The sequence below is a fragment of the Orcinus orca genome, chromosome 17 (assembly GCF_937001465.1).
Source record: "Orcinus orca chromosome 17, mOrcOrc1.1, whole genome shotgun sequence".
Taxonomy (NCBI): domain Eukaryota; kingdom Metazoa; phylum Chordata; class Mammalia; order Artiodactyla; family Delphinidae; genus Orcinus; species Orcinus orca.
In genome coordinates this window covers 82,288,678-82,360,766 of record NC_064575.1, presented here as the reverse complement: position 1 = coordinate 82,360,766, position 72,089 = coordinate 82,288,678, and the positions used below count along the sequence as shown (strand labels likewise).

At 41.4% G+C, this 72,089-nt stretch overlaps 1 long non-coding RNA gene across 1 annotated transcript; it reads right to left on the bottom strand.

Annotated features, from left to right (window-relative positions):
- Positions 1–37,971: 37,971 nt before the first annotated feature.
- On the bottom strand, positions 37,972–50,630 carry LOC117199614 (uncharacterized). The gene is made up of 3 exons (XR_004480878.2): positions 50,448–50,630; positions 48,761–48,810; positions 37,972–38,037 (listed from the first exon to the last, which is right to left on the bottom strand). It is a non-coding gene; the product is annotated as an uncharacterized LOC117199614 (long non-coding RNA).
- Between the last annotated feature and the right edge of the window lie 21,459 nt (positions 50,631–72,089).

Genomic DNA, 72,089 nt, shown 5'->3' with positions numbered 1-72,089 from the left:
TTGTAAATAAGACGAGTTATCTGGATTGTAGAAAATGCAGGGTATGAGTTGGAAGAGGGTGAAATTAGAGGCAGAGAATCAATTTAGGGAATCCTGGCAAAAAAACGATATGGGACGAACCAAGGAAGTAGCTTTAGGAAGTGAGAGGCAATGATGAGAAATGCTTAGGAACTTACAAGAAATGATGATTTGTTGGGTATGGGTGATAAGGATTATGGTAAAGGAAGAGTTTTTTCAAAGTCTTGGCAGATTGAAATAATGCAATGTCCTTTCTGACTCTTCCCAAAATTGGGAAGCCCCAAATCTGAAATGCTTGACATTTCAGTAAATGTTGAAGTCATAGAATTTTAGTTTTAGAAGAAATAATGCCAATCCCATTACCCTATATCCTTATTTAAAGATGAAGAGATAGAGACCCAGATAGGCAGAGTTATTGACCTGAAGTCACTTACCCTATGGGGAGAGATTGAATGCTGGGACCCGGGTCTCCTTTAGTGGTCCCTACATTATGAGGAAATCTAAGTAGTCATGCATTTCAGACTTTTATCTGACATCTGACACCAGATTTTTTCTGACATCTTTTCCTTCTTTGGTGCCCTGAAGTTCATTTGAATGTCCTGATAAAATAATGCTGAAAAAAATTCATTCAACAATTCTACAATTGTTGATGGTTATCAACAATATGGCAGGCGCTGTGCTAGGTCCTTAGGTCACCCTCTATGGCCCTGATACTATTTTTTAAATTGAAGTATAGTTGATTTACAATGTTGTGTTAGTTTCCGCTGTACAGCAAAGTGAGTCAGTTATACATATACATATATCCACTCTTTTTTAGATTCTTTTCCCATAGAGGTCATTACAGAGTATCGAGTAGAGTTCCCTGTGCTGTACAGTAGGCCCTTATTAGTTATTGGTGTAAGTTTTAATACCTGAATTCAGATTGGAGTCAGTTTTATGCCAAAGTCCGTGTTCTTTCCACCAGGCAGAGATATTAGGCTGGAAACTGTCTTCGGTTTCTTTTTTTCAGTAATGACTTGCTCCCGCGTTTCTTCTGCCGCTTCCATATCTTATGAATCATAGCTGGCATTAGGTTATTCTCTACCACGCTTCCTTATCTTTTCCTTCCAGAAAAGAGGATTTTTTTTTTTTTTTAATCCATATACCAGCACAGATAATGAGTTCTTGGAAGCACAGTTCCTGGTAGCCACTCGAGGAGTGACTAGCATCCTGCAATAAAGGATACCTTGTCTGTGAGCATCACAGAGGGAGTGACATGGATGGCGCCTTGTCATTCAAGGAGAGCTGGCCACCTGGCCCTCCACAGAACAGAGGGCCTTCTCAGCAGCCAAAGCTGATGTTTACGGAAATTTCCAATCTTGTTGGAATTGAGGCATGCCTTCACCAAGCAATCTCCCAAACTCTCATTCATCATCACGTTTTGACGAGGTCATCTTCTTACCACCAACATAAGCTAACCCTAAGTAGGTTTTCCTGGGAAGGAGACGGCGCGGGGAGGGTGGGAGATGAAATGCGCACATTTTCAGTAATGTCTGTGCAAAAACCTTTAACTACCTCCATCAATGGGGTCCACAATTATTTTGAAATGGGCCTGTAATGAGTTTGCTAATGTCTATTTTTATAAGATCCTGTATCACCCTAACTACACTCATAGTAAACTTGTCAGATGTCAACAATACGGGTCCTGGAATCTAGTTCCCGGGTTTATTAACTGCTGTACCCTGTGGCATTTTCTCAGAATGACTGTATAACACTGAGCCAGAGGCCGCTTTTACTCCTAACCTAAATACAAGAAAAACCTTAATAAAGCAGATGAATGACACTGCAGTGTAAATTAGACTGTTCTAACGGACTCCGGCGGCGAATATAGTGAAACAGTAACCAGCGTGATTAGGTTTACTAGGCCGAAGACAGTGACTGTAAATCCTGAAAGCCTGCCAATTTTTATTTTATTTTATTTTACTTTCTTTTATCGGTTTTCTCATTCACATGTCTCACCTCTTGAGGGAGCAGTTGATTTGCCCACGGACCACAGCTTAGTCTTCTGCAGCTTTTTCAGAATCACAATACAAGCGCAGAGAAAGTCCATAAGACCTGACGAGCGTGTGCGTTCTGCAAAAAAATCTAAGCCCATGCCTGGTGGGCCTGAACCTCATCTCTTCTGAGGCATCAGAAATCGGGTTTGAATTATTTGTGTGTAGGTGATATGTTTCCTAGATTTTAGGAGTTATCATGTAAACGTATGTTCTGAGATCCCTTTACAGCAGTTTTTTGTTTGTTTTGTCTAGAAGAAACAGGCCAAGCAAAGGGAATTAGAGTGAACCCTGTAATAAAAGGGGTCAGAGGTGTGTTTTCAAGGATGGCTTGGGGACCAAAGCACCCCCTTGCACAAGTGGTATGTGAAGGTGAGGAGTTTAGAGGGAACACGAAGGAAAGTCGTTCTAGAAATGTTATTTTGTGGAGAAAATCATTGTTAAGAAGCAGGTAGTGTGACCAAAGCATTCAAACTAGGGGACAAAAGGGACAATCCCAGTGTAAAGTGGAAGGACGTAGTGAGGGCAAGGATAAACTTTAGAAGGAAAGGTGAGTGTTTGTAAACATTCCTCAGTGGAACGTGGACAAGAAAAGGAAGTCAGTGATTTTTCTAAGAAAGCTGTGGGTCCACCAGGGAGATAACTCATCCCATGAGAAAGAATCAGAGGCCACTGGACTCTTGACTCAATGCACAGCCTCGGGCACCAGAGGAAAGACTTTTGAGAAAAACATATTGTCCGGCCTAGGTATGGACCCAGCCTCAAGGGCATTCATGTGGAAACAGAGAGCAGTAAGAGAATAGAAGTAAGTTGTTTTATTAAAAAGTACTGGGGTAATGGGTACATGGCCTTGGTGATATTTCTTTCCAGACAAAACACAAAACAGAAGAGGACCTTGGCTTTCCACTTCAAGCTGCTATCAGACAGATGCCTGGAGAAATGGCTTGTTTGTATGGGCAACATTCATGGAAATAGCAATCACCTGTTTGTGTGGGAATCATCTGTGTTTATACATCTTCCTCATCAGACAAGAAACGTTGGAGTAGGAGCTGTGCCCGGTTCATCTCTGTATCGTACAGAGCACACGTTCGGGAAATAGGCACTGAATCATTTGCTGAAGGAAAGAACCAGGGAGCGGAGGTGGACTTGTAAAGCAGCTCAGGGACTGGTTTCCTGGGAAATGTTAATTCCACCTGCTGGATATATTCAGAGCAGGACAGAAGGACAGAGGATTGATCTTGCTGGTTGTCCTCTACAAAAAGGAGGATGGTTGGCTGTTTTGACAGACACGGCATAGCTGTTGGGGGTGCCTCAGTGGGCCTCTGCAGTAGACAGTTTGACAAGGGAAGGAGATGAGCTTGGAAGGCCACGTGCTGTGGGCAATTGGCAGTGGGCTGCAAGGACGAGAGCCTGTGGCCACTGACGCTGGGGGCTCTGTCGCACATCACACAGCTGCGGTTGCAAACCATGTTTCCTGATTTTTTTTTTTTTTTACATATACATGTATCCATTCTTTTTCAAATTCTTTTCCCATTTAGGTTATTACAGAATATTGAGCAGAGTTCCCCGTGCTATGGAGTAGGTCCTTGTTCACTATCTATTTTAAATATAGCAGTGTGCACATGTCAATCCCAAACTCCCAATCTGTCCCTCCCCCCTACCTTTCCCCTCTGGTAACCATAAATTTGTTCTGTGTGTCTGTGAGTCTGTTTCTGTTTTGTAAATAAATTCGTTTGCATCATCTCTTTTTTAGATTCCTCATACAAGCGGTATCACATGATATTCGTCTTTCTCTGTCTGACTTACTTGCAGCAACGTGGATGGACCTGGAGATCATCATCCTGGTTATTCCTTAATCCATTCAATTCGTTTTTATTCGTATATGAAACTTGAGTGCTACCAAGTGAACTAAGGATGAAAGTTACAGGCTCCCCTTTCAGTCTCATGTTCTGCCAAATGTTTTTTAAAGAGGTAAATAAATTCCAATCAAAGTGTGATTCACTCATTTCTTTGATACATATTGATTGAGCTGCAACTTGGATTCAAGCTCTGGGCTTCATGCCGGGATTACTACTGAGGCCAGCCCTCCCCTCGCCCAATCTATCATTAAGCATACTCGCTCATGGATTTCGTAAAAGATGTGATGATGTTTCGATACAAACACGGGGACAATGCAATTCAAGTGCAATGCTAATGTCTAGATCACCCAAGCGGAATATGTACCAATGGAGTGAAAACTCAAAGGAAGGGCAAAAGGGCTCTGTTTTATTGCTCTTGATGAGACCTTAACCCATCTGCAGTTTCTTCATGCTAAGCAGCCTGGTGGAAGGATTTCACCTTCAAGATCAAAAGACAATTGGAGAGTTAGGAGCGGGGATTGCGGGTACGAAGAACGAGTTGCTGACAAAGAGCAAAGTTTAAATAAAACATGTTCGGTGGAGATGAATCAATACTTTATTTGTTAAGGAGAAGTAAAAGTACAAAAAGGCTTGTACAGCAGAGCATAAAAAAAGTGAGAAATCAATTCTACTTAATTCAGAGCGCTTGAAGAGTCACCTATGCCATTATGTATGAATAATGCAGAAACAGAAATTTATTGCAGACACATATTGTTTGGTTTGGATTTACTACGGGCCCTCATTTGACCTAAATCCTGTAAAAAAATGATATCCAACTAATTGAAATAACATTTTTCAAGTAAGACAATGCCTCTGGGGTATTCTTGATGTGAACCTGACATAGAATTTAGCGGATGAAGTCTCAGATACAATTCATTTAAATAGTGTGATGTTATAGCACGTTAACTAGGATGAGTGAGGGTCCTCTTAGCTGTTCTTTGTCACAGGTTAGGGGGGAACCAGAGCAAGGGAGCCCTGAAGATGTAGATGACTGCCTTTCTTCCTGTTGGTGTGAATCATACGTAAGCCAAGTCCGTTATTATTTTCTGCAGCTTACAGGCCAGCCCAGTGGACACTGTCAAAAGCAGTAAACCTAGGAAGGATACAGTAAGTCCGTGACGAAGGGAGTACCACTGCTCCATAAATAGAGTATGAGGGAAACACACAAGTACTTAGTTCACTGGCACAAACTTGGAAACAAGGAACATGAGGATTAAGAGCTAAAATGATTGGGCTTCCCTGGTGGCACAGTGGTTGAGAGTCCGCCTGCCGATGCACGGGACGCGGGTTCGTGCCCCGGTCCAGGAAAATCCCACGTGCCGCGGAGCGTCTGGGCCTGTGAGCCATGGCTGCTGGGCCTGCGCGTCCGGAGCCTGTGCTCCGCAACGGGAGAGGCCACGGCAGTGAGAGGCCCGCGTACCGCAAAAAAAAAAGAGCTAAAGTGATTAACTTAAAGTCGTTCAGCCAGCTAGCATAGAGTTTGAACCCAGATGTATGACCCTTCCTTAACTCAATGAAAATTCTCTCCCGTATACTGTTATTCTCATGTTTTGTTGTGGTTGTTACTTCTAATACTATTAACGCTGTGCCTTCTATTACTAGCAGCTATATCACAATGCTTTTCTATACTACGTTAAAACCTGTCCCGAGACCTTGATTGATCAAACACTCATATATGAAGAAAGTGAAGTGCAGATGGCTAAACTGACATATGTCACAGAGTATATAACTGGGCTAAGGTTCAAGTGCCCTCCAAGAGTGCCTTCTGAGATGAGAATGTACACACAAATCACCCGCACATTGTGCTACAATGCAGGTTCTGATGCAATAGGCCTAGGAAAGGACCTTAGAATCTGCATTTAAAATAAGCTCCTAGGTAATGGCTACTACTGCACACACTGCTGTTTAAGTGACAGCGACCAAAACCATGCTGTTGAATGGGACTAAATAGTCCTTTGGAAAGAATACAGTAAATTCTTGAAATCATACTATTAGGAAAACACAAAACACACACACACACAAAATAATACAGAGTAGCTGTATTAGTCAGGGTTCTACAGAGAACTAGAACCAATGTGATGTATCTGTGTGCATGTGCCCGTGTGTGTGTATACGTATCGAGAGAGAGAGAGAGAGAGAGAGATTTATTATAGGCAATTGGCTCACACAGCTATGGAGACTGACAAGCCCCAGGATCTGCATAGTGCTGGCAAGCTGGAGACCCACGAAAGCCAATGGTTTTGTGCCCATCTGAAGACTAATAGGTTCCAGAAAAACCAATGTTTCAGTTTGAGTCTTAAGGCAGGAAGAAACCTACATCCCAGTTCAAAGGCGGTCACGCAGGAGGAATCCCATTTTTCTTGGGCAAAGGGTTGGGCAAGGGTCAGTCTTTTTGTCTTATTTAGGCCTTCAACTGATTGTACGAGGCCCACTCACATTAGAGTGGGCAATCTGCTTTACTCGATCCACTGAGTTAAATGCTAATCTAATCCCCAAACATCCTCACTGGAACACCTAGAATAATCTGGATGTCTAATGGCCCCGTCAAGTTGACACATAAAATTAACTAGCGTGATTTTGATGTTAATAATTAGATGGGTGAGATTCCGTGCAGTTGTCTAGAATAGAGTTCTGAAGGTTTGCTTCTCAATTAAAATCCTCCTGGTGTTGAATACATTGACTTAATATGGATGGGAACATAAATAGAGCTGGGTTTTCTAAGAGAGCAGCAGAAATTCCAAAATTCTCTTGGTATGTCTGTGTCCCTCTCTTTGACCTTATTTTGGAAGAATGAGTCAGAAAAGTATCCTGGCTGACTTGACAAAACTCCCTCCACCATCCCAGCTCCCTCGCCTTACATGCCCATCTTTCAACATCATTTCACCCTGCCCTTCATAACCAGACACATGGGATTGACCGGAACTAACTTTCAAGAGTTTTACTGCACTTTGTTCTTTCAGCCTTCCAGAGTACTAAAAACTGATTCTTGATTCATTGACTGAAGAGTTTTAACCCTCTGAAGGCAGTTAAAGTGCAGGTATCAGTTTCCTTCATAAGAGCTGGATTTCTAGGTGGCTTTTCATAAACGACAGCATGCTGAGGATAGCACACAAAACAGGTAAGAGATGGCGCTATTCTCATAGAATGACTGCATCCTCAGGTGACAGGGTTTGGTACTGAAGTGCAAAGTGGCAAGACTTGGCTACAAACACACCTTAGTCCTAATCCTGGGTCTGCCGTGTTCTAGGTGTGTCACCTTGACTTCATAAACCTCATCGATAACATGGGAGTAATAAAACCAACACAAGAGTTATTTTAAGTCTAGAAGATTAAAATACAACCCCAATGTTTGCACATAACAGGTGTTCAATAAGTCGTAGCTACCATTTTGTTTACTGTCAGGTGCCCACCACTGCCAGGTGTCAGGTGCCCACCCCTGTCAAGTGTCAGGTGCCCACCCCTGCCAGGTGTCACGTGCCCACCCCTGCCAGGTGTTAGGTGCCCACCCCTGCCAGGTGTCAGGTGCTATGCTAAGAAATGTGAGTAAGAAGGTGGACATGAAGCTTAATATCCAGATTATTGGCAGGCTTGGAAAATTCCCATTACATCAGATAGAATTTAAGGTGGTGTTCTAGATCTAGGTGTAGAAGACTTCAGAAGCTTCTTTGGGACTGGATGTTGCCTGGTTCCCATCACAAAAATGTGCCCCCGATTCTCAAAGATGGATTACATCAGACTTTGTCTGCCTAGGATCATGTTTTTAACATTTTCACATTGCATGTTTGGGTCTTGGCAAATCATTTCTTTAACAACAGTTGTATTCCTTTTGGCGAACGCAGGGGATGGGAAAAGGGGGGTGATCAGAGGATCTAATTCAGTGTATATATAAAACTTTTTTCATTATCACTTCTCCTAAGGAGGCTTTTAAGACATTGTTTTCCTTACTCGCCCTCCCCCGTGAAATTTTAATACCACAAATATGCTATATCTCAAGCTATGCCGTATGTGTATATCTGTTCTTTATACATTAAAAGGGAGAGATTTTTTGGTCCCCAACCCAGGACCAGTATTTGCCCTCTTGGGGGTGACATTGCTCCTGTTTAGAAGGTGCGATCACAGCATGTACTCACTGGGTCTGGAGGGAGAGAAGAGGCCACTCATTGGATCCAGTACCACTGGGGTTCCCCATCAATGGGGGCCATTGATGGGGAATTCACTACAGAGGAAGGCAGCCCTTCCGTTTTGGAAGGCTCTGAATTCTATAAAGTCATTTCATTCAGGAAGAGGGAATAGATAGGATGCCATCTCCTCAGGCAACGTAGGGGAGGAAGAGCTGTCCATCCTACACTGGTAAATAGGAACAGAGCCTGTTCTCCATGAGAATTTTATATCACTGAAATCTGCACACTGTGAATAGTGCAATGTCGTTTAGGATTAGCTGCCTCTAAGTTTCCCTCATCTACAGTCTGAGTTGTGAAGAGGAGATACACGTCACTTGCTATTATCATGTAATAGTGAGATCTGCTCAGTGGTGAAGTTCATGAAAACCACCTGGATTTAACAAAGGTCTTTCAGGTAAAAGCAGAGTGAGCAGGCAAGGTGGAGCTGGAGGCGGGTGGGAAAGATAGATTCTAAGGCGAAGGATACATCGTATGGTTTACAAGCTCTGCAGCAGAAGGGATCCTGGGCAAGAGTTCAAAATGGCTGTGATAGACCCAGTCGTGGGGAAGCTGGTGTGAGCATCTTTACCCCAGGGCATTGTGAAACCATTGCAGTGGCTTAAGCCAGTGTGTGGGTTTGTGACATGATTAAATTCTCTTGGCTGGATCATGTAGAACAGATGGAAATGAGGCAAGGGCGAGGGGGAGGGAGGGCTAGCAAATAGAGAACAAAGTGCAGCTAGTCCAATCAGGAGAAAATTGCAGGCAACCAGATGAGAGAAGATGATTACATAGACCAGGGTGCTTTCGTGATGGAAAAAAAATCATGGGAAATATTGAGAAGGTAAACTTAATAAAACTGCTTGAGCGATTGGGCGAGAGGTGAGAAGAGGCGATGCCATTGTACCTGTTTGCTTAACTGGATGGATGGAGGCGGCGTCATTCCTTAGACATGGAGAGGGCCAAGTTTAGTGTGAAGGATGTTGAGTTCGTTCAACATTTTCAATTCTGGATGACGGTGACACAATCCACCAGGACATCATGAGGAAGTTAGCACTGCGTGCCGGCAGTGCAGAATGGGGTCTTGGCTCTACTTAAAAATGTGGCTTTGGCCTTCCCTGGTGGCGCAGTGGTTGAGGGTCCGCCTGCCGATGCAGGGGACACGGGTTCGTGCCCCGGTCCGGGAGGATCCCACATGCCACGGAGCGGCTGGGTCCGTGAGCCATGGCCGCTGAGCCTGCGCGTCCAGAGCCCGTGCTCCGCAACGGGAGAGGCCACAACAGTGAGAGGCCCGCGTACCGCAAAAAAAAAAAAAAGAAAAAAAAGAAAAAAAAAAAATGTGGCTTTTCCCTGTGGCACAGAGGCTAACTGCTGTCACCCTCAAAAGGAGAGAACCTAGGATAGAGTCCCCGAGGCCCCAGTAAATAATCAGCAGTGGGGGATGGATAAGACTGAGGCAAACATAGAAGCAGCTTAAGAACTAGGAGAAAAATCTGAACACTGGGGTGTGATAACAGCAGAGGGAATCGATATTTCCAGTGGAGGAAGTGATCAATTGGGGCAAGTTCTGCTTAGGTCCCAGGAAGCATGAGGACTGAACAGTTTGGGCTGAATGTAATGACACACCAGCCATTGGTAACTTTGAGTGCAAACACACTGAGCAGCGGAGCCATGTTTACGAGTGATGCGAAGAAACGCCCATTGGAATCAGAGTGGGAGGGAAGCAGTCGGGTACCCGAGTGTAGGCAACTCTTTAAAATAGCCTTGGGCTGGGAGGCAGAGGAGAGAGGTTCTCACTGGAGGTTTATGTGGCATCAAAAAAAAAGGCTTTATGAGGCTTTGAACCTCTCTTTCCAAGGGAAAAAAAAGAAAAAGAAAAATAGATTCCAACTATATGGCATTCTGGAAAAGGCAAAACTATGGAGACAATCAAAAGATCAATGGTTACTTGGAGTGCGGCGGGGAGAGGGGAGATGAATACACAGAGAACAGAAGTTTTTATGAGCAGTGAAAATATTTTGAATGACATTATAATGATGGATATATGTCATCATACTTTTGTCCAAACCCACAGAATGTACAACACTATTCATTTCATTAAAGTGAACCCTAAGGTGAACTGTGGACTTTGGTGATTATGATGTGTCAGTGCAGTTCACCCTTGGTTTTCTTAAAAAAATAAAAATAAAAAGGTACCATTCTGTTGATAATGGCTATGCATGTGAGGGGACGGGGTACATGGGACATGTCTGTACCTTCCTGTCTATTTTGTTGTAAACCGAAAACTGATTTTTTAAAAAAGTTTCCCAAAAGAATTAACACTCAGGGTAGACATTTTTGGCAAAACTTTTGTTTCACTCATATATATGTAGACATATTATATACGTGTGTGTTTGTTGGATTGTGATGTAAAATGCATTTTTTAGATCAAAAAGGTTTGCAGGCCACTGTAGTTAAGTTATACTGGCAAATAAAAGCACAAATTAACCTCCCCCCTAAGAAAAAAGCATTTATGGATGTTTGTTTTTAAAGTGGGGAGATTTCAGCACATTAAAGCTGGGAGGGAGAGGCGGAGGTTAGAGGGAAGGGCTGAATATAATCGAGAGAATACCGGCAGTGTTTCTGTGAAGGCTGACAGAGGAGAAACTCCAGAGCATAGGTAGAAGTTTGCCCCCTGTAATGGAAGAGCCAGACTCTCTGCTGTCATGGGCTATGTAGGGGGTAGCTAAGAGGGATTGCAAATATTTCCTAGAAATAGAAAAGATGGTCTGCTCTCTCTGAAATGAAACCTCAGTCCCAATCTGAAATCTTGGCCCAGTTCAGCCCCAGCCTGAAGGAGACAACCCCATCTACACCGCTCTCTGTCACACCTCTGTGCCAGAAACTCTGTGGGGTACCAGGGTTGCCATCACCCCAGCTTCCCCAGGAAACTCTTCAGCCCTCGTGGCCGCTAAAACCTTCCAAATGAGTATTGTGAAAACACAGAGTGGCAATTAGCGAAGGAAAAGATGCTCCAGTGAACATGAGCTAAGTGGCCTGTTAATGAAAGTATAAGTATACCAAACTTTTTTTTAATGGAGGCATACATCATTATCCTCTAGCTAAACTGTTCAGTGATCCATCCGCCAGAGCAGGATGTTGAATTTATTACCTACGCAACCATTTTATAAAGCATTGTCCCTTTCATGGGGCACAGAAAGTCTTCTTCTCATTAACTTCCCGGGCCTGTAGCATGTGGTAGGGAATTGGTTTGGCTCCAGACAGATCCGGGTTCAAATTTGATGTTATCGCTTACTGTTGATATAATCATGGGCAAATATTCAAACTTTAAAAGAATTTAGATTTCTTTTTAGTACTGAAGGTATATCATATAGCTGGTGTGGCAGCTAAGGCTTTCCACTTAGGTCATGGCACACAGTAGGTGCCTGTTAGAGATAAAACCATTCCAGAAGGTATTTGTTCCAGAGACTGGTAATTGCCTAAAGAGCTTCTATTCTAACTTCTTTCTTACTGACAGATTCATAGTTTTATCCAGGGCTGTAATAATCCCAGTTAAAAACCACATATTTCTGCCTTGTAGTTGGGTGTATCCACTGAGATATACAGGTAAAACATGATGTGGAGAACAACCTGGAAGCTCCTTAAAAGCCACTGACCTAAGAGAGGATCAGCTCACACACTTCTGCTCTCTTTTCTCCTTTCTGAAACATGTAGGTGATGATTGGATTTCTAACAGTCATTTAGAAACACAAAGGAAAAATGACCTCCTTCCTTGAAGACTGCAAAGCTATCGTATCATCCCTAGGCTTCCTAGATCCTAACTAAGGTTTATATGGGACTTAAGTCCCATAATGTTAGGTTTCCGATGCAGAACTGAGAGTGTTACTCCATTTCCATCACTACAGCAAACCAAATATGCCCAATTTCACTAAATTTCTCAGTGTAAACTGAAAAAATAAAATCTTATTGTTTCCTGTCTCTGTGCCTTTAAATAGGCTACTCTTTTTTTTTTTTTTTTTTTTTTTTGCGGTACGCAGGCCTCTCACTGCTGCGGCCTCTCCCGTTGCGGAGCACAGGCTCCGGACGCGCAGGTTCAGCGGCCATGGCTCACGGGCCCAGCCGCTCCGCGGCATGTGGGATCTTCCCGGACCGGGGCACGAACCCGTGTCCCCTGCATCGGCAGGCGGACTCTCAACCACTGCGTAAATGGGCTATTCTTATTGCCAGAATATCCCTTCTTACTCTCCCCACTCTCCACAAGGAGGCAAATTCTTACTAAACTTTCAAAATATAGGTCATTGATACCAACTTTTGTGAAGATGTACCTCACCACACACCCATGCTACAAGTCACATCGTCCTTGGTGTCTCTGTATTTATAGGAGACTTTACTATAACCCTATGTCATAAAAATCAATTAAACTTTAAACTCCTCCAAAACTCAAGGAAAAAATTATGTGTGAGTGTTTGTTCTGTTGAGGGCCTCATGTTAAACCTCTCTCTCACACACACGCATTTATTTATGTATATATATACACACATATAAATATGTATATATGTGTAAAAACACATTATTTGCATATATGAGCACACAGGTATAAGTGTGTATACATAAAATATTTATATGTATATGTGTGTATACTTGCACATGTGTAAAATCTAGGGCCTAGATTAACATCTGTTAATAAATGAATACACAGTTCTTTTAAGGATATAAAGTTATGGAAATGAGAGTTACTCTTTTTTCCCTTCTCAGTTAGAAAATTTAATTCCAAGTTCTATTTTGAGAGTCTGAGGGTATGACATGTAGCAATAGTTAAATGACTCAATTTGGTTCTTGCCTATAAAATACGGGCTCAAGAAACTTATCATTACAACCAGAATCTTGAAGGAACTGTTGTACCAATGATAATCCTACCTACGTGCTTATCTTCTTTGACTAGAAGATGAAACTGGAGTTCCATGTTCAGTGATGAGAACACACATGGACCCAGAATCAACATGGAGGCCCATGTGCCAAGTTCAGGTGAGCTTCATGACATCATGATGCAAACCATGCTGGACGAGTGTTGGGCTAAAGAACAGCAACGTGAAGTTCATGCCCAGCGCTCAGGACGAAGAACCTAAATTCTAGAAGCTACAAAAGCTGACGTGCTCATTCTCATCAAATCCAATAACAGTGTGTCATAGCTCTGAAACCTGACGTCGCTCTAAAAATAAGGCCTGCCAAAATATGGCAACTGGGGAGTGAGTCTTGTGATAGCCATTTGTAGCTGTGACCAAGGGGGAGGTAGGTGAACTCACACAGGTGGCCAATTCCAGCGCAGGGACACAGCCTGCTGGTACTCAGAAAACTGCAGGCTTTGTTGTGCAACTCTGGGGCTGTCCAATGCAAAGTATTCTAATACACACCAGCACCCAATTCACCCAGTTAGGAGTTTTCAGAATTCATCTCCGGAATATCATAATGGCAGTGACCCAGAGGTGGGCCCAGAGCACAGTGGAAGAGAATGGGAGAGCCCATGATGCTCTCTCTTTTTTGTTAAATGTATTTTTTTGTTTTTTTAAATTATTTTTTAACATCTTTATTGGAGTATAATTGCTTTACAATGGTGTGTTAGTTTCTGCTGTATCACAAAGTGAATCAGTTATACATATACATATGTCCCCATATCTCTTCCCTCTTGCGTCTCCCTGCCTCCCACCCTCCCTATCCCACCCCTCTAGGTGGTCACAAAGCACCGAGCTGATCTCCCTGTGCTATGAAGCTGCTTCCCACTAGCTCTCTATTTTGCATTTGTTAGTGTGTATATGTCAGTGCTCTCTTGATTTGACTTAGCAGTGCATGTGGCGAAGGAAGCGTGCTCCGCATAGCTCTCAAGAAGCTTTTAGCAAGTAGCAACCCGCATTTACACCACTGCATTTTCCCACTGGGTCGTCTCTCAGTATCCTTAGGCTGACTTCCTTACACACCTGTGGATTTGTCACTGCTCCCTAAATAGCACATCTCGAGTTTTGCTCTGGTGCCCACCTGCTTCTATTCCTCTCTACTCTTTAAAGTCTGCCACAGTGCATATAGCTAATTCATCCAGGGAAATTGTTAACGATACATAGACTTTGAGGCTTGATTTTCCTTTCTTCTGTACTCGTAATCCATTGCTTCTGTTATTGTTAGATAACATATCAGAGCATGGGGCTGAAGTATGAGTTCTGAAATCACTCTGCTGGGTTTTTTACAATATTTGCAGCACTGTCAGTGCAATGAATAGTATTCATGACTCTGCTGATTCCTACCAAGGATAAACAGTCCCTTGGGAGATCGAATGGCCTGTCATTGAAGGTTGGGTGAGATGATGTTTAGGTCACAATCGAACCTGATTTTTTAAAACAATTTTCTCTGCGTAAATCTCCAGTTGCTATTTTATTTTGTATAATATGCTATTAATCAATGGTGCAAATAGGTATTAAGTTTAACAACATTTGAAAAGGTTGCTGTGTTTTTGTGTGCCATTCAACCAGGAAATTCAATGGCTTGGAAATTGTAGAGATTGTGATTTGACAATCCTTTGCACATCCATCCAGTGTAGGTATTATCATTCTTCTTATTATTATTACATCCATTTAAAAATTGCTACCAGGTGTGGGTGAGCACACTTGTTCTTTTTTGTGTCCTAGCAACAAATATGGTAGAGGACATTTACCTCAGTCTAGGAGGATGATTGGTCGTATCTCATGTTTACCAACGTAATCGGCAATCCCAGCTCTTGTCCTAACAGCTATAAACTTGGCCGACATCTGCCAATGAAGCCGTCATGTGACACTTTCTCATGGGTTCATGGTATTGTAAGAAAGAACTAAGCATATCTGGAGCTGACACCTTTAATACTATCTCCAGTTAGAAGAGGATGTAGTGGTGTATCTATCCTGAAATCAGATCCAGGACCCTATGGCAGAATTAGATAAGCCACTGATTGAACAAGATCAATGTTTACTGAAGGACTGAGTTAGGAGTGTACCTGGTTAGCGATTTCCAAAACAAGCAGAAGTATTTGGTAACTATATCTGGTAGAGAGGTAACGAAAGCAAGTAACCTCCCATGGGGCACAGTTATTCAGCATTTGCCAGACATGTTGAAGCATCTATCCTTCAGACACTGGTCTATTCAGTGGGTACAGAGATGAATAAAATAGAAACAAAATCTCTTTTCTCATGGACTAATTATCTAGTGGAGAAGAGAGACTGCATTCAAGTAAATGGAAAAATATATATAATTTCAAATAGGGATGCCTGCCATGTTGTTCTTTCTTCTTGTTTACAGTATACGTGGCCAATGGATTTGATTTTTCTGCAAACTGATCCTTTGAACAGTGCAAAGGGTGAAACATAGAACGTGTTAATTATATGTATTTTTGAGTGAATGAATGCATGAACGAAGAGCTATTTCTAGATAGTACCCTAAGAACAGATTTCTCTGTACAGCCTAATAGCTACCTCTTTCAATTTAAGACACAATCCAGCATCTTTTTGTTTGTTTGCTTTTCCTTGAATAAGCCAGTTATGTAGCAAAACAATAATAGATGTTTTGCAAAATAACTACAACTCTAGGAACCCTAGGAAAAAACAAAAAAAATGCATGCAGTAAGTGGAGGCGAGGCTAGGAGCAATGTCTAGAGGGAGGTCACGTGAACACTCTGGGAGGGAGTTTCCCTGTCCCCTTGCATGTATAGGTTGACTTGTGGGGGGGTTGGCAATATTTCTGAGGACCTTTAACGATTCTTCATTCTCATGGGTCCTTCAGCTCCTAGAGAATTCTGGAATTCTGGCATTTCTCCATAAGTAGATTGGCTTCCTCTTTGGATTATCCATATGCTCCATGGGGAAATCATACAATTTTAATATTGATTCACCTTAAGAATGAAAATATAAACAAATAAGTATTTATAGTGTACATTTAAAGCCTTCACTTAATAAACTTGGTTGTGGAACAATAGAAGTAAAAATGGATAAAGGAAAACAGTCAGGGATGGGGATATATGGGGTGTATGGAGCAGAGATTCCATTTAATGTAACCCCACAGTTCTTCAAGCTCTATCCACAGGCCAAATCACATTTCAGGTGTTCAAAATGACCAAGAGTGAATTTTTTTTTTTTTTTTTTTTTTTTTTTTGGCTGCGTTGGGTCTTCATTGCTGCGCACGGGCTTTCTCTGGTTGTGGCAAGCGGGGGCTACTCTTCGTTGCGGTGTGTGGGCTTCTCATTGCAGTGGCTTCTCTTGTTGCAGAGCATGGGCTTTAGTAGTTGCGGCATGTGGGCTCAGTAGTTGTGGTTCCTGGGCTCTAGAACGCAGGCTCAGTAGTTGTGGGGCACGGGCTTGGTTCCTCCGCAGCATGTGGGATCTTCCCGGACCAGGGCTCGAACCCGTATCCCCTGCATTGGCAGGCAGATTCTTAATCACTGAGCAACCAGGGAACTCCAGTCACGAGAACTTATTGACCTTAATTGTGAAGCTGAGAAAACAAGGCTAAACTCTCTAGAATTTCTTGTTTGGATGACAGTCATACTAGGAATCATCCTCATGGGTAATAGCTTATTCTGTATTTAATGGAGAGTTGGAAGTACCTATAGGACACCAATTTGTTGATTTATTGTTAACTAGAAAGCATTTACTAGAAAAGAGTAGAAGATTGGAACATGAAGACACAGATTCGTCTGGGCAATTGGGTGGTATTTGGGAGGCGATAAAATCTTTCTGAACAAATAAATGTAAATGGGATTCAAAGAGAAGGCAGTAGGGTGGACAGCTTTTTCAAAGACTTCGTTGCTGTTAGTAAGAAGCAATATAAGATATCAACTGAAATGGAATGCAAAGAATTCAGAGCAAGAATGAGGTGGAAGTCACAGGAAAGGGAAAAATAATGAATACTGTGAAACCCTGAAGGATCTGAAAGAGTATGTGTTTAAAGACTTAAAAATTATCAATGTCAGTAAAATAATTCATGAAGCATTTCATGGGTTTCTGTCTTGAAATTGTAATTATGCTTAGTCATGCAAGCTAGAGGCTTGCTCACAAATGAGCCTTTGAATTGGACAGCCATCTCTCCTAATATATTCTTAGTGTTACTACTTTTACCACTACTGTTGAGCACTTTGTATAAGTCAGGTGGTTTTCCTTGGTAGTATATCCGAGTGTCTTCAGACTATCACATATTTATTATAATTTCCAGTTGAGAGAGAAGCAAAATGAGATTCACCAATTTAGATAACATACCAAAATTTATTCAGCTTGTATAGGGAGGGGCCACCATGGGAATACAGGTCTGCTTGATACCCTAGTTTATACTCTTTTGACTACTTACACTGACTTTCACAAGATACCCATGAAAGAGACAGACGGGAAGAGTGGGTGGTGGGTGAAGATACTGCAGTAAAAAAAGGGGAGGAATTGAGGGAAATAGTTACATGTGACTTTTTATCTTTTCATGAAGCAGGAATGTAAATGATGTCTATCATCTATAGTCCTAAAGTTAAACTCTGAAAAGGCATAACTCGTATGTCATTAAAAATGCATCATCTTTACCACTCTGAACACATGTACTGTTTATTAAGAGCACACGGCCGAAGGGATGATAGAAATGACACTGCTTCGGTAGCGATTTCTACAGGTATTTTCTGCAGCAGGGCATGTGATGTAAATGTAGACATCTGAGCCTGTCAACACTAATTTTCAAACACTGTGACATGGGCCTTTGAACTTTCTGCTTTCGTGAAATATCATTCCACTCAAAGTCAATATTAGTTAACGATAAGTTATTCTCTTTGCATTGTTTTTCTGGCAGGGCTACAATACGTACTCTCGGGCTGAAGTCCATGCCTAAAACTGTTTTTTCCTGAAAGCAATTGCCCATTTAATCACTGGCGATATTGTTCTCTGCTTGAGTAGGGTATAGTTATTGCGCTACTCTTCCTGATGGCTTTATTTAACACAGCAACATGTTAGCTGTAAAAGGTAGTCAATAGAGCAGATCAATATTTATGATGTAACTTACAGGACAGACATACACACAAAACAGAAAATCTTTAAGCTGAGGATTGGGTACTAGGTGCCTAAGAAGGATAGATTTCTGCTAAGATGTACCTTTGAGATTTGATCATGCTCTCAGGAAGCAGGACTAAACATATTTGAAATATTTCACCTGTACAACTATGCAAATCTAGACCAATTTTCATCTAAATACAATCCTAGAAGATTTTGTATTTGTCTTAGAGATTTGCGGTCTCAAAAGGTACAATTTTTCTCCCTAAGTCACTCTAGAATTTAGCCTTAAATTTGCTTAATTCCAAAGTCTGTGCTATTTCCACTTTACCCTAACACGGGCAGTGTGAAACTACTGAATTAAAACGTTGGCTCATTCATATCTTCTTTCTAGGGATAGCTTTCGGCAGAAGTTAATTAACAGCATGCCTGGCATCTATGGGCACAGTTCTCTAAAGGTAATTACATACGGGAGGAAAGAAAGGGAAAATAAAGGAAACTGTGAAAGGTCACGTTCATTTCTACATTTATTTTTCACGAACTATGGTCACAAGCACAATATCTGGAGACCATGAAAGGTTTTCCAGGAAGAAATTGCCACAGGTAAAACGCGTCCTAGGATCAGACAGAGGGAAGGGTTTTTGATTGGCTAGTGGGCCTGAAGATTGAGTGTAATCTATAGACAAATTTAACAAGGCAAGACTAATTTAGAGATAAGGAAATACCTGTTTATCAACAACAAGAAGTATATTTTAGAAGGCAGGGGTGCTTTATAGATACTAAATGAGCTACACAGAAAATGTAAAGTTGCTCAAGGTTCAATGACCTTTCCAATAGCAGCAGCTCTCATCTGAAGGGGTTAGAGCAGGCAGAAGGACCCATTCTTTCTCTGTTCCAATCTCTTTCCAATCAAAACATCTACCCTTGTGGGCTAGATGAAGGCTGTTCACTCCAGCCTTGCCAATGGATTTAGGAATGCCTTCTTACTTGCTGTCATGCCTCTTCTGAAAAGAAAAAAAAACAAAAAAGAAAAAAAAAAACTAACTAAGGGCTTCCCTAGTGGCGCAGTGGTTGGGAGTCCGCCTGCCGATGCAGGGGACGCTGGTTCGTGCCCCGGTCTGGAAAGATCCCACATGCCGCGGAGCGGCTGGGCTCGTGAGCCATGGCCACTGGGCCTGTGCGTCCGGAGCCTGTGCTCCGCAACGGGAGAGGCCACAGCGGTGAGAGGCCCACGTAATGCAAAAAAAAAAAAAACAACTAAATAATATTCTGCAATGAATGCAAAAAAATAAACCTTTATAACTTTGCAAGGTAAAATACCTGCCCTGAGTTGGCAAGCTGCCCTTGAACCCATGGAGGACTGAGATCCTACATACTCGCATTTCCGTGTCTTGTCTCGAATATCAGTCAGGAGCTCTTCTTGAGATGTGAGTGTGCTAATGGGGGCTGTCGTGGAGGAGAGGTGAAAATGAATGACTGTAGAGTGCCTGCTATGTCTGCAGGCAGACAGAAACTACATACCTCACATTACAGAAATTGATGTAGCACGATTCATACCGGCCTTGGACTTTTCGAGACCTGTTTTCAGAATCAGATTCCAATTGTGTGAACTTGTGCAGTCTCATTAATTTCTTTTAGAATCAGTTTTTCATCTCTCAGACAATTATGATACCTGAGTCATATGGTGGACATGACCTTTAAGCATATATATAAGATGCCTACTTGGTGTCTGTATAATAGCAAACACATTGCATGACGTTATTATCATTACCATGTATACTTAGCCCTCTAAAACACAGTCTCCTTACCTGTAAAATGGTGAATAAAAGTACCTACATTGATTCTTATAAGAATTAGGTGAGTTATAATATGTAAAGCCTTGAATACAGAGTCTGGCATGCAGTAAGTACTATTTAAGTGTTAGCTATTATTAATGTTTTAAAACCTATGTCATGTAGGTATATTACATTCAGCTTAGAGAGCAGAGAAACAACTCCCAAAGATCTGAAACAATAACCAGTGAATAACTAGTCATACCCTTTAACAGTCCTGACCTCTAATTTCTGGGAGAAAAAGAGATGTGGAGAGTATGACGAAAACATGGACCTGTCGTGGGCAGCCTGTTCTCAAAACCTCCACCTTCTGGCATCCATGCCCTTGTAATCCTCTCCCCCTTGAATGTGGGCTGGGCCTCCTGACTTAGCTTTCATATACAGAATATGGTTGAACCAATGAAGTGTTATTTCTGACATTAGGTTATAAAAAGACCGTGGCTTCTGTCTCGGCTGCACACCCTTTCTACTGAACCACACACTCTGAGGGAAGAGAGCTGCCCTGTCTTGATGATGCTCTAACAGCCCTGCAGAGAGGGCTATGTGGTGAGATATGGGGACCCTGTTCTAACAGCCCATGAGGAGCTGGGGCTTGCTAAACCCTGCGAACCAGCTTTGAGGTGAATTCTCAAGCCCCAGCCGAATCTGGTGTGACTGCAGCTCCAGCTGACAACTTGACTCAGAGTCATGAGACACCCTGAATAGGCATCACTCTGGTGTAAAATGTTCTGCTGCTGCTGGCATGGCTTTGCTTTAGAATCACGGAGTTTTATTTTATGAATAACCTCTTGAGGTTATCCATAAAATGCACAGGGCATCTTTTCCCACCGATAGATATCACAGTGTCTGCAGGGCCACATGACTCAAATGGCCAGGCTTTGATCTGCTGCAAAGCCTTTTACTACTCTTAGCCCCATTTGAAGCTTTTAGCCTTCCATCCTTCTAAACCATTCAGAGAACGGGCCTGAGCAGTATTCTCAGAATCCCCTGGGGCCTGGGAACTCAATGTGGACCAGGCATTGTGCTTTCTTTTTCATGGTGAGAGGTATGAAATACAATGATTTGATCTCTACATTGGATAATTGGATCTCACCGGAGTGATTAAACTTCACTGGTGCAGTAGGTCCAAGAATTTCTGTAGCATTTCTCTCCACTCTTGGGAGCTCACGTGTGTCACCACGACCTCCAATAAACTTGTCACTTCTTTTGCTCATTTATCCTGATTAACATGATGTCTTTGATGTATTAGACAAATGTGATGTTTTGCAAAATATGTAGGTGACCCAAGTCCCTTGAGAGTGTATTATGACAGAGACGGTGAGAGTTCACATTCCCTAGGGCAAGACCATAACTGTATACAATTGCTGGCTCCCTATGAATATGAAATATTTCTGGGTCTCCTTCATTGTAGGGATGGGAAAACTTAATTTGAGATCAATACCTTATACCATGTACCTGATTTGGGTTTGCATGATCTATAGCCAAGATACCACACTGGAAGAGAAACTACACTTGAATCTACTTCTTGTGTGAGTTTGCAACAGTCTCTGTAGTCCTGCAGGATCCCACTGTTTTGTTTGTTTGTTTATTAAATGGGAGTGTGATAAAGGCCATGACCCCTGCACTTTTGGTTTTGGGAGTAGCACTAATTTCCACCATCCCTCCTATGATTTTTTTTTTTTTTTTTGTACTATCTTGACCCAAGCAGGACAGTGTCAGAGGCTCTCACCTGGCATTTCCCAGGACAACAGTTATTAGATACCAGAGGCTAAGGTAATGAGGTTGGGCTTTTGCCAACTATCAAACGTGTCTTATCCAGTTTGTTATATTTTTAGGGACAGGAGAACGATCACTGTGTTGGTTCATGGACCCAGTGTGTCCCCTGTGAGCCACAACTTGGCCAGAATTCTGTTTATTACCTGGCCTGCGCCCACTCCCCTTCAAACAGGGGACCTGAGGACACTTTGAGTTTCTAGGGATGAGTGTCAACAAGGATCCTGTCTCCATCAACCTCACATGTCTGGAGATGAATTTCTTCTACATGTACATTTCTGTAAGTGCCTAGAGATCCCTTTGGGAAATGACTGGAGAAAGCACTACCATATGGTCCTGGGAAAGACTGTCCATAAAAATGCCCTGACCATGTTCTGATAGGCGGCTGATAAACAGAGTCTCTTTAGAGGAATCACAGAGCAAAAGCGGGCAACTAATTCAAGCCGAGTCCTTTCGAGTCACAGAGGTTGGGCCTTAGTGCTGAGCCTGCCATTTTGTGGCTACATAAAGTTGAGTCTGAGTTTGCCTTTTTTGTAAATTGACAGTTATCATATTTGCACCATCAAATGGAATAGTGGGTTAGAAAGATGATATATAACCACCACAAGGGTCAGTAAACGACAAGTACGTTGCAAACGGAGATGTATTATTATTGTCTATATTTTACCTCTATCACCCTGACCCCCCTGATGAATTCAATGGCAGCAGAGGGTCAGGTGTAGAGAAGAACATCTGGGCCAAGGCTCAGACGTAGAAGACCGGTTTTCTAGTCCAGATTCTGCCACATGTGTCTTTTACTTCCCTTGTGTTATTTGTTTTTCACACAGTATTTTTCTAATATCTAAAAGGAGTTATGTATTTCCGAAATCCCTTTAGGTCCTCGGCTTTCATTTTCTATCATCTGTAAAATAAGGATAATAAAGCGAACCTCACTGGCTTATGAGGAATCAAATAAGGTCACGTATGGGAAAATATTTTATAAACTGTAAAGTTTATGGGACTTTGTCGTGAATAATAACAACAAACAGGATTGTAATATAATCCTTTAAAAGTGAAATCCCAGGCTTAGTTCAGCAGTAAATACAAATCATACTTGCACCTAAAGACCCTTATTCTCTTGTGGTTTCTCACGTCAACCTCTCACTAGGACAACCATCTCTCCTATTATTTGTATATCAGCCTTATTTCTCTCACGTAGAATAGTTGACAGGGTAGGAGGAGGTGCAGATTCCAGGCACGCCTCTCACATCATAGGTGAGAGGTGTTCATAAATAAGCACATTATCTTTGCAAGCCTCTGTTTTGTGTTTGTAAAATGAGTGATTTTCAGGGGTCTTCCTAGCTTTCATTTCACGATAGGCTAGATTTGAGTTTTCTCGGGTGGAAGAAATACATATGTTTATGTGATAAAAGATAACTATATCATCAGTTCCACATAGCTTTAAATATATCTTGGATAATTCTATTGAAAATTCAGGTTGTTGCTAAAATTTTCCGCTATTTATTGTTATTCTATTACCTTGCCTGGCCATAGGCCATAGGATTTATATGACACGGATCTCTTAGTGTTCACTGCAACCTGTCGGGGTAGGTATGATTTTTTTCCAGTTAATGGATGAATAATTCAGCTGCAGAGGAATCAACCAGACTGACTAATTTTACATGAGTTTTAAATTACAGAGCTAGGAGCTAAACCAAATATTCTAACTTACCAGGATTCTGATTTTCTAAGTCAACACACTAAATATATATTCACTTGACAAATTAAATTAGACAAAGCATTGTATTGGTCTACATGCATCCCAAGGTCAAATGTCTGCAGAGGCCAGACGGGTGACCCACATAAGTAAAGACTTCCCAGGACATCTGCCCTTGGAGACATCAGAGTCTGCCACTGTCCTCCAGAAACGGCTGCCAGGGGGAATTAGGGTCCACTTTTCCCAGATCTTCCAATTGTACTGAGAAATCAGAACACTGGATTTAATTTTTTTTAATTAACTCTCTAATTTTAAAATGTTGGCAACAAATTTTTTAAAATAAATACGGTATGTCCCCAGACAAAACACAGCCAGTGACCTCATGCTGTCAGTTTGCAAACTCCGATAGAGAAAAGCGTCCTCACTAATTCGAACAGGGTCATGTTTTACTTTGTATGGAGCTGTGTGGAACCTATATGAAACTATTAAATGACACAAACACAAGTGGCGGGATACAATCATAGAACAACTTTATTGTTTGTGGTTCCTATTATTCCTGTACATGTGTTCATGGGTTGAATTTTTCCACTGCCCCCAGATGAAATTTTGACTAGTTATATGACTGCTTTAGTCACTTCTTTAAAAAAAAACAAAAGAACTCCTAGGTCATTTTAAGGTATAAAATCCATAAACTGAAATATCGAGGCCTCTGTAATACTCAGTACTCAGAATATATTTTGCAGCTGAGACTTCTCCTCAAGAGCCCTCACTCCCCCACACAGCTCTGCCTCCAGCTGGAAGGATGCCTACGTTGAGATGGTGAGTGAGGTACCACCTTCTTACTTCCCTAATCTGGAGCTGCTTCTTCCTCCTTCTGGTAACCAGTGTTTGATCCTGTGGTTGGTGGAATCATGATCCCCGAAAGATGTCTACGCCCTGATCCCCAGAACCTGTGAATACGTTAGGTTACATGGCAAAGGAGAATTAAAGTTGCTAAGCATCAGACCTTAAAGTAGGGAGATTACCCTGAAGAATCTGGGTGAGCCCAGTGTAATCACGTGGGTCCTTAAAAGTCAAAGAGGGAGGCACAAGGGCAGAACCAGAGAGACGGGAGGTTAGGAGAGATTTGATTTGGCTTTGCTGACTTTTTTTTTTGCGGTACGCGGGCCTCTCACTGCTGTGGCCCCTCCCGTTGCGGAGCACAGGCTCCTGACGCGCAGGCTCAGCGGCCATGGCTCACGGGCCCAGCCGCTCCGCGGCACGTGGGATCTTCCCGGACCGGGGCACGAACCCGCGTCCCCTGCATCGGCAGGCAGACTCTCAACCACTGCGCCACCAGGGAAGCCCAATCATGATGCTTTTTAGCTTCAAAAACTCGGTGGTAGACTTTCTTCCAAAACCAGCCCTTCCTCGTGCTGCTCCATCCAGCTCCCCACTGTTCATTCTCTCCGGCGACACTCAGACACCAGTGGTCCCTGGCTCCAAGTAAGGCTTTTTAACTTGACTTGGGAGAAAGGAGCACCTTCCTCTGTGGTGAGTGAGCAACAGTCACACTACAGCTCCCTCCCAAGAATGATTCTTCAGAATCCATCCCTTGCATCCAGTTTCCATCACTTTGACACTCTCGTGGGGGAGGATCATTTAACAGCATCTAACCAGTTCTCAGAAACATCATTTGAAAAAGAAAATTGCATTTGTCTAGTACCTCATTTGGGGATTTGCCTCAGACAAAACTTCTCACATTGAACATCATGTGACAAACCAAGGTTGGGATTTCTGCCTGTGAATCAGTTAATTGAGGAAAGAAAAAAAGAAAAGGCAAAAGAAACCTCTCACCTAAACATTCTAGATAAATAGCGTGTTTTCCATTAGTTTTTCTGTGTTATTGCTTCATCGCTGCAGTTTTTCTTGATAGCATGTTTGTGATAATTGAGGACATGAAATCTTTGGCAACATTCCCCAGCTGAGTTGGCTGCATTTTCCTCCGACTTCCTGTAACATTTTACTTAATGTTCACTTTAAGGAGAGTCTAAATAAAAGATTTTGAAATGCCTAAATTATAAATATGCATTTAACAAATCACTTGAAGTTAAAAAATTAAAATTTTCTAAGTCTGGATTGTTGTGGAAAGCTACAAGTTAAACATTTTTGTGTACAGAAGCAACACCCGCAGATTTCATTAAAAAGCAGATTCTTGTGCCTCTCCACCTACAAGGTCTGGTTTTGTAACTGGAGTGTCCGGCCCAGGAATCTTCACAGTACCTGCCATGTTCTCCTTTCCGTGCTAGGCACGGCCATAGTGATAACTTCTGTTACTAAAAACTCTAAAATCATCAAGTGTTTTATCTAGGTCTTTAAAGTCCCTGCTGTTGTTTGCCCAGTGTCTATGTCAAGGATAATTACCGTTGACTGGAGGGCTCTGGGATTTACAGTACAGGAGGTAATGCCTCAGAACTTTTCAAGCCATTGACATTTTCTTCCATTGGCATTAAAGCCTTGGACTCTATTCTGCATCTAAAGGTTGTTATCTCTGACACGCCTTCAAATTTTAGAGGAAGGACACTTTTAGTTTTTACTTTCAGTTTTAATGTCAGCCTCTTTCCCAAGGATTCATAATTTGAGTCCGTGGTGATGAGGTGCCATGACTCAGTGGCAGGATTTCCATTTCTGTTTAATACTGGCCCACAGTTTATTAATCCACTCAAGATGAATTCTTTCCCAGGTGGATTTTCTAATCTGATCAGTGGTTGCCCTGGTGGTTTTGCTCTCTATATTATTTCAAACATTCCTAAACATGTTGGATTTTTTTAAGGTTAAATCATTTTAAAGGGAGTTGTGGTCCCTACCTCTCCTCCATAAAAAATGATTTTCCCATTGGAACCTACGTTACAAGAGGTAAAAATGACTTAAGAGATGCCTCTAATATAGTCAAATTTGGCTTCCTTTATTTTCCCAACATTGAGGCTGCAAAATTAGGGTACAGACAGCATTTCTCTCATGTCCAAATAGCAGGTGTCCATGAGTCTGAGGAAGTGATGTCATTTGCTCTTGAGAAGCTTATGTCAATATCTGCTTTCCTTCACTGTCCCCACCCAGCCCTGAGGAGGCTGGAACTTCTGTGAGCCTCCCCTTCATTACACAGATATTTTATTTTAAAAAAAGAAAAGAAGGAAGGGAGGGAGGAGAGTGGGAGGAAGACGAAATATTTTTATCATCAGTCTGACACTTGTTCAGAAGATGCTTTTTCTGTTGTTAAACCAACTTTCTCTGTGACATTAGTCAAGACACACTCCCTCTGCAGTTATTAGTTTCCCTTTATATTAATTAGAAGAGTGAGGACAGTTTTAACGAAGGCTTCTCGAGGCCCTTCCCAGGATAAAATTTCTCATTTGCCTTTTACTTCACTGGCCATTTTACTTTCTAACAGCAATTACGATGGCGTGTCTTCTGAATATCATGGAACAAATGCCAACTGCAAATCCTCTGACCTCATGAGCATATCCTTCTAAGACAACAAAGATGGTGCTGGGACAGACCACTCATACTGTTTGGTCATGATGCGGCCACAGTGTTCTCCAGTTGAGCCTCCCTAGCTCTGGAAAAGGATTAAGCATGTTTGGATATTTTTTTTTCTTAATGCCTATGATTTGTCTTCACCCAGTTATGAGCCACAGGGAGAGTCTAGGTGGAACGATGCTTTGGCTATGATTTTCCCCTCCATCATACCCGTGAGACATTGATTCTCTGTGAATCTGCTTTAGAAAATGCCTGATAGCTCAGCTAATTTGCAAATATACTCAGGAAGGGCCAAAGCTAGTTGTGAACTCATCATACACTCTGTGCTGGGCATTCACTAGTGACCAAGACACTACCCTCATAAAGTTCATTGTGATGTGATTAAGGCAATGTAATAGGGGAAAGGGGAAATACAGAACTGAGAGGCTAGGAGATGGAACTGAAACCCTCCATCTGACCCAGACTTACAATCTGGACGAGTTGCTCCAGCCCTGGATATCCCTCTATAAAAGCGTTCTCCTTCCCTTGCCGTGTGGGGAATTGCACATGGCTAACCGTGGTTGCAGACCCTGAATTTAAATTCTCTGCTGATCCCCAATAAACCCATCTTTGCAGAGTAAATATCTAGAAGTCAATTTGTTTCAGGTCAACAAGCACTAGTTATTTTTTCTCAATGTTGCCTATTTGGTAGGGAATAAAAATACATTTTTCAAATGTAAGTTATGTTTACTTTTACTAGTTAAATTGAGAATTTTTACTACTTTTAATATAAGATTTTGTGCCATGAAATTTTAATTGTGTGTGTGTGTGTGTGGATTTCTTCTTTGCTCATTTTATTATTGGCATACTGTTTTTCTGATTTATTAAAGCCCTTTAAAAATATCAATTCTATATCTTTCCTTGAAAATATATTTCTCTTAATCTGTTGTTGGTTTTAAATATTTTATGTCCTTTTATATATACCAATTTTATAGTTTTAATATATCAATCCTATGTACATTTTTCTTTATGATTTCCCCCCATGGTATTTTTCTTAGAAAGGCATTTCCCATTCTGTGGTTAAGGTTATTTATCTTCCTCATAGCTCTTTTAAAATTTTTATTGGTAATATTTTAAACTTGGAATTACTTAGTAGATACTTGAATTAAGTACCTGATGTTTTCTAAATAATTTACCAGTTTCCCTAGCATTATTTATCAATAAATCCATCCCATTTCTCAGATTTGACATGCCATCTTTTATCATAGAAAACACTATGATACACACACACACACACATACACACACACACACACTTTGACGTGTTTCTGCATTTCCAAATTTGTCCCTTTGTTATATCCCATTTTGAAGCAATTATCTTGCTCTTGTAGACACTTAGGCTTTTACTATTTGGGAGAGCCTTTAAAGTTGTTTCGTTGTTGCTTGTTTACTGTTTGTTTTGTAAATAGCATGAGTTTAAAGGTGACTTAAAAAACATGGGGCAGCTGACAGGACTATGCCTCATTTGGTGGGATTTGACGTCTGCTTACCAAGTTTCCAGTTCCAGGGAAACTGGAAAAGTGGATTGTTGAAGAGATCTCTCCAAGTGATAAATAATGGAAAATGATAACTGGTGGATGGAGGGGAGAGGGAAGATGCAGAGCAAGATGAGTCTGGGCTCTACCTTACGTCTTGATATGACATTGATCGAGCTGAAGAACTGGACGCCGGGAATGGGCTGAAGCAGAGTGGACTGGGCAGCCTTCCATTTTGACAGAACACCAAGATATGTAAATTAGCCATAGTCCATCTTTTCCTAATGCCACTAAGCTGTCACTTTCTGGAATTATCATCATTATTAAAATCATAATGGTTTTAATGAAGGTGTCATCCATACCGACACTTAGAAAATAAAGTGTGCTGATGAGTGAACTGGAAGCTTAGACTGAACTTAGAAAGGTGCTCCAGGAAACTTAAGGATGTCCTGATTGCTTCAGGAACTCTCAGTCAGCCACGTGACTCACTGAATTCATTTGTTTAGCATCATAGAGATTTATTTGGATTGACACCAGTCAGAGCTCCATGGCTCCCAGGCAACCCCACCTCAGCTCCACCTCTCTGCTTTCTGAAGAAGGAAATAGACCAAAACTTCCATAAACCCAGTTACAGGTGCTTTCCAACTAACCGCACAAATAACATATACAGACACCAGGAAACTGTAAGTATGAAGTGATTTATCTGATTGAAAAAAGAGTTCAGACTCACTTTTCTCTACAATTCATAGAAAGCGAAGAACAAGCCGAGTGGTGTGTGTCTGGCAAAATTCCAGGCACCTTCTGATCTTCCGGTTACCGCCAATGTTTGTAGAAAAGAAACATTTATCGGGACGGTTGCATTCTTGGCTCCAATATGCAAAAGTGCTACCAGATTTCTAACTCAGTTATTATGCAAAATAGACTCTTAAATAATCATGTTTCTCTTGTATGAGGGCCACACGGAATGCTATGGAAGGTACAAACAAGGCCTCATGGGCTTGGGTTCAAAATATGAAAGCTTACCTTCATTGTTTTCTCCTGCAGGCTTGGGCATTTGAAGCTGAGTATTTTACTCTCACTTAGGTTTTAGGAAATGGAACTGCCAGCCCCCTGTACCAAGCGAGAGATGATGCGGATCTGTATTAGGGCAATACCGAGGGAGACTTAGAGTGAATGAAGACAGAATCAGAAGCCATAACCAATAAGGTGTGTGGGTGGATTTGATGTGGAAGGTAAAAGAGGCCACTGGGAGGCAGTCTTGGACAGTAAAACAAGTGCAGGTTTAACATTTAGACAGATCGCGTAGGGAGATTGGCTCCACCAACTCCTTGCTGTGTGACTTTGAGTAACTTGCTCACTCTCTCTCAGTCTCAATTTCAGTCATCTGAAATCCCAACCTTAAAGGGCTCTTGTGGTGAGCTGAATGCTTCACGCATAGGGTGCACTTAACAAGTATTAGTTCTGCACCTTTTGTGTTCATTTCCTTGATTCCCATGGCAACCCAGTGGTTTTATATCACAACCTCAGCTCTTTGTTCTGAAACAACAAACTAATCTTCTCCCCTCTTCCCTCTTGTCTCAGATTCATTCTGCAAACTGTATTTAGAATTACCATCTGAAAATACTAATTACTATTCCTATATCCTTGTACGGTAGTTCGTGGTAGCTAATTACTTCTTATGGAATTAAATGCCTTCGCTGTTTATCATTGGGAATGGGGGCACAGTGGCTCTGTAGAGATATTAACTCAGGATTTGGGCAGATGCTCTCGCGTACCATTACCCAAGTGCAGAGCTGACACCATCACACCCTCACCCTGGGCCATCCAGGGAGATGAAGTGCACTGAGATTGGGAAGCAAAGAGATGAGTTATTTAGGCTGATCCCCAGGAGGAAATCTTTTAGCTAAGACACATCAATCTGAATGACCTTAGACGATCGATGTTTATATTTTACCCTTTTAATTTAGAGAAAGGAAAAACACATGACAAACACACACACATATACTTTCACAAGCGAGCAGGTTAGCACACCATGCAGAATGTTTGTCTCAGTACCTGTCTAGGGTAGAGACAGCACACAGGTGGGCTAGGGAACCCCTGGTTCAGATGATTCTTTAACACGTGAATCCCCACTTGGACATCCTGAACTTACATCGAGGGCACCTAGGACATCATCCTAGGGTTTATTTCTGAACACCACCTACTCAGTACTCCTCATCCAAGAAGGCTTCCCTGACTTCCTCTCTACAAATAGCCAATCTCTCTTCTGTGATCTCAGTACCTCATCCCTGCATCTTATGTTGTACTTAGCATACTGATTTTGCATAACTTTTCCCAACAATTATTGAGAAAAAAAATGGAGTTTCTTTTATTTTAGCATTTTCAGTGTTTAGCACTGTTCAGATGGAGTGGGGGCCATTTGAATAAATGTTCTTGGTGTGTGAGACTGAGGTCAGAAAAAAATTACCTCCTGACGGTCACAGAATTAGAGAATGTTCAAATTTTCTCCATTCCCTTTGTATGCTGTTTTTCTCCCTTCCCAACTTCTAGAGGCCAGTGTTTCAGGCTTATGTTCATGACCCCTGAAACCCTCTCTACTCCCTTTTTTGAGCATTGCCCAGTGCATGTCTGCTATAGACTGAACCTTGTGTCCCCTCAAAATTCATATGTTGAAATCTAATCTTCAATGTGATGGTATTTAAAGATGGGAGCCTTTCGGAGGTGATTAGATCATGAGGGTGGGGCCCTAAGGAATGGGATTCGTGCCCTTATAAAAGAGACCGCTGAGAGCTCCCTTGCCCCCTCCACCATCTGAGGACACAGGGAGAAGACAACCGTCTAAGAACCAGGGAGTGAGTGGTTCCTCACCAGACATGGAATCTCAGACTTTCAGTTTCCAGAACGGTGAGAAATAAATTTCTGTTGTTCAAGCCACCCAGTCTTTGGTATTTTTGTTATAGCAGCCCAAACACTAAGGCAATGTCTTTAAATACCTCACAGGTGTTGATGACTCCACATCTATATCAACCTCCAACTTTCTCCAGACTCACACATCCAGCAGCCTGGTCCACATTTCCAGTTTGATGTCAAATGGAGGCTTCAACCAAACATGGACCACAGTGAACTCTTTGCATTCTTTACCTCAAACTGGCTTATTCCCAAGTCTTTCACACCTCAGGCCCCCAATTCTGTAGCTACTCTTGATTTCTCACATTACCTGCATCCACCTCCCATCCATGTACATTTCTGATCTGCTCTGTGTTTAGAATATCTTCCATATCTGATGAGGATTTATTTCGACCACTTCCTCTGCATCCTCTTTCCTCATTTCTCATCTGGCCACTGAAATTGTGCCCTCCTTGCCTGCCGGCTCTTGTTCTTGCCTCTCTGACATTGATTTCCCATGCAGTGGCCAGAGTGGTATTTTAATAACCTAAGTCAAATTAATGCTTGCCAATGCAAAACCCTACAGTGGCTTCTCCTAACAGGAAGTGGAAATCTACTTTACTTACCCTGGCTTGAAAGAGTCTACACAGCATGGTCCTTTGCATCTGGCCAGACTTCCTTTCTACCATTTTCTCCCACATTCAATATATACAATTAGCTTCTTTTCTTCCTCTCTGTATTTCTTTGTTTCTCTCTTTCTTTTTTCCTTCATTTCTCTTTTTCTTTCTTTCTTTCTTTCTTTCTTTCTTTCTTTCTCTTTTCCTTCTCTCTTTCAGCTTTAATGAGGTATAATTAATACACTAATAATTGCATATATTTAATATGTACATCTTGATAAGTTTGGACACATGTGTACACTTGTTATATCATCACCACAACCAAGATACTAAACATAGTGCATTTAAAATTTTTCTTGTGTTCTTGTGATTATACGTGTGTGTGTGTGTGTGTGTGTGTGTGTAAGTGTGTGTGTTTTGGTAAGAACACAACATGAGACCTATCCTATTAACATATTTTGAAGTGCATAATACCATACTGGTAACTGTAGTCCTGTGTTCACAGATCTCTAGAACTTATTCATCCTGCATAACAGAAACTTTATACCCATTTCTTCCCTCCTCTCAGCCCCTGGCAACCACCATTCTAGTTTCTGCTTCTATGAGTTGGACTATTTTAGATACTTCATAAAGCTTGAATCATATAATATTTGTCTTTCTGTCTTTTCTTTTTGTTGAACAATCTATGCTTTTTCTGATCTCATAGTTTGTTTCACATAATGCCCTACCTTTTTACAATATTCTTCCCAAACATTTGAATATCGATATATCCTTGCCATCACACATGTATTGTTTAAATGTTACCTCTTAATTGAGATTTCTCTTATCAATCCACCCTCTCCCTACACAACCAGTGACTCTCTATCACATGACCATATTGCATTTTTATTATACCTGCTAATTTCCGTATTAACTCATTGATTGATTGATGGATTGATTGAAGATTGGTATCTTTTCCTTGCCACTAGCATCTAGACTGTATATCGGTACCTAGAACAGTGTATGTTCCAGCAGGAAAGACTCATTCAACACTCTGTTGAATGAATAAGCGAATCTGAACAGGACCATACAGATTCATGCAGCCAAACCACCCCATCTTACAGATGGTCAGATGGCTATCCTGAATATTCATCCTGAAAAGGGCCTGGGATTCCACCCCTGTGGCACTGCTCATTCCAATTCCCAGCATGTTTCTGTAAGTTTTTTTCTTTCTTTTTTTATTCTGCATAATAACTTTCTCATAACACACTGCACTTAGGAAATAGAGATAGCAGTACAGCCTACTTACTATGCCTGAGAGCAATTTTTAGAGCTTTAAAATGTTTGTACAAATTTTATAGGAAAATGAGAGTGGGATAGCCAACCTTAGGTTTGGGCTGATGGCGGCTCCCAGGGTCCGGTATTCTGTGGTATTACTACTATAGAAATGTTCATCAATTGTCCTCTTTCTATTCTACCCACCAGTCTCCACATCTTACTGCTTTTCTTTCCCGGGCTGTTTTTTTTCACTAAGCATTTTCTTTTATTCTTGGAAGCCAAATGTGTACATTTCACATGCTTTTCAGAATGGAGGCAGCTGTCTCCCAAAGTGTTTGTCTTTGTATCAATATTGCATTGTTATTAAAAGTGCTCATTCATTTTCTAATCCTTAAATCAGTGATTTCTTTGGGAAACTCTAAGCAAATGTAAATATTTGGAAACACTTTAAAATTTTTGGCACTCTTTCCATCTACCTTCTTTAGGATTGCATGTAATATCACTCCATACTCATTACAAATTGGAAATGAAATTGTGGTTGTTTAGGGACCTTTTCTTAAAAGATCTAACCTAGGCTTTGTTCTGGTCCATTCAATCTAATTGAGACTGTGTGTGTATGTATGGTTTTATTTTGTTTATTTTTTGTTTTTGTGAGGGATATGGAGTTTTATGCTAAAAGTCAGTGAGATATAATAAATTTAATTATCCTTTATATATTTGATTGTTTTTGAAAAATATGTTGAATTTCTTGTACCCATATTTAAAATGGAATGTGAGCTGTATGTGTCCATTAAAATGAAATAGAAAAGGGAAGGAAAAGGCAGAAAAAATATGGTGATAAGCATCTGGTTTCAGAAAAACTCTGAACAAGTTGGAATTTGTTATATCGAATCCTGAATTTTAAAATTCTACACTTCATATCCTCTAAACGTAGAGAAGCACCCGGTTCCTTTTCCTACTAATTTTTCTTCTTTTAAGCTTCACCATAATCCTTACCATTACAAACTGGCAAGAGAAATAGAAAGAGGAAGGAAACACAATGCTAATTATTACTAAAATTATACTTAATGATTTGGAAGCTGTTGAGATTTTATTAACTTATAAACTCAATAATGAGAGTTTTCAGGGTTTTTCTGTTCAACTCTGAATTGCTTGCTGTCTCTGTGCTAGGCTCTGGAGGGCTCAGTGGTCAATCAGGCACAATCTCTCCTCTGAAGATGTTTATAATTCCATGGGAGACACAGACAATATACAGGCAATGCCAACGAAGTTTGATGTGTGCTACAATATGGAACTTGTCAACAAATATTTAGGGGGCTGTTGATGGACGTACTTTCCTTGGAGGAAGTGACGTGAAGCTGAAAATTGAAGAATGACTGGGATTTAACTGCGGCGAGGGGAGGGAGTTGGGAAGTGTGGGAAGATCTGCGCAGAAAGAACCCTGTGTGCAAATGTCGAAAGGGAATGGAGATGAGGCTCTATGTGAGGAAGTGAAAAAAACAGACTGACAAGCAGTGGCTGAATTTTCAAATGTGAAACAGGTTACCAGAGATTAAAAGGTCTTGTGAGCCAGTTTAAATGGCTGGGATTCTATCATCTGAGAGCACTACGGAACCCCTGAGGGTTTTTAAGCAAGGGGTGAGAGGCCTTGTACAAGAGTTCCTCTGCTATGAAGTTCCTTTGTCGCTCCAATTCTAGGTCTTGATACTTAATGTCAAGGGTCCTGAAAATATGACACAGAAGGCAATGGATAGAAAAACATGCACCTCCTCCTAGCATGGGAGGATGGTGAGATGGTTAAAACACAGACCCGTAGGCAGATGGCCTGGGAACAAATCTTACCGCGTGTCTGTGGGTGAGTTGCTTAATCTCATTGCCCCAGTGTCTTCATTTGTAAAAGAGGGTGTTTAATAGTGCCCTAATTCATAAAATTCCAGGACTGTCAAGTCATGCTGTAATTTGTACAACTCAAGGGGTTTTATTCACCTCACAAACTTTATGACTGAGTTGATATAAGGATTAAGTGGGTCGGTATATTGCATGGGCTTAGATCAGAGCCTGGCCCACAGGGAGTGATAGGTAAGTGCTAGCTATTTATCACGACTACGGTACTAGGCCTTAATCAACATAACTTTTTGTAAGGAACGGCACCAACAACGGAGGAGAGCTTAAACAAGCTTAATTTGGGAACGCTCCCGGGCGAGGTTCACTGGTCCGAGAGAAAGAGGCCAGAGAAGTCGCGCCCGGGTGCGGGTGTGAACAAAATTTATAGGGGCGGACGCAGGGGAGGTGCTTGCTGTGTGAAGCAGCCCTTTTTTGGTAATCTCTCGGGTGTTGTGGCAATGTCAGGTGTCGGTTGCATCAGCCACTTTGGCGGGGGTTCCGTCTGGCTCCCTGGGCCCTTCCCCGGACCTGCTGGCCTTACACTTTTATGATCATAGTCTTAGGCCCACCCCTGGCATTCAGAGGGCACGGAACAAAGGTGCCAAGAGAGGTCTCAGACTACTGCCTTTTCTTTGACTCCGGGTACCATCCTATCTCATGTCAGTGAGCGTACTCACTGACAAGCGATCACATCTACCCAACCCGAGCTCCACTCTCAGCACTCCAGTATTTGAAAGCGAACACCTTTTTCTACCCCTCAAGCTAAAAAGTACATACACCTATGGGGTAGTCTGTTTTTTGAAGAAAAGAGTTTTAGAAGGTGACGCACACAGGCCTAGGAGTGGGCATGTAGGGGTTTCAGAGACCTGGGTCTCCAGACAGTGATTCAAAAGGAGGAAGTGAGTTCTCAGTAGGTGTGGACATGCACCCCATGGCTCCATGGACCTCTCGCCCTGTGGGTGCAGCACAGCTGCTGAAGGATAGAGGGGGCCCAGAGGAGAGCCCTGATTGCCAGGACTACAAGTGCCTCGAATAGTCACGTCTGAGGAATATCACCTTCCTAATTCCTTCTAGACTCTTATACTCTGATGATCTTAAAATAGAAGACAGAGACAAATGTAAATTTCATCACCATGATGGGCAAGAAGGAGACTCCTGGGAGGTAGGGAGAACATTCTGTCACTAGGAGTCCACCCTCCTTCCTTTGGTTAAAGCCCCTTTTGAGGGCTTCATAGCTCTATGTCAACACCTACACGGAGGCAAGGAGAGCCATGAAAAATGCAATATCTCAATTTCAGACAATACATTACTCCTAGGTTTGATAAAACTCTAACGGAGTGTGCACAGGTAACTAGGCTTACACAGAACTAGAACCCACCCAGGCTTCGGAGCCAAACCAACCTCACTTTAAATCTCGGTTCTGCTCCTTATTAGCTGATGAGGTTTTGCATCTGAGTATCACTTTCTTCATCTGTGAAAAGTGAATATAATACTTAACTCTTAATATTTGTGAGAATACATACAATCGCAAATCTCAGGCATCAACCACACTGTAAGGAGGTCATTAAAATCGTATTCTCACCACTTCCACATTTTTCTTACCAGTGGAAGAGAAAGTAATTTAGGGACCCACATTATTTAACCCAGAATGCAAACGCTTTACGTGTGGCCCTTGGACCAGATCCTATCATTTATACAAGTTGAATTGCTCAAAGCTCCTTAAATACCCCTATCGTGGCTTTTGCTCCTTCCCTTCAGTCATCCATTCTTGAATGCTCCCGAGTAGCTAGTCCCTTGTCACCCTAACACCTACTCCTTCTGTGGTGATAGAACCCGCTTCTTGTTCAGGTACCGTGTTCTTTATAGGAGACGTACCCAGCCCCGGTGGGAAATCTTAGAGTCAATGATAACAGCTCCATTTCCACTTCCTGCATTTGATTTAAAAATGGGCAGATGGCAGAAATCCAACCAATAGACATGAAGCACTTTCCTTGATCTTTAAAGAAGGCTCAAGGCTATGATTTTACTCCCCAGGCATTCAGGTGTATTTGTGTAATGATATGAGGCTAGGAACTACTGCAGTGTCCAGTAAATGAGGGAGGAAGGGCCCAAGGTCAAAAGCCAAACTTCTTGATTTTAATCTGAATAGGAAGTGCTCAAACTCTGGATTTCTCCCTCTGTTTAAAAAACAAAACCAAACAAAAAACCTCTTCTTAATAAGTCATTTGGGTTGAAATCAACACTTCCTAACCTTTGATCATACTCTTGTCTCTTATTGAAAAAGCCCTTGCTTCCTTCCTAGTTGTTAGGACCAGCTTAATTATGTTCTTGGTTGTTTTTGGTTGTTTTGTTTTCGTTTTTGTATTCTTGGATTCCATCCAGCTGCCATCCAAGCTCCATTTAATTAATTAGTTCCATCCTTACATTCCATTGGGCAATAATCATACTTCCATTGTGAGATTTTTGGTGAAAGCCATTCCCAAGCTAAACTGTAAGGTCTCAATATCAGAGGCTAGTCTTATTCAGCCTCTTATCAGAGGAACCTGATAGAGAATATGGTTTGCGGTGTACACCCACCACCCACCTCTGAAACAGTATTCAACCAGCGCCAGTCTGAGGCGTGCACGAGGAAAAGCATGACAGTTAATCTAACTAAGCTTGGAAGAGCATGGCCTCTCTTTCACTAAAAAGCAAAATTGAAGTCTCAATCAATGAACATTCCGAGGCTCTGGGTACATCTCTGAAAAAAGTATTGACTTAAGGTGTTTGAGGGTCTAGTTAAGTAAAATTGTTGCAATGATGATTGTGGAATAGTACGGTTTTAGATATTTAAATAAGTCATTCCATTTTTATTTTCCCACCAAGTTACTCACCATTTGAGATTCTTCCATGACTCAGTCCCTCTTCTAAATCCAAGGGTTACCTAGAATAAAAGACAGGGAATTGGAAAATCATCAGGCAGAAAATATAATTAAAATGTGTTTGCACAACAGAGATATGTACAAGTTAATAATAGAAACAGAGAGAATATTGAATCTGAGTCTTTAAACTATAAATACATGGAATAATAAAAACAATGTATTTTCTTTTAAACATTTGATATTACCTATGGGAAGCCTGCCTATTTAAGACAGTAATACCAAGATCAAGGAAATGTAGTCAAAACAAGGCTCGTCCTGATGGCAGTGTACCCCCAAAGTATAAGTAAGCAACCCTTAAAAGCTTTATGAGACCCTTCATATGTCAAAACCAAGAATGGGATAAAACAATCTAAGAGATTAAACTTCCCTCCATCCAACGTAAAATCTTATCATGGCACTCAAATTTAAGATGTAAGAGCTTTGTTTCAATTGTTTCAGAGGAACACACCCACATAAATGACCCTTCTAGCAAAGATTTCAGGTTCTCTTTGCTAAATGTTCAGATTCCTTTTTCTCCTCCTTCTTCTTTAAGGATGAGATAATCGAGAGATTGTTCCTCGTTCACATGGCCTTTGCTATTCTCAGTTCCTGCTTCAGCAAGGAATCCAAGAAGTAATTTGCATACTTCCTGCATAATCTGCTTCTGAGAAATACACTATTGACGTTTTCTTTAAAACTCTGTTTTTTCTGCCCTCTTGTATATTCCCTGCAATGTATCAGAAGTCTGAATCAGAATTATCAAAGTGACAGCCTAGAATATAGGTACTAGAAATACACTTTGTTTTCTACTTTCCACTTGATTTTTTTTTTCTTTTGCCAGTGAAGCTCCAATTCTGGTTATGCAACAGTGTAAGTTCCCTCCATTCTCCAAGGAGTGTTACATGTGTCTCCAAATACACCTGAACCAAATGCTTAGGCTCTTTAAACCCTGTGAGGAGAATGCCATCTGGATCTCTAGGAGAAACGGTGCCACAAAAAAAGAAAACAAATTAAATTAAAAATAAGATAGTAGATGCGACACCTGGTGGTTTGAGAACTAATAAAACATTTTAAATTCTGTGGATTTCAAAATAAAGAATACATTTTAGAATAAAAGAATAGGTACAATTGGCTTTTGATGTATTCAAAGTAATCTTCAGATCAGTCGGACAACTTGTGTATCTATGAGTGTAAAAGTTTGACTGAAGATTTCAGCAAGTCTGAATAGGATGTAAACATTCTGACCGCCTCCATGTGAAACACTGAGCATATGTTTTTTCTCTTCTACTTTTCTCAAGTGGCTATTAGTGAAAACTACTGCCAAATGAATATCCCTAATGGTCGGTAAACAGTTAATGAACATCTACGGCGAGAGTCCCCTACTAGGTATCAACAAACTGCTGCTACACACATTGTTCTAAGGTTTGCATAAGGAAAATCCTATCCTAAGAACTTTTGTGGCAACAAAAAGCATTTGTCCGACCAGCCAAAAATATTTTGTATTTATTTATAAGAATTTTATTAGTCGAAACAATTTAAATTTGTCCCCTGAAGTTTGCTGTATGGTTTACCTTAGTAGCACTCAGTTATTTTTATTTATTTTATTTTTTTAAACATCTTTATTGGAATATAATTGCTCTACAATGGTGTGTTAGTTTCTGCTGTATAACAAAGTGAATCAGCTATACATATACATATACCCCCATATCTCCTCCCGCTTGTGTCTCCCTCCCACCCTCCCTATTCCACCCCTCTAGGTGGTCACAAATCAGTTATTTTTAACTGTCTGATGGAGGCAGTAAGCTTCCAAAAGCATGTATGCTTCACGTTCAGTATTTGATGACTCTCTGTACTAGACACAGGGAGGGGAAATAAAAAGAATAATGCTTTCTTGTGTGCATGTACTCAAGACAGGGAAGAACTGAGTACTTGCCTCGTACCAGTTTCTGGTCTAATAATTTCAGTTCCCCTTATACAGCAACCCCATGAATAGGTACTATTAATATATTTTTGTTGTTTTCTTTTGTTCTACAAATGATGGAAAATAAAGCTTAGTAAGGCTCAGTGATCTGTCCAAGATTGCAAGGCATATAAATGATGAAGCCAAGACGTGGAATTAGGCCGACTCCAGAGCTCACAAATAAACATGAAAATTAAATGTACCTAGTGCTACCCATTATGCTCTAGTCAGGTGGAGTTTAGGAAGGTTAAGAAATCTGTATTTCTAGCACCATCTACATTTCAGACACATATATTGTTACTAAATACATACTATGATGATGGTAACATGAGTACATCTCCACCCATGTCCTCGAGGATCACCCAACAGGTGAAAGATACGTGAACATATAATTACACCCATGTCCCTGATGTACCTTGCCCAAGACCATGAAACTGTCCTCTGACTTCCCCGGACCCACCTCCACCCTCCTCTTTTCCACCGGTTGCTTTCAAGGGTAGCGATCTGTCAGGAATGGTCCCACTGTGAATGATGCATTTGTTCTCTGCTTTATCTTGCAAACTCAAGCACGTGCCTTAAACCTTCCCAGTCCAGTGCTCTCGGAAACAATCACACTCGCCCAGCCTCCCGGGGCCAAGGTGAGAATCGGTTAGCTGGTATTGCAGATTGTTTTAGAGATGTTAAAGAATTGGGTTTTTAAGTCTGCCCAGTGGTGTAACGAAAAGACATAAAACCAGAAAGCAGAACAAACCATTCTTTGGAGCCCTTGCCTGAATGGTTGGAGAGCCGAAGAGACAAAAACACAATGATAATGAAGAGAATAAAGTCTAAGCCAGGGCAAGAAATTACATCATCACTGGGGTGAGTGAGGAGAGACGTCGGTGGTGGACACCCAAAGAAGGAGAGCGGGATGTAAAGGAGAAGGGAGGCCCGGGAGGAGGAAGGAGCCACTGAACCTGGGACTAATCACCCTGATTCAACGCCTTGTGGATTCAGCAAATGTTCTCCTGCTACATCTCAGCCCAGACCCTCATCTTCCTTCCCCTGGAGATGCTGCCCAAGTTCTTTTCTAAATGCCTAGTTTCCTACTTGCCTTCTCTCTCTCTCTCTAATAGTATATGGAAGTAGGAAAGCTAGGACTAGAAGAAAATAATTGGATATGTTGACGAAAATCCTTTATTTGGTTAGTTGAGAACAAAATCATCCCGGCGTTTTTCTTTTAGCATCCAAGGCACTCACAAGAGGCCTGGCATGAGAGCGAGATGAAAAAGAGAAGGTCGGCGGGGAGAGAGATGTAGAAAAGGCTCATTTGAGGGGGTCACTGAGTTTAAGCTTTTACAATGAGGAGTCATAAAATCAAAGACCTCTCTGGGTGATCAGAAAGCAAACTTTGCATTTTTAATATTACAGGGAAACTACAGAAGAGAGAGGCTCGAGAAATGAGAGTATCTATCTGAACTTTTAAACTTCAGAAGAACGAAATTTACTTCAAAATAAACAATCTGAACAATCTGAAACTCATCCCTGTAGAGTTACTATAAGATACAGAAGAAAAGGGAGCAGGATAGCATTCCACAGACAAAGCCAATGCGTCAGAAAGATCAAAACTGTAACACTGTTTCAAAACAGGCTAAAACACATCAAGAAATGCATACAAGACGTGCAGGGCAATGTATGTCAGAATTTATGAAAACCTCAGAAATTAGGTGACAGAACTCATGAAAGAATGATAAATAACAGGACATCATTTCTGAAATGACGAGATGAACACAAAGAAAATAAACATAATAAATAATACCTGAAGAGTTATACTAGTGAAAAAGTAGAAAATGTTTTAAACTGCCCCAAAAGGGGCTGTTCTCAAGGATTTGCTATCGGGTTGTCCTGGGCCATTGCTGAGCCCGGCCTCCTGTGCGCACAGAGCTCAGCCTGCTTGTCCAGGGAAAGAGAAGCCTGCTGTTTCGGGGCCTCCCAAGGTCTGTTGTGAAAATTGCCTGTGAGATACATGCTGATGAGAAAAGGCTTCTCCTGCGTCTGGAAGAGAAGAGTGAAGATTGCTGGTCTGGGGGGGATCATGGCATGATGGACAGCCGCTGGGGGCCTGAGGACGGGAATGGCAGTGCTGACAGCACCCGGCAGGGGGTAACGTGACATGGCCAATGTGCCTCTGTTCACAAAGGCAGCAAACACCATGCAGGGGGACTGCTAGGCAGAAACAGGGCAGGAAGGAATGCTCAATCTCAGGCCCCATCTCCCAGGCATTTCGTGAGGAAGTGACTGATGAGGTATACAGGGAGGACAGGCTCCTGGTACCCAAAGTGGATACTCAGGGAATTGTGATGGGGGATGCTGATTGGCTTGAGATCCATGTTTCTTTACCTGTGGGGGAAACTCACACATGCCATTCATGCCTGAGGGGTCTTCATTGACTGTCCCTTTTGTGACTCAGCTGCCAACATCCTGTCTGAAATAACTTCAGAAAGACTTGCATGTAGAATGACGTCTTCCGTTGTGTAATGTTTATCAGACGTTCCAGGAAGGATGGATGGAAGGGACGGAAAGGAGAGGAGCAAAACGGCCAAGGGAGGGAAAAAGGAGCTCAGGAGGAACAGCAGAAAGAGCATCAACATGGTGGGTTCCCAGCTCCGCCTCTGGAGGGTGGATGAGTCCGGATAAGTCATGTCTAGACCCTTCACTTCTTCTCCCCGCAAAAATGAGAGCATTGAACCAAATGCTTCCTTTCAGATTAGTCACTGTGTATCTGATAAAGAGAGTATGTTGTTAAGCAGTGCTGGATATTGGGGGGAAATCTTCAGCCCTACAGTGGGCATTAGAGAAAGCGTCAATATGTGTTTACTTTTTATTTTCTTCTCGATTGAAGTATAGTTGTGTGTGTTTTACTATCTCCTCGCTCCATACCTCCATCCTGGCTGATTAGACCATGTGCCCAGGATAGAGGGGCACACTAGGGATCGCCATGGGTCTCTGTTTGCACGTTGCTGAGATTTGCAAAAATCACGTGGCTATGGAAAGCAGCTCTGTCCCTCTCTTCTCTGTTTCTGTGTGTTCCCTGGCAGACCTTCGAGTCTCATGCCAAAGATTTCGGATGCCTACGTCAGGGATCACCGAGGTTTACATTCACGCTCCTGCAGCGCCTCACTGCAGTGAGTTACAAAGCTGTCACTCCACAGCGATGTTTGCAGCTGTACAGAATTGCCTTGGAGGCGTGTTCATTCTTTGCAGAATATTTACTCTTTCCTAGGGCAGAACATCTCTCAGAGCTGTCTCCTCGCTACAACCCCTCTCCCAAGGGTGCGGTTTTGACGCCAGCCTTCATTCTTTCCGTCCTGGACCACGACTAAAGAGTCTAAGCTCTTCTCAGTAACTCATCTTGCGCCTCTCTACTGCCGCTAATCACTGCTGCTAGACGGACTGTGTTTATTCCTGAAATGAAAACATAGCCCTGCACAACGTCTTTGCTTAAAATACTTCAGTGACTCTAACTTGCCTTTAGGAGTCCTCCAAATACCTGCCGATATAAGTAAATTCTAGATTAATAAGAACGTTAGTAGCAGACAGTGAAGAGCTAATTCTGTGCCAGTGTCCTGAGTGGTTTATACACATTCACTTACTTGAAAACATTAGGATGCCTTTATCTGTTTCTGGTATTAGGGTGGTGCTGGCCTCAGATATTAAGTTAGAAAATGGCCCCTCTGCTTCTAATATCTGAAGAGATTGTGAAGAATTGGTACAATTTCTCTCTTAAATGTTTGGTAAAATTCACCAGTGAAATCATCTGGGCCTGGTGCTTTCTTTTTGAAAAAAAAAAAATGACATTATCAATTCAATTTATTTAATAATATAGGACTATTAATATTAGCTATTTCTCCTTGTGTGAGTTTTAGTAGTTTGCATCTTTCAAAGAATTAGCCCATTTCATCTAAGTTTTCAAGTTATGGGTATTAGAGGCACTTACAGTATTCCTTCACTATCCTTCTATTGTCCATGGGATCGGTGGTGATGAATGCCTTTTCAAACTTCTGATATTAGCAATTTTTATTTTCTCTTTTTTTTTTCCTTGGTTAAGCCTGGCTAGGTGTATCGATTTTTTCTATAGCCAGGAGTTCATTGAAATTACCATTTAAGAATTCCTACAAGTTTCAGCTCCACTAGCTTCCGCTCTGATTAAGCAAATCTCAGTTGTGAATCTGAATTCACTTATCTTTCCAGAGTTCATGGTGGTCATTTGCTCTGCAGCCTCAGTCCCTGATGGGTCCAAGCTAAGTTTCTGATTTTCAGTTTCTTTAAGATGTTGCTGTCCGGGGGACAGGAGCAGTCACTGCTGCGCACTTTACTTGTTGGAGCTGGAACTGAAGCTTTACCTGCTTTAGCTATTTTCAACAAATTTTGCTTTCTTAGATTTTCACTTTTGTTCAGTTAAAAATATTTTCTAATTTCCCATGTGACTTCTTTGACTCGTGTTATTTTTTAAGTTTACTGTTTAATTTGCAAACTTAGGATTTTTTGCAGCTCTCTTTCTGTTACTGATTTCTAGTTTCATTCCATTAGGGTCAGAGAGCACACTTTGTATGATTTCAAATATTTTAAATTTTCGCAAGTTTGTTTCATGGCCCTCAGTATTGTCTCTGTCGATGGATGTCTCACATGCAATTAAATAAGGAGTATTCTGCTATTGTTCGGTCCAGTTTTCTATAACTACACATTAGGTCAATTTAGTTGGTCCTGTTTCTCAGCTTTCTCTTTTTTTATTGATTTCCACCAACATGTTCTATCAGTTGCAGACATGAGTGTTAGCAGTGCTCATATGTAATTTTGGACATTCGTCCTTTGCTCTTCTCAGTTCTATGTGTCATGTTTAAGGAAGCTCTGCTTTTAGGTTCATATATGTTTAGGATTATTTTTCATTTTTTGCTTATTTACCCATTTATCATTTGGTTATTATTATTATGAAAGTCCTTCCTTATTGTGGTAATAATACTGCTACAGGAGTCTCTTTTTCAAATTTATATAGCCATTCTAGCTTTCTTTTGATTATCATTTGCATGTTATATAATTCTTCATCATTTTATTTTAATGTATGTTTCACTTAAAAAAATGAAAAGTATTCCGTTCATCAGAAAACTTAAAAAAACTGAAAAGATAGGGTACAAACGGGCATATAATATAATATAACATAAATATATATGTATATGTATATATCCTCAGTATACATATAGGATGGTGTAGCTTTGGTTCTATCTGTAATAACTCCCTGCTAGAGTAATCAAACCATAGCATAAAATAGCAATATACTTTGAAGGCCTATTTAGGATTTCTCCAAACTTTCAAATATGAATTTAATAATAATCATAATGTAATGGTGATAATAACAATGACAATAATAATGCTGATAATGGCCAAATTTTCTTAAATTTACTAAGTCTTAATAATAAGTTCTTTACCTATGTAATGTAATTTAATCATTGTAAGAATCCTCTGAGTTACATTCTTCTATTAACCCCATTTCATAGCTTGTGGTAGGCAAAATTCCAATGATGCCTGCCACCAAGAATCTATTTTTCTGATTACCCAATCAAACCAAAAATGAGATACTGCTGTGAAGAGATTTTACAGATGTAATTAAGATTTTTCATCAGTTGACATAAAGATAGAGGAATTTTCAGGCAGGCCTGACCTAATCATATGAGCCCTAGAATCATGGGATTTTCTTTGGTTGTGGTAGAAGAAGAAGGCATAAAGGGAAGTCAGAGAGATTTGAAACAGGAGAGGACTGGATGTGCCATGGCCGGTTTGTGAGAAGGAATGTGAATGGTCTTTAGGAAAAAAGAGGAACCTTTAGTTGACAGCCAGTGACCTCAGGAAAAAGAGGCTTCAGTCCTACAACCACGAGGATCTGACTTCTGTCAATACCCTGAATGAGCTTAGAAGTGGGTTGTTCCCCAGAGCCTCCAGATAAGAGCTTAGTCATTCAATATCCTGTTTTTGGCTTTTCAAGACTCCAAGCAGAGTCCAGTTGAACTGACTCTTTTTTTTTCTTTTTCTAATTAATTAATTTATTTCTGGCTGCATTGGGTCTTCGTTGCTGTGCGCAGGCCCTCTCTAGTTGCGGCGAGTGGGGTTAGGGTGCGTGGGCTCCTCATTGCCGTGGCTTCTCCTCTTGCTGAGCACAGGCTGTAGGCACGCGGGCTTCAGTAGTTGTGGCATGCAGGCTCAGTAGTTGTGTCTGTCTCATGGGCTCTAGAGCGCACACTCAGAAGTTGTGGCACACGGGCTTAGTTGCTCCGAGGCATGTGGGATCTTCCTGGACCAGGGCTCGAACCCATGCCCCCTGCATTGGCAGGCAGATTCTTAACCACTACACCACGACGGAAGTCCCAGGTCATCTACAGAACTGAGATTTAATAAATAGATGTTGCTTTAAGCTGCTAAGCTTGTGGTAATTTGCTACACATCAAGAGAAAACTAATATGTGGTTAAAATAGAAAGATTGCATAACTTCCCAGTTCAGTTTGACTCAAAAACTTTTACATTCTACCACTATGCTAATGTAAAAAATACCTTTCCCCTTTCTTGCCATATATTTAAACTCCTTTCTCTTGTCTAAATACCAAATTCCCTCCTTTTGTCATCATTAACAACCATTTATAGTTCTTTGCATTCTCTGAAGTATCTACCACCACACAAGCACATAACTGGAAGTCAAGAAAGGAAAAAATCTCATTAAACTGATTTAGATTCTTAAATTTGATGCATTTCATATTCCCCTCAGATCTTAGCTGAAAAAGATTTTAATGAAGCTTACATAAATCAGAGTGGCGTTATATGGTCTAATAGTTAACTAATCCTTAATTGTGCAGTACTTTGAAATTTAGTGACCATTATAGAGAATTCCATCAGGATTAAAATGAACCAGGGAAGATCATGATAGAAGAAGGAATCAGAAAAATGCACATTGCTGATGCCCAAAGTGGCATTTTTGTTGCTACCTCCCTTTGGGAGATTTTGCAGTAAAATTAAAATTGGGTCTATTGTTCAATTCTTTGATATTTTCTTTTCCTTTTGTTTGCTGGCTTGAATTGTCATTTGTTGATGAATGAAACAATAGGTATAAATCAATCAAGATTTTCCTATATAGAAGTACAAAAGGTCTAGAAAACAAAGGACAGGGAAGGAGAAAAAACCTAATTTGATCTCCTGACAAAAAGGCCTTTGAAACAGAGGGATCATGTAAAACAACAACACTCAATACCTAACAGAGTTTAATCATTTTACTTCATAATATACATTGCTTGAAAGTTCATAGGAACACTGCAAAATCATAATCAGATTCATCAATCTTTTATTGAGTCCTCTCATGGACCAAGTAACTGTGTTTCATACATTATCTAATTTCCTTTTCAATATGTCTATACAGCAAGCAAAGCAGGTATTTCTCCCCGCAATTTACAAATTAGAAAACAGATCCTCAAAATGTTCACTCAGCTTTCTCAAATGCCAAAGACTTATTTGTACCATATTACGGAACAGTAGCATTAAGCCAGATGTCAAGTAATATTTCAATGACTATTTTATGATATCAGTATAGACATCATACAAAAGTCAGAACTGAAAAAATAATCACTGCCCCCAAATCGGTTATCTTTCCATGTTGAGGAGCCATATTTACCAAACCCAAAATAGAAGTATACAACAGAACAATGAGCCAGAATATTTGAAATCTCAATGATCCAGAATATACCAGAAATAGAAATCATCAACTGATATGCAGAGCTACTATGGAGGATGAAAATGGACACCTTTATAATTCAGAGAGTTTGACAAATGAAAGCAACTCATGTGGATGCTCTGATATACAGAAAGTGTTCTTAGAAATAGACAAACCAGCCCTTGAGCTGGGAATATGACCTCCAGCTTAATGAGTCGTTTCAGATATATAATGAAAGATCATTTCAATAAGGAGCAGGGCGGTAAACGTGAGTCCAAGTGACAGAATCCAGTTGGTGCTGTGTATTCTGAGGCTGAGACAGGGAACACCCCACAAGCCTGCTTAGTCAGGGACAGCTTCTCTCTGTATTGGGGATCTACAGGCGAAGGTCATGAGTGGTGAGGCACCATCCCACTGAATTCTACTCTGAATTCACACATTTGCCAAGCCAGAAGCTGTTATTAAAATGACACCCTAATAGATTTGCTTTTAAGAAGAAAAGGTTCTGATCAATCAAAACAAATGTCCAGGTTACTTAGCAAAAATAGTCAATTCCTAATAAGTTAATAAACTGGCATCCTGATGTGTATATTGGTCTCGGTTGAGCTGAGTCACAGAAAGTTTGATTCATTTTTGTTGAAGTGACCAAGTTGAGTTGCTGGATCTCCAGATCTGAGGATGGATCTAGCATGGGCAATAGTTTTTTAAGCCAATTGCACAAACACAAATACCATGTGCCCATCTTTTCTTAAGGATTGGTCAAGAAAGCCACCATTTGCCCAGCAGTGATAGGTTAGATTATTACTCAGCAAATACTTCTCTCTCTCGCCAATTGGGGTGGAATATATATCCCTGTCCCACTGACTTTGAGCTTGGCCATGACTTGCTTTGGGCAATGGAATGTGAAGGAACATGACATGGGTAGAGACTATAAACATTTGTATGGTTTCTTGGGTCCTCTTATGTTGCTATGATCCCCCCAAAGGACAAGCTTCACGTGGTCACTGCCTCTGCAGGCTGGACTTCAGAAAGAGACGTGTGGAATAAAACCAGGTCTTACCTGTAGCCTATAGACAAGTTCATGGGACTCAGATGAGATCAGACTAGTCCCTGCCAAACAAGGGAAAAAAACATGCATTGTTGTAGGTCACTGAGATTTTGAGGTTTTCTGTTATAATATATATATATATATATATAATATAAATAATATATTCTGATGTTCATTTTAATTTTTTGGCCTCTGTACTTTTCTTGACTTGGCCTATTTCCATTTAGATTACATTTTTGCACAGATCTGACCTCTGGAATCAATGCCATTTACCAGAATGTCATTTCTGTGCCCTGAATTTGGTTTTGGGACTCAGACTTTTGAGTATCTAGACTCCAGCCACTCATTAGAATCCTCCGCCTTATTTTCAATTTTCTGAAACAAAACGTCGAACTTGCGTCCTGACTGGGGCTGCTTTGTCTCCCCTGCAAAAAGACAAGCAAAGGGGAGGCCTTGGACTCTGACGGCCCATCAGTGTGAATTCAACTAAGTCAGGACAACTAATTCAACTAAGTCAGGTGACAACCAGCCTCTTTAGTCTTCTCAGTCCAGACCAGGATTCTGCTGGAAAAGGGAGAATAAAACAGAAACCAGGGGGTCACCAAAACCCTAAAATTTTACCTGGGAAGGTGTGAGGCAGGGATCATGCCCTATGACCTTCCCTTCCACAGCCTCAGATTCACTGTACCTCTTTAGCCCCAAAGGTCAGCTTCAAGGTCATGGTCAGCCTCAACCTCCAAATAAGATTTAATTTAGGTGAAGTGGAGCAAACTACCCCCTTTCTACCTCTATCCCCAAACTTGCAATTGTTTCTCAACATCTCCTCCTCCATCAACCATTCCAAATGTCCTCATCCAGCACTTTGGCTGTCTAGGAAGTGTATTTAGTGGGCTGATCTGAGCATGATTCTCTGAGGCTGTCATTGTCATCTCATGGGGAGCCATGGTGGCTGTAATTACTCAGTTTTATTTGTCCTTGGATATAACAGAATGAGAGCTACTCCAGTGGCTTTCCTGGGTTACAGACACACTGGTTAAGCAATGACCCTAGAGAATCAAAGTCATCAGGGTCCGTGACCACCACCAATAAAGTAACACCAGCTTTGTCTGCTGTGTCTTTCACATACCCTAAATGACAGGGTATGGCTTGTAGCTTTCAGTTCAGTGGTTCTCTTACCCTGGAGCCTAGCAGGGGCTGTCTCTTATTAAAAACTAAGACCTCTGTCAGCTAAGCCTAAGGTTGCAAGGTTGGGAAGCACAAGCTCCAGAAATGAGATATTGGTGTTTGTTTTTTGAGAAGGGCCAATTTACTGTGACCGCTTGGAACACAGACGCATGTGTGCTAACTCTTGGGGCACTGCCTAAAATAGATGCCGTTGGTGTGCATATACAGCATCCTGGAACACACCAGCCCAACGTTCTAATGTCCTGTATTTCAGCTGGTCACTTGCCATTGATTTGAAGTACATGATAATCATGTTCATTGTTGCCTCTCCTTTGTAATAAACTGGGTCCCCAGGTCTGAGGCAGTGTTGAGTGGGATTCTACGTTAACAGATCAGATTTTCTGTTGGTGTGGTGGAGATACTGAGAGTAGGAACGTCTTTTAGGTAATAGTATCCGTTTAGAAGCACTGTCATTCAGAGCTTTGCCTGCCAGCCCTCCATCCCCCAATGAGGCATGAGAGAAGGTGTGAGTTACCTGATCTTGTGTTGATGGAGAAGAGAGAGCTGTGGTTCTGTGATACCGGAAGCATCCTGCATCCTCCCAGGTCTTTGCTCCCAGGGAGCTTCTGTTTGTGGGCTACCCAGTGAACTGAAGGACAGTGAAGTGTGTCCTTTTCACTGGTGTTTACTGCTGAGGCCTGTTGGTGAGGTCACTTCTGGTGTGATCATGCAGCTTGAAAACGCTAGGAAGGAAAACATCCATAACAGTTGGGTGAGAAAAAACCCTTCACCCCTAAATATGATGACCACGTGAGAAGGAGCTTGGCTCCAAATGCTTGGCAACATCTGCAGTATCTGGTCCTCTCAGCATTTTCTTCTAGCTTACAAGAGTTTCCACACTGCAGGAGAGAAACCAGGGTAGCTGGCACACTCTGGTGGTGAGGAACAAGGGCTCGCTCTGAGAAGGCAAAAGAGGCCCTCCCTCTGCCTAACCAAGCCTTGCTGTCCAGTTCACGGGATGTGGCTGCCCAGGTGCAAGTGGGGGTGATCTGTTAGACACCTCCTTCCAGAGTGCCCTAAAGTGCCCTCAGCCCTGGTGGTTTCATCATCGTCTCCAGTATCCCTTTCCCTCTCCCCTCTCTAGGCCTTTCCACTGCTGTCATCCTTCTCTCACCCTAAAATACACACACACGTTTCACAAAGCAATAGGGGCCCCAGGAGGTGGATCACTGCGTAGGAGCGCGCCTCGGGAGTAAATGAAAGTGGATCGGTTTCCCATTTGCAAAGCATTATCCTCATTATAGGACCTTCTGTTATCTCACTGTGAACCGAGCTGTAGGTAAGGTAACATCTGCCAAGTCCTAAATCCCAATTCTGGCCACCTTCCTTTCTTTCTTTCTTTACTTTTCTTCACAGCACACTAAGAACATCTCTGTTCAACAAACAGGTCTCCGGATGTAGACCCATCTACAGCCAATGTGGCTGTTGACAGTGAAGAGTAGCTTCACGCATTGTTTCCCTCTAGCGTAAGGCAAAATCCAGACTCCCCCCAGCAAAACTGAAATTAATCAGAGAACAACATACAAACTCAACAAGGCTTGCCTGGTTGGTTTATCCAAGGACAGAGTGAGACCTTCTAGGTCAAAGGCTGCCTCAGTCAGCTTCCTCCCAGGTAGGGGCTGCTTCCCCCAACACCCCAATACCCTCTATCCCATTACATGGGTATGGATGGGCAAGGTGAAGAGGCCACATTAGGAGGGAGATGTGATGAGTAGGAAGGTTTGAAAACTATTCTAATTTAGGATCTTAAAATGCTTGTGAAAATAACTGCATCCGATCAGAAGTAAGACATCACTCTAACGGCACATGGTGGTTCAAGTGACTAAAAAGGTTTGCTGAGATTCACCAGCCACATTTGCTCTCTCTTACTTTACTTTTCCACAGGTCCATAAGATTGAAGGTTAAATGGTATGATGTGGCCTGGAAGTTATAACAAAATGTCTCAAGGGAAAATCCCAGCATGTTCCAGTCCATTCTTATCTGTGGTATGTTACAGGTAGCACTGTTTTCACAATTTAAAAGGTTTTATACAGTGAATAAATGAATGAATGAATGGATAAATGCATAAATGCATTGTCAAATAAGATGGGAATCATATTGTGCAACAATAGGAACATATATATATTTGTCTCTGCTCCTGGTTCCTGGCACAGGGGTCCTAAAACCGTTGGAATTTTCTGGGCAATGGTACTGTCTTTTGTTATAATGAGGTGACTCTTGGTGGGCTCCTGGATTAGTGTCAGAATTGAAATGAATTGTGGGACAGCCAGCTGGTGTTGCAGAGAACTGCTTGGTGTGGGGAATAAACCCATCTGCCTGGTGTCAGAAGTGTGAGTGTGGCAGGGTAGTGTGAGAGTGAAGAAAAGAATTGAGTGTTTTCTTTGCAGGTGTGTGTGTTAAAATAAAAGTCATCAGATGTGTTTACTACAGGAAATCTCAGAGCCTTTTAGATGCATTATATAAATATTCAAATGAAGGTTAAAACGTACGGGGTCTTCAACATGGTCCATCATCCTGCCTCTTGATATGGGTGTTGCATGGGACACACTCAGGAAACCAGTGATGCAGATACAAGAATATACACTTTGTCCACAATGAGAACTGAGTTTATACAGAAACTAGGACTCTGTTTCTTTAGCTTTGCCCCAAAAGACAGCCACAGCTTAGGTTATCTTTTTTTAAAAAATATTAGTTTATTTAATTTTAGCAAAAAGTAGCAAGTATATGTAATGCATTTGCTCTCATCCTTTATAAAAATGTTCAAATTTCTCCAGCCCTTCTCTAGGCCCCAAACACACTAATCACTCTTGTTTTCTTTCAATTAATATTTTCTCCCCCAGTCTACAAGCAAATCTCATTACTGAATGCTAATTTTTAAACCTGCCAATAAAATATTCTTTGAAGAGTCTGTCCCTATAATTATTTTCAGGATAATCTTCCATTTAAATATTAGCAAATTGTTGACAATCTCCTTTGCATACCAATGAACTATTCATTGACAATTCTCTGTGGTTGTGTTCTTAGTGCAAGGTTTAAAGTAAATAATGCTGGCTTATGAGATGACAAATCTGCTGTTGAAATACTTCCATTTTCTCTCTACCAGCTGTCCTCTCTGAGAGGCAAGACGCAATGAATCCCAGGAAGGGGATTATACGGTACCACCTCTTCCATTAGGTTATTTTATTTCTAAGCTTGAGCGAAGCCAGTCGTGAGCTTAAATATTTTATCATGGGGCTTTTGATTAGAATGCTTTTTGTTATTCATTTTAACCTGCAGAGGTTTAAAATGTATTTCTAATTTAATTTTTTTAAACTGAACACCAAAAGTGATAGCAACTACTATATTTCTTCAAAGAGTTTCTGGAAAGAAAAGTAGTCACTAATTTTGAGTTCAATGCATGCTCTGGTGAGCAAACAACAAATGAAAATCTCTACCTGTTGGCATATAAAATAGCATCCATTCATTTTGTTGTCAACAAAGTCTTTAATATCTGTTACGTGTAAGTTACTGTGTTGTGCGTGTAGATACATGTCTGTGTGTATTCCGACATAAAATCCAGCATGTAGTTGGTGCTTAATCATTGGAAGTCTTTTTCCCAACACTCTCCTGAGCTAAGATTTTGGGTAAAAGGAGCTGGGGTGTTGTTGGAGGTGAGGTCATGCCAGCATTAAGTGTTGAGGGGAGAGACTTTGGATTATTAGCTCTCCAGGATTCCAACTAGCAGTAGAAGCAAGCCGATTAAGACACCAACAGCCGGTTCAGAGAAAAGCAAGGCTCTAGGACTGCTTTGCTGCTAATGGGAACCGGGCACTTTCCTTCTTTTATATTGAGTACAATAGTATTTTGATTGTCATAACTACCTAAAAGGATAGCATTTTCAAAAGCAGACCTGTGCCAGGGATATGTCGCCGTAATTATCCTTTCAGGTTGCTTTGCTCAAGGACTCTTGCCGCAGCAGCTCTGTGACCTACCCAAAAATACTGCTGACCCTCATGTCTGCCCTTACTTGTCTCCTTGTTCTGCTTGAATCCCAGGTCTCATCATTCAAATCATTCTAATATGGCCTACTTCAACCCACTTGCCCTTTTCTTCCTTCTTCACAAAATCCCAATCCTAGATAAAATAAACCTGTGTGCTTGTACTACCAAACTTGTGAACAAGACTGGAGAAAAATCACACAGCCTAGAAGATTGGTTTTGCTTTAATTTTGTGATTTCACACTTCTAACAGACTCTCCGAGTAGCACAGAATACATATTACCCTACTCTCATCATCTTGGTCTCCTACTCTCCAAGATGGGTATTTCACACCTTCTCTTTTTTCCCCAAACTTCACACTGTAATTCCCGTGTTCACTCTCAGCAGTTGATCTAACTCTATGCTTTGAAAACCAAAGAGAAACACCTCATTTTTGGTGCAGCTGGAGAATTTCTTTAAGGCTAAGTTGCAGGGTTGGCAATCCTCTTAACTATTTTAAGGTATTTGCCCATTTCCTTTCCCCCTATTTTACCTTGCCTGTGACAGTGTGGATGCCTAGAGTTCTGCAAAGGACAACTTTGTCTATGTTAAGATGTGACTCATAATCGTAATTAAGTGTGGGCTGCTGCTGGGCCAATTATCAACTCCCCCATTTTTACTTCTTACATTTTGTATCTTAATCCAGGATTCAGGCAGAAGCCCATGAATCCTGGGGAGGAAAAAAACACAAGGGAATAACACATATAAGGGAACTCAAACTTTTAGAGCAGAATTTGAAGGAGCTGGAGATCCTTCAAATTAGTAGCACACAAATTTCACTGAGTTTTGAGCTAGAGGTGATAAGTTTTAATAAATAACAGAGATCATACGTTTTAAGTCATATGTACGTATTTGCTATATGTACACTGGATGTGAACGTGCATATTGCTTCTACAGAGTGTCTCAGGAAATTCTCTTGTTTACATTTAAGATATTTTATTAAATATAGCCTTAACAGATACTTAAGTTTTGTAATTTTTGTAAGACTAATTTAAAGCAACTGAATTGCAAATGTTAAATTGTTCGTGAGGAAGTTTATGGAATTATGATGTCCATCTTCCCTCCTAAACTCTGACTCAATGAGAATAGAAACAATGCATTCATTTATTCATTTTTACAAAAAGACGTATTTATGAATCTTCTATACTATTTCTGTTTTTTTTTATTCTAAGCTTTGATATTTAAGATGCAATCAAAACAGATAAAATCATTGTTCTCAAACAGCTTACATTCTGTGGGAAGGGACATATAATAAACTTATGTCTCTATGTGTTGGTAGATGAATTTATGTGAACATATTATGATAACTGCTATGAAGAAAAATAAAAAAGGCTCAGGAAAAGGTGCTAAAAAGTGTCAGGGATGGGCAACAATTGTATATAGAAATGTCAGCAAAAGCCTCATCAGATAGGCCACATTTGATCAGAGACCTAAAGGAAAGAAAAGAGCAAGCCCAGAAGATGCAAGGTTGAGGTCAAGGTCATAGTAGTGTGAAGACAGGAGGAAGCATGCATGCTTGGGGCAAGCAAGGCTGGAATAGAGGGGTTGACAGGGTAAACCAAGGAGGTGAGTTCACAGAGAATTACAGGGGGCAGATCCCGTGGGATTTTGTAGACAACTACAAAGATGTACAGATGCGACGATATGGGAGAATTTTCAGAAGCTAAATAACATGATCTGATTTAAGACTTAACTGGATTTCTATACTGGCTGTTTTATCTTCTGTATTGAGTATGAACTGGGGGAGGGGAGAGTAAGAGAGGAAACAGAGAGACCAGCTGGGAGGTTGATGAAATGATGAATTAAAGGTGAGAAGAATGGGGCTGCGTCAGGATGGTGACAGTGGAGCAAGTAAGAAGTGGTCAAGTGCTGGATGTATTCCAACTGTTTCAAAGGTAGAAGCTACAGAATTTGATGATGTATCCAATGTGGGTTGTAAGAGAAGGCCCCCAAATGGGGTGTCTGGTTATGTGATTAACTGAGGTAAAGAAGGCTGGAAGATGTGCTGTCTAGAGATATCTAGTAGGTGGTCAGATGAGAGGCCAAGTAAATAGTAGGAGTAATAAGTCTAGAGGTCTTTGGGGGGGCATATAAACTAGGGATGCTGGACTGGTGGTTGGGATGGTGACCCTAAAATTGGGAGTGAGGTTTGGATTATAGATATACATTTGAGAGTTCTCAGAATTCATAAGACATTTAAAATCATAAAAATGAATGATTCTAACTAGAGTTCAAAAAAAAAAAATGAGGCTCAAGGTCTCCTGGAAGTCGAATCTTTCCCCATCTTGAACCTAGTAGGTTCTAACAGTTTCTGTCATATCTTGTTCTTCTTAATTGTTGTTTCATTCTTTAATGGTTGTGCCCTGCCCCCTTCCATCTTGTCTCAGAAGCAATGCCTTCTCAAGGCTCTTCCTCTGCTTCTGTACATTTTTAAACTCCTTCCACTTGATTTCCTAGAAGCCAGTGCTCAAATGAGAATTTCTTCTGTCAGGGGTGTCAAAAACCAAAGTTGTGTAGCAAGTCCAGGCTGCAGTGCAAGATCCTGTCGCTTAGATCTCAAGCGGGTCCAGTGGTGTCCCGCATGTCTCTGTAATTGCTGTGAGGATGACCATTCCAGGCAGCATCAAGTCCCAAGGGTACTCGTCTCTTTACCTGTGTTATGTCCAGCCCGGGAGCTAATTTCAACAGGGCCTAAACATTATTTGTTACCTCCAATCTTCTTTCTACTTGTTTTCTTTTTTTATTCAGAGAAGAATTCTCAAGGCCTCAATTAGTGAGAAGAATTAAGGTTTAGGGAGAAAAAAACACACATTTACTTCCAATTTTAGCTAACACCATCACAGGACAATTGAATTGAATAATTTGACATCGGGCATTTTCAAAAGAAAAGAGACAAGAAGGGATGAAATCTCTAAGGAGTAAGTATTCGTAAAGGACTGAAGAGGTCATAGGCTGGGTTGCTTCAGCACTGGAGCAGGAAAGAGAGCAGGTAGATAAATATGGTGATGGAATCATGGTTTTGTCTTCTCAATGTAACAGGTAGAAGCTTACTACCTAAGAGGGAAAATTGGAGGTGGCATTTGAGGGTTTAGGGGAGAGAATCAATTGTATGATAACTATCTAGGGAGGTGGAAGATTCAATAGACTGATGAAATAACATAGGGTTGACAGCAGCACTAACAGCCAACTTCAGTTTAGAAATTACAGAACTGACATGAAACCACGAGCTTAATTCCACTTTTCTTCAGCCCTGTCCAGACCTACAGGTGCTGGCAGAGAGTAGTGTAAAGACTTTCCTTTCACTAGGGCAACGCTTTATTTTGTGATTTCAGGAGAAAGAGAGGATAGCATATTGAAATGCGATTTAAAAGGATGATAATAGTGATGGACTATGGACTCTGAGTGGAACTAAATATCAAAGTCGGGTCATGAGCAGTGACAGAAGCAATAATGGTAAGGTAATACAATATGGGCTTCTGTGGGATGAAAGAATTGTTGAAATTGGGTACCAGAGGACATAAGTTGAAATAATAGGAGGTGCTGGTTAGAAGACGGAAAGTTTGGAAAGCAGTATGTAACTGTTGGTCAGGATGAGGTCGAGGGTATCTATGTGGATGGTTTTCATTGAAGGATGAGTTACACACCATCACTGAAGTTCAAGGGATGCCGGGTTATTGACCTTACGGTTGCAGATGACTTCAACATCATGGACCAGAATAGGACTGTGTTACCCCAGCTCTGAGCGTCAGTAGGGAGGTGAGAGCAGAGGTCTGCAGGAGGACACAGAGCTCTGGCGACTGCTCTCCTGTGCTGATAATGCTGGCTGGATAGAAACAGGGAAATCTTACCGAGGTCACATGGGTGTTTTTGGTTAATGTATCTCCAATGCCTAATTCTATAGTTTCTAACATCTGGAATTCAATTGCTAAATATTTTTAAATGAATGGATGGATAAAGGAAACAATGAGTTAGACATCAAAGAATACTTTGTCTAATCACATTTCTTGATATTCAGTCTTAATTTTTAGAATCCAATATTATGTATGACAACAATCTTTTTAATGAAGTACAAATGTAAATCTCCCCATTCATATATCTGTTTCATTCATATTCATTCAACTCCAACTGAAGGCCTGCTAAGAGGCTGCTGATTGATTGGGCTTGAAAGAGCTCACAGGAGCATCTTAAAGATCACTTCTCTGGGGCTTCCCTGGTGGCGCAGTGGTTGAGAGTCCGCCTGCCGATACAGGGGACATGGGTTCGTGCCTGGGTCCGGGAAGATCCCACATGCCGTGGAGCGGCTGGGCCCGTGAGACATGGCCACTGAGCCTGCGCGTCCGGAGCCTGTGCTCCGCAACGGGAGAGGCCACAACAGTGAGAGGCTCGCGTACCGCAAAAAAAAAAAAAAAAAAATCACTTCTCTGGATACAGAATGGGTAGTTTCTTCCTCTTTTGTATTACTTTAGATGAATACACTACAGGAGAGTGAAATTTGTAGTGTACAGTCAAGCCAGCAGAATCCCTTGATCTGGCTACTTTGGGAGCTTGTTTACACCTTCCAATTTCTCTCATTGATAGAGTGCTGTCAGAAAGAGAGGCAATTCCAATGTAGGAAGCCAAGGGCAGACATCCCAGTGTCCATCATCAAGGGAGCTTGACCAGATAATCAGTTCCGGTCCCTACCTCGGCAACCTCAGGCTAGTTGGATCCCAGCATTGTCAGCAACAACAGGTCCCTGCGTTCCCTGCTAATTTAGGCTGCAGAAGCTCAGTCACCATCAGTACTATAGCCATTCTCTTTGACATTTATTTGTTTTGCTTCTCCTGGGGTTCTTTCTCTTGCCATGATTGTATACACCACCTTTTGTGGCTATGTGGCTCTTCAAAAATTAAACACTGATAAATGTTTTAGGTTGAAAAGGAAAGCTGTTAAGAGCTGACATGAAATGTCCTCTTGTTTCTTTAAAGCTTGTTTGCCAGGGAATGAAAAGCAACAATTACTTTTACGTGATCGTGGGTTTTCACACCAAAGCTGAACGCACAATTACTCTTGACTTTGCGAATGAGTTTGAAAAGGGAGACACAAAAAGGTAATCAACTGGGTGTCTCTGACAACAAAAGGAGAGTGATTCAGGAAGGACCAGAGGGCAGAGGGAATGGCTGCAGAAAAACACCTTCCACAGAATACCCTCGCTGCAGTTTAACAATTTTACACCTTCTTTCTGGGCCTTATTATTAAGTAGTACATCAATGTTCAAGTGCTTAATCAATCTGCTTGCCCTAATGTTAGATTTCCACCATCTCAGCCAGGAATGTGACAGGGTTTGATTGGGTATGAATCATGAAATTAGTTGCCTGGAGTGCATCCTGAAAAGAAGTACTAACTGTAGGGTTTTTACTAGGGGTGAGAGGTAACACACGCAATGTGATCTCAGCACTTCTTTTAGCTTCGAGAAGCCTCAGGTGTCTTTCCTGGAAAATTCAGAGATGCTCATCCCTAAAAATCATTGTGTGCCAATTTGAAATGAAATGAAGTAACATAAAATAAAATAGCACCACATAACACAAATATTTTGGGGGCACCAGAGTGATGTTAATGGAAAGAGTTCTAGCTTTAACACAGGGCAGAGCAAGGCTTGAATGTACACTAGTTACTAGCTGTGTGGCTTTACACAGCCTCTTAACCTTGCTGAACAAGTTTCCCCTTATTGAGTTAATAATCCTTATTTTGCAAAGTTTTTCTCAGCATTTGGGAAAAAGATAAAGTGCTTGGACAATGGATTTTGACTAGAGAACTGCTTTGCCAGGTTTCTTGATGATAAAAATCACGGGGAGCCTTTGTTAAAAATAGTATTTTCTCATGCCCTCCTTTATAGAAAGAGCCCAATGCAGCAATTTAGTGTAGAATCTATAGGGAGGAAACACTAGGTAAGAAGGATTTGGGAAAGATTTCTGGAGAATGTGAGATTTCAGCTGGTTTCTGAACGCTGGTAGGACTTCTGAAGGGCAATTTATATGAAGGCTTTTTAAAGTAGAGGGGATGACAGGGCATAGCCACAGAGAAGGCAGTCTACAGGGCACACCGTGAAAGGCTGTGAGGCTGCAGTGGTTAGAATGTAAACTGCAAACAAGAAGAAATGGGCGTAAGAGTGGAATGTAATGCACCTGGCATAAAAATTTGAACATATCCAATTCTTACATGTGTGAAAACCAGAAAGCAGACAGTCTTCACAGGGACTATTGTGTATGCTAAACTTTCCTATAATTTGTTAGGCCATTTAGTAAAATAAGGGATAAACTCATTTTATCACAGAGGCAGGGTCACATTTCTGTATGCACGTTCATTCTGCATGCTTTCTGGGAGGAAACCCCATGAGACAATGCAGGGCTGCCATCATGGGTCATGAATAGGAATGTCTATTTTGGACTCACCAGTACCGCCACTGACTACTCTCCAGAAAGTCTGACCCAGCAGACGGCACAACTCTAAACGGTTTACGTCTTTTTCTAAATATACCACACTTTTCTGCTCTCTGGAGCTTCACTGTCAGCCTTCAGTAAATGGTACAAGAATCTATTTTATTGGTGATTTACCTACAGGGATACGTTCCTGCTTCCTTATTTAACTTCCACATTGAATTTAAATGTTTTATATTTATTTTTCACCAGTAATCATAAGCCTGAGGCCAATGAATGAATCTTGAGTAAAAGAATAAATGAGCTGGACTCATTCCAGAACCTAATTCATTTCCTGTGAGCAAGTTGGGCGCCTAGGGAATTAACTGTTTCACACCAATAGGATATTTCATGTTGCGCAGGTCTGTTTTCTATTAAAATAAATTGGAGAACAAGAGTAATTATCAATACAGTTTTTGGTGTTGTGGGTACCACTCCAACATAGAAATGTTTCAGAAGGCACACTGGGATAGGGTATAGGATTATACCAAGAGACACCTTCAGCTGGTGGATTTTTTTTTTTTTTTTTGCGGTACGCGGGCCTCTCACTGCTGTGGCCTCTCCCGTTGCAGAGCACAGGCTCCGGACGCGCAGGCTCAGCGGCCATGGCTTACGGGCCCAGCCCCTCCGCGGCATGTGGGATCTTCCCGGACCGGGGCACGAACCTGCATCCCCTGCATCGGCAGGTGGACTCTCAACCACTGCGCCACCAGGGAAGCCCAGCTGGTGGATTTTAATATCTCCTGCCTTTAAATTGGACTCTCTCTCTCTCTTTTAATAGACTTTATTGTTTTTTTGAGAAGTTTTTGGTTCACAGCAAAGCTGAGCAGAAGGTACAGAGGTTTCCCATATACCCCTTGCCCCAAGCAGGCACAGCCGTCCTCAGTATCAATTAATTGTTTCATGTACCAGCAGACGGTACATTTACTACAATCGATCAATCTATATTGACACATCATAATCACTCAGAGTCTATAGTTTACATTAGAGTTCATTCTTGGTGTTGTACATTCTGCAGATTTTGACAAATGCATAATGATGTGTCTCCACCATGCTAATACCTTACAGAGCATTTTTGCAGCCATAAAATCCCTCTGTGCTCCACCTGTTCACCTTTCCCTCCTTTCTAACCCCTGGCAACCTGATCTCTTTACTGTCTCCATGTTTTTGTCTTTACCACACGTCATATAGTTGGAGTCATGCAGCACGTACCCTTTTCAAATTGGCTTCTCTCACCTATTAATTATGCATTTACGTTACGTCTATGTCTTTTCATGGCTTGATAGCTCATTTCTTTTAGCACCGAATAATATTCCATTAAATTGGTGTTTCTTAAACAATGATTTTAGATAGATCTACTGCCATAGTGTTAAAGAAATATTGAATAATGCATGAGTAAGTTATTTATATTTTTTAAGTTGTGTTTTTAAATATTTCTGATTACAGCAAGGTAGAATCTTCAGCAAATAAGACTACTACTGGCTTCCATTTTCCCAAAAGGAAGTAAAGTTTCATTTTAACATAATATGTGTGTAAGCAAAAACAATGAGTTCATGAAAATTAACAGTATAAATATCTTAAAGAGTAGAAGTCCACATGCATTTAATAACACTAGAGGTTCATATGATTGCAGAAAAATTATAAAGGTCATCTCACAATAATTGTTTAGGCAACTGTGTAGCAAGAATGACTTTTAAAACCCAATTTTGATTTTGCCACACTCTTCTTAAAGCCTTTCATTGCAACCCCGTCCTAGAATGCCTTTCAGGGACTTCTATTTCTTTCATCTTTTTCACTAAATCCACGGGTATGTTCTACCTGTAAAGCACGTCTGAGATCTCTCTGATTCTCTCAGTTTCTACAACCAGCCTAACACAAGTCGCCGTCATCTTCTACCTAAATACTAGCAAGAGTCTTCTAAACCCACTATCTTCCTTTGCTCTTCTCACACCTCCTCCCCAATCCAAGTAGCCAGAGTGCTGTTTCAAAATTCTAAGTTGGATCAGCTCATCTAAATGATAAGGTGATGGTTAACTTGTGACCATGTGGAGATCTTTCAGCTCTACTGAAAATCCTCCAATTACTGAGAAGATCGCAACTGAACTAAGAGTCAAGGGGGGAAAAAGTCTCTCAATTTGGGTTTCTCTGATGTTTCTTCTGGATTAAATTGAGGTTATGTATATCTGGCAAGAACAACACAGAAGTGATGTCTTCTTCTCAGTGTGTCCCCCAGTTATAACATTTCCACAGGTGGAGAGATTTAAAATCCATCACAGGCTGCAAAATGGAAAAGCATGATGCTAATTGCTGTCCCACATCAGTCCAATCTGTTACAATTCCAATGTGACAAGAGCTCACATTACTTACACATATTATCATAGGGCTGCCCTGCCTGAGGCTGTGAGGTTGCAAAACAATTTTCCAACATTTGTAAGTAAGACATTTCTCTCCTGTCTGGTACCAGAACCTTTTGTGCCCTTCATGAAGACACCAAATCCTGAGCATTAACATTTCTGAGTCCTATGCAGTCTCTGAAAAGAGACAGAATGATAGGATCTTAAAGGACTATAGCCATTAGTTAATTCTCTTTCTCCGTTCTCATTTGAAAGAGAAGAATCCTACAAAAATATTATATTTGGTTTGTATAATATTCTTTTAATTAGGCTTTGCAACACCATCCTATTCATTCATGCTAGTATTAGTTTGGGGATGGAATGATCTATGAATTGTTTCACTCGTTCAACTAGTATTCATTAAGACAAGTCCTGTGTTAGGAATTAGAGGGATGAGTAAAATTGGTTCCTCCCTATTAATTCTTTATCAAGATGTCCATGGACTCTCATTTTTATATCTAAAGACTATACTCAGTGTTTAACCATTAATGCCAGGCCTGTCTGGTAAGAGGTGTGACAAAAGATACCCTAGGCAAGTGCCCACTGCATTCCCGCTATAGTGCCTCTTTTGTTTTAAATCCTTTTTCACATCCTTGCCAAGGCGAGCCCATCTGGATTATGTAGAAACCTCACGAGCCCTTATTTTCTTCTCTCTTCTAATGCCTGGAGGAAAGCCAGCCGTACCTTGCCTTCTCCATGCCATCTTTTCCCTGGACTCATAAGTCTTGTACATGAATAAGGGAATCATTCAGCTGAAGGACCCTCAGGTTCTTCTTGGCTTCCAAGCTAGAAATGGAAGGAAAGACATGAACAATGTGAAGGAAGAACCCTTCTTTTGTGTCTTCTATCAACACTTCATCTCCTGCTTTGCTTACACTCTCTTAACCCTTGGTTTCATGTTCCCATGTGAGGAATTCTCTTCCCAGAAGAAAGAGAGGCATGGAACATGGGAAGGGGAATCTCATTACCCTTTGCAATGACACTGAAACTTGCATTTTCATGAGGGATCTTATAATGTGGTTGGGGAGAAAGGCACATAAATAAAATAATTAAAAACAGAATGAAATAAATGCTTTAGAGTATTTATTTTATGGAATTAAATGTCAGAATTTTATGAAAGCGGATGTTATTAAAGATCTGAGGGAGAAAATATTAATCCAGTCCGGGGGTATTGTGAAAGGTTCATGTAGCTGGGCTTCTTTTTTTTTTTTTTTTTTGCGGTACGCGGGCCTCTCACTGTTGTGGCCTCTCCGTTGCGGAGCAACAGGCTCCGGATGCGCAGGTTCAGCGGCCATGGCTCACGGGCCCAGCCGCTCTGCGGCATGTGGGATCCTCCCGGACCAGGGCATGAACCCGCGTCCCCTGCATCGGCAGGCGGACTCTCAACCACTGCGCCACCAGGGAAGCCCGTGAGCTGGGCTTTTAAGGAAGAGTAGCCATACAAAAGACAAAAACAATCAAGGAACGTGGTTTCCTGGGTAAAGAGAAAATCACGGCCATAACTTATGAAGCATCTTATTTATTGAAACAAAGGGAAACTGTAAGGACTGTCTCCTAAGTGAAGGCCAGGAATCACCCTTTATTTCTGTGGAAATCTTTAGAGTTTACAAAGCATTTGACTTAATCTTCTCAAGAGCCTTGAGAGAGGTCTCGAATCCATGCTTTAGAACCATTTCATTGATGCAAAGATGGAGAGTGAGTGAGGTTTAAGCTGACCCCTTGCCTTCGGCTTCCAGATGGTTTGGGCCAATGGAAGGCACCAGTAGGAGACAGGGTGGGGGAAAAAAAGGGAGATCAGCATAGTTATTCAACGCCCCCCTCGACCTTGCCTCATCCACTCTTAGCTGTGTTTCCTGGGAACTGTCCTCCTTTCCCTCGGCTTCAGGTACTGCTCTCTTCCCCCTATCTCATTTGTCATAGCTCTCTCCAGTCTGGTATTTACTCTCTTCCCTCGCCAACACCTTGGGGGTGTTAAATCTAAGATCTCATCTTCACTGCCCCCTTTACCTGTTTATCTCTGCTCACACCTTTACACAAGGTCCTTTATTGAAATCTCACCCATAGCCCCTTTTGGGGTACCAAATGCTTCTTGCTGGGACACTGACAGATTCTGAGCCTAAATTAGATATTTTATGGATGTGAAATCAAGGGCTGAGATGTTTCAGAGTCTTGTTAGTCTGAGAAAAATGAGGGACAAGTTCATCAAAATCACTGCCTTTTGAACTGTGTACTTTCAGTCAGTCAGATCTCTTCCTGGTGATGTATCCATATTTTCTTATTGAACTCTTTCAGCAAGCCTGCGGTTTTATCTCTGATTATGCCCACCTTAGATATGAGGATAAAGAGGTTAACCTGCCCAAATATCTGTTGCTATTTAACATAAAATGGACAACAAATCAACTAACGTGACCCGGAGCAGAGCAGGGACTCGTCAAAGCCAGAGTTCTTTCCAGTTAGTCCATTGTTTCCCATGTGGGATGACCCTTTAACCCAGGGAACAAACCAGGAGGAAGAAAACGTCCTTGCCGCTTCTCCTTTCGGTGGCCTTGGTGTTCATCCTTCGCCAGTAAAGTAGCCTAAGGACAGTAGTTGGGTGTTCGGTAGATGAAGACATATTGAAGCTTTTATTGACGACATCTTCAAAACCATATTTGGGTAAGATTTCTTGCCTATCAGTATGTAAACGTTTACAGTTATTATGGAAGCTTCTGATTTTCTCAGGGCTTTTCAGGAACCTGTGACTGAGAGGAGGAAGGGGAGCTGGAGGCTCCAGCCTGGTTTCGGGGTATTTTTCCTTCGTCAGGGGAGACATAGCTGTGCGTTAAGTGGAAACAGAACAGCCATACACCTGCAACACCAAGTGATACGCCAGACTCTGGTGGGTGTACACAGTTCTTCCCTGAGATTCGGAATCCAAGGCAGCCTGAAACCATACGCTGGGGCTCTTCCCATAACCACACACAGATGTAATCAAATTGACCTGTCTCCATAGTGAAAAGTGGTCACAAATGGAAAAGTACACCATCAGGTTAAGGCATGCAGTAAGCATGTGTTTAACCTGACGCTGCCCCTCTGGCCTTCGAGGCCCGTGTAAATACAGAAAGGAGGCGGTCTGGAGAGAGGAAGTTGAAGGTTGACATTTCAATGTTATCTCGTTCTTCTTAGGGGAGAGGATAGACACTCCGCTTTTATTCTCCACTGAAATGGCTCATGTTCAGATCATCAGTCACGTCACTACTTGCAAAATCAATGATCAGTTCTCTGTTTTCCTGCTTCTAGGCCTCTCAGCAGTGTTTGTGGAGCTGATCACTTTCTCCTCTTTGAAACTCTATTTTATTATTTTATTTTACTCTGTACTTGCCTGGTTTTGTTCCAACCTCTTGGCAATTCCTTGGTATCTTATCCTGGATCTTCTTCTTTCCCCAAAGACCTAAACACTACGATATCTCTGTGCTGTGCTGTCCACTTTTTTTTTTTTCACTTTTTACTACATTGTCTCTCTAGGTGATTCTATACATTTCCTTGGTTTAAAATACTATAAATAGTTTTAAGACTCAAATCTGTATCCCCGTCTCAGAATTCTCCCTTGAGATCCAGAGGCATATACCCAAATGTCTTCTCCAAACCTCTGCTTGGATTAATAACAAGAACATCAAAAAATTTTTTAATTGAGGTATGTTGACTTACAATATTATATTAAGAACCTCAAACTTAATATGTTAAATTAAAACACTGATTCTATTCTCTGCATAAAATCTACTCCCTACAGCTTTTCTCATCTCAATAAATGTCACCATCAGGCGTGCAGTTTCCTCATATTCAATTAATCGTTAAGTCTCCAAAATATATTCCAACTCTCATCAGTTGACACCATTTCTGCTACTAAAAACTAAGTCCCAGCACATTCATGTCTTAGCTGTGAGAATACAACAGCCTCCAAACTCCTCTCTCTACTCCATGCTTGTCTTCTGCACAGGTGGCCTGAGGGACTTTTCAAGATGATAGAGCACATGATAGCACTTGCCTAAAATGGCTTAAAAAGTCCTCCATAATCTAGCTTCTGCCTAATCCTCTACCTCAGCCCTTTCTATACTTTCCTTAAACATCACCAGCCTTCATCCTGTATCTCAGATAACGTAAAACTTCCTACCTAAAGACTGTTGAACTTGTTCTTCTTTTTTCTCATGGTAATTTTTTTATATTAGCATGGACCTCTCCTTCTCATTATTGAAATCAGACACCTCCTCAGAAGATCTTTTCCAGCTGTAGTAGAACAGTAACCCCTTCCTCCAATGATTTATGTATTAGTGCCTTAAATCCCTTCCTTCCCTTCCTCCATCTTTCCTTCCTTTTTATCCTACTTTCTTTCCTCCCTTCCCACTGAAGCTCCAGAGGAGTAGAAGCGTTGAGCGTCTCTTTGGCTGCTGTGTCAGTCCAGGGCACCCACAAAGCCAACGCCAGGGCTTTGTATCTAGATCTTATTAGGGGAGATACTGTGTAAGGAAGTAGGGAGACAGCTAGAGAGACCAGGAGACTCCCAGATGGTGATAGAAGCCTGACTCCCAGTGAAGAAGGAAGAGAGAGGGTCGGGTAGAAGCATCCTAGACATCCGTGTCATCTAGAGAAGGGTTAGCAAAGCCATCACGCACTTGAGCCAAGGTCGGCTGACAAAGGGTTCCCAGAAAGGAGTCTGCCTTCCCACGCACACTCCACGCATCACAGGTGGGGTGCAGTCATGGGAAGTGTGGTCTGACAGCAAACACAGTGACTGGTTTCCAAGCACAGCAGCAGGGACCCTCCATCAATCATGTCCCCTGGAAATCGGCCAGGTGCATTCTCTGGAGGTCAACATAACTGCCTTTTACTCGAGATTAAAGCCAACTTTTGACATCCAGCTGGTGCTCAATAAATGGTCTTATTTTTTCTCCTAAGAGAATGGGTTAGGAGAATACAACTCAGTGATAAGCAAGAACAAGCACATCGCCATCTAATGATAGAAATTGGCGCATAAAGCATTGCATTTAGAAAGAAGAAAAGTTTAACTCCTCGTAGGGAGGGCGCTGAAAATGATCAGTAACAACCTACAGGACCCAAAACACATCAAAAAGAGTATACATAGGACTTTCATGGGGAGTTTTGCTTTGGTTGGAGGAGATTCCGTTGGACAAGAATGGAGTAAGCTACGTCTTAACAATATCTTTATTATCCTTAGGCATATGCTAGTCTGAGGAGCATATGTCTATGTATTTTTAAATGTACCAAATTGTTAAAAAGGGACACCTGATACATATTGCACATGTGAGGATACATAATTTCATATATAGGAATAAGCCAGTTTTCCAATAGTTTTCAGATACTTTTAAGGAAACATGGTAGATAAGATTCCATCAAGCATGTTAAGTATATTTGTCCCCATGAATTAGAAGTTGAAATCACATATCCAAAAAATTCAAAAGGCCTCAGGAGTAATAAAAGCCCCAAATCAGTACCTTCTGGATAGCTAAAACGAACAGCGATAAGCTCAAAATTGTAATAGAACCAAGGAAGACTTATAATCACGTTTTAAATAGAATTTCATTTTTCAGGAGCATAATATAAGGTAATGAATAGCACGCACAGCAAAGAGGTAAAAAAAATGCAACCATTAGTCTATTCACAGTACAGTATCTTACTGGTAACTTTGTTTTTCCCTAAGATGACCAGGTGTATTTTTAGAACCAGTTTGCTAAGATAGTACTTTCTATTTCTGAGCTAAGTTTCCAGAGGCTCCCTCTCTCCCTGGAGCCTTTTACTCAAAAGGGTGCTGCCCGCCTGTGGAGATTACCAGGACTGTCTCAACTCTGCACAAATCTCTACTGAGGGGCAGTGAGCTGCTTCTTCACTATGCTTGTCATCGCTGCAAATTACAGTCACCCAGGAGTGCACCTGACTATATTTGCCCCGTAATAAATACCACTTAACCCCATCTTCCCTTCTTTGTGATATCTGTTAAGTGATTTAGTAGGGAAAACATGAGACTTATTTTTGTCTTCCAACTGAAGGAATTACACAGCCCTGGGGAATGATGGGCCACATGGATTAATATGCCCTGGGCTCTCAGTCTGTTTACATCATGGAGCAGACTAAAACTAACTCAGATGGAAACAGTCTTAAAAATCAATCATTCCCAAGGGTTGAAAAACCTGAAGCTTAATAATTGCTTACACCATTATTCACAGAATATACAAAAGTATGCTTCTGCATAAATCAGTTTGTTTGTAGGTGCCAGTTGTTGGAAAGGAAGAGGCAGATATATTTTAAGAAACGACAGTTCCATTGCTTAAATGAATAAAGAACAGGAATTTGCAGAGTATTAGAAGAGAGGGAGGTGCAGTGTGAAGGCGTTCATTCATTCAATAGCCCATTCTTCCTACTAAGTCCTGGGCACAAAGCACCCACAGGGAAAGATGGCCAAGTGCCTCAGCAAACACTCTTGGACTTCAGTGGCCACATTCCAGAACACACAGTCAACAAAGGATGAAAAGGAAGCCCTTGCATTGCAGTGACTCCTGCATTAATAAGTTACAATTGTGGGAAGGCTTATGCTGCTTGTAGGTACATCAAAGAATTATCTCGTTTGTTTTTGCCAGTGGCTCATTCTTGATTACTTAGGAAAATCACTTCTGTTATCACTAGTACTAATAAGAATAATGCACATAGATTCCTTTGATGCCGACCTGGCATCCACACCCTGAGTTCACATCCAGTTTCTCATCTGAGTTCCACAACAGCTCCACGGGGTGCCCCAGCCACATCACCGTCCTCCTAGATCTTGTGTCTGCCTACAGCTTTTCATTCCAGGAGCCAGCCCCTCTCTGTCCAAGGCTTTCTCTCCAGCTGTCAGTCCTGGTTTTGGTTGCTTGTGGGTGGAGAGGAAGGGCCAGAAGTTCTGGGCAGTTAACATCTCTCAGAGCAGCCCTCAATCAACGACAGCTGGGATTTGCCATGGTTTACACAGGATCTTCCAGGATGGCACTCAACCAGAGACGGGTCCTATCTGGATTGTCCTGGGTTACCTGGCTTTGCTTTGAGAAAGATTTTCTAGTTTACCACCACCTGATGGGATTTTCATGGGACAGAGGGAGGTACAAAGTGCAATAAAATTGGCCATTTATCTTTTTTGATATTTATTTGGGGAGAATGCTGTCCCTAAAAGGTGTTCATCTTAGTCCCTTGTCATTTCCAATCAATTTATGATGCAGGGGGCGAGGTGCGGACTGTTAAATCAATGCCAATTATGACTGAGTGCCTACGTGGAGGTTCAATTGTCCAGAATGCTGTACTGTCCTCAACTTACAGCCTTGCTGCTAGAGAAAATCTGAAATTCTCTTTCAACGCCATCACCCTTAGTTATAATCTTTCAGAGGCCTTAGAGATAATAGCACCCATGTCTTTCACACTAAATTGTTGAGTACGAGACAATTCCGCTGGTTTTCACAGGTCCCAGAAAAATAAGCGCCTGGCAACACACTCTCAAGTATCCCTGCTACAAAGAGAGCTTGTTTAGAGAAAGGATGCACCACGCATGCTGGGGCAGAAGTCATAGTGAGCTGGCTGAAGGGGGGAAGAAAGAGGAAATGCCCTCGGGCTCCACCCCCGCCCCCAATACACAGGTACTTGGGCACAGTGATGGAAAAGAAGGTGTGCCCAGATTTTTCATAAAAAACTATTTTGGATAGGTGCCCCTGAATTTTTATGGGAGTAAGAACATTTTTTGTTTTGTTTGCATTTTTTTTTCAACTTGTTTTCCTAGAGATTCAGCACTAACTTAGAAAAAGATGCCTTAGGGAAAAGTTTTACTTTCTCTGGAAGATGGTCTCTTGTGCCTAAAATGCCCTGTCTTCCCCCAACTTCCTCCCCTCCCCCGAGCCTCACTGGGTCAATTCCTACTTTTCCTTTAAGGGAAAACGTCATCATTATCCCAACCACATAACCACCCCTCCCTCCCCAGGAAGTCCTGCCATCTTGATAAACCCCTTCACAGCATTGCTGAGCCTCATGTTTTCTTGCTCGTAAGATCCTCACCCCAACCTCTTACCAAAGGTTTAGGAAAAGGAGATAATTTCTTTATGGGAGACACAGTAAGAAATAGGCTTATTCTTCCAAGAAGGGAGGGTACAAGAGAAAAGCGGGGATGGGTGAGCAGAAAAAAGAGATGGAGGGAGAATAAACTAGCGTTGGTTGTCTCTGAGGCAAATCAAAGATCCCGGGTGGAGGAACTACAAGGGGAATGGTGGTGAGAAAGGAGTTAAGAATTCAAGAATATCTTCAAATTAATATAAATTGTGCCTTCGTTATCCTGTTTCCTTACTTGTGCGTTTGTCGGATTATTTGTTTTATGGTTCATGATGGGCCCTCCCCATTTTTCACCACATTCCACAACAGACAGGAAGTCTGTGCTGTGTTTTCTTGGGAGAAACCCAGTGGAGGGCTGGGTTTGGTCCTCTGTCTTTGTGGTGAGGGACAGAGATAGCGGAAGTAAACACATGATCCCGGAGGACAGGAGGGGGAACCATGGGGTTGTCATCCTTGAGCACATCCAACAATTTTAGGGAGGACTTTGAAGGCTGGGAGACAGAGAAGGAAGAAATGTTACTCACAGGTCAATGGCTTTTCAAATCGCAGCTGATAATTTAGGTTCTACAAGCAATGGTGTAAAACTTGAACCTGGCTTTGAAGCTAGTCAGACGGATACTTTATATCCTTCAAGATGTTCCTCTTACTAAATGTGTGACTGAATATATTGCACATGCATCTCAGGCTCTGTGTGCTCATCTACACGTGGGCATTTAAAATCTCACTCTCAGAGCCATTATCATGAATTGAGAAATATATGTGGCTAAAAAATAATTGTCTGTCAGTGATATTTTTTTATTTGTCCAAGATGTGAAAGAAAGAACACAATTGTTTAGAGAACTAGGAATCTGTTTCCACATCCCAATACTCTATTGTTTTAAAAGTTACCCTTGAAGGGCAATTTTAATTGCATGAATCATTTTCATAGTATACCCAGCCCAACATGGGGAGCCAAAGTTCTGATATAATAAGGAGTTCTGATATCATAAGGGGTTCTTAATATCATAAGGGATTTGAATTGACTCTGAAATAAAGTGGGGGGACTTCCCTGATGGCTCAGTAGTTAAGAATCTGCCTGCCAATGCAGTGGACATGGGTTCGAGCCCTGGTCCGGGAAGATCCTACATGCCACGGAGCA